We start from the raw sequence: 72,089 nt of genomic DNA on the forward strand, positions 1-72,089 counted from the left end.
AAAGGAGATTACAATGGGATGAGAGAAGAACTAGCTAAGGTAGACTGGGAGCAAAGACTTTATGGTGGAACATTGAGGAACAGTGGAGAACCTTCCAAGCGATTTTTCACAGTGCTCAGCAAAGGTTTATACCCACAAAAAGGAAGGACGGTAGAAAGAGGGAAAATCGACCATGGATATCTAAGGAAATAAGAGAGAGTATCAAATTGAAGGAAAGAGCATACAAAGTGGCAAAGATTGGTGGGAGACTAGAGGACTGGGAAATATTTAAGGGGCAGCAGAAAGCTACTAAAAAAGCTATAAAGAAGAGTAAGATAGAGTATGAGAGTAAACTTGCTCAGAATATAAAAGCAGACAGCAAAAGTTTTACAAATATATAAAGCAAAAAAGAGTGGCTAAGGTAAATATTGGTCCTTTAGAGGATGAGAAGGGAGTTTTAATAATGGGAGATAAGGAAATGGCTGAGGAACTGAACAGGTTTTTTGGGTCGGTCTTCACAGTGGAAGACACAAATAACATGCCAGTGACTGATAGAAATGAGGTTATGACAGGTGATGACCTTGAGAGGATTGTTATCACTAAGGAGGTAGTGATGGGCAAGCTAATGGGGCTAAAGGTAGACAAGTCTCCTGGCCCTGATGAAACGCATCCCAGAGTGCTAAAAGAGGTGGCTAGGGAAATTGCAGATGCACTAGTGATGATTTACCAAAATTCTCTAGACTCTGGGGTGGTCCTGGTGGATTGGAAATTAGCAAACATGACACCACTGTTTAAAAAAGGAGGTAGGCAGAGAGCAGGAAATTATAGACCAGTGAGTTTAACTTCGGTAGTAGGGAAGATGCTGGAATCTATCATCAAGGAAGAAATAGCGAGGCATCTGGATAGAAATTGTCCCATTGGGCAGATGCAGCATGGGTTCATAAAGGGCAGGTCGTGCCTAACTAATTTAGTGGAATGTTTTGAGGACATTACCAGTGCAGTGGATAACGGGGAGCCAATGGATGTGGTATATCTGGATTTCCAGAAAGCTTTTGACAAGGTGCCACACAAAAGGCTGCTGCATCAGATAAAGATGCATGGCATTAAGGGTAAAGTAGTAGCATGGATAGAGAATTGGTTAATTAATAGAAAGCAAAGTGTGGGGATTAATGGGTGCTTCTCTGGTTGGCGATCAGTAGATAGTGGTATCCCTCAGGAATCCGTGTTGGGCCCACAATTTTTCACAATCTACATAGATGATTTGGAGTTGGGGACCAAGGGCAATATGTCCAAGTTTTCAGATGACACTAAGATGAGTGGTAAAGCGAAAAGTGCAGAGGATACTGGAAGTCTGCAGAGGGATTTGGATAGGTTAAGTGAATGGGCTAGGGTCTGGCAAATGTAATACAATGTTGACAAATGTGAGGTTATCCATTTTGGTAGGAATAACAGCAAACGGGATTATTATTTAAACAATAAAATATTAAAGCGTGCTGCTGTGCAGAGAGACCTGGGTGTGCTTGTGCATGAGTCGCAAAAAGTTGGTTTACAGGTGCAACAGGTGATTAAGAAAGCAAATGGAATTTTGTCCTTCATTGCTAGAGGGATGGAGTTTAAGACTAGGGAGGTTATGCTGCAATTGTATAAGGTGTTAGTGAGGCCACACCTGGAGTATTGTGTTCAGTTTTGGAATCCTTACTTGAGAAAGGACGTACTGGTACTGGAGGGTGTGCTGAGGAGATTCACTAGGTTAATCCCAGACCTGAAGGGGTTGGATTACGAGGAGAGGTTGCGTAGACTGGGGCTGTACTCGTTGGAATTTAGAAGGATGAGGGGGGATCTTATAGAAACATATAAAATTATGAAGTGAATAGATAGGATAGAGGCGGGCAGGTTATTTCCACTGGTGGGTGAAAGCAGAACTAGGGGGCATAGCCTCAAAATAAGGGGAAGTAGATTTAGGACTGAGTTTAGGAGGAACCTCTTCACCCAAAGGGTTGTGAATCTATGGGATTCCTTGCCCAGTGAAGCAGTTGAGGCTCCTTCATTGAATGTTTTTAAGGTAAAGATAGATAGTTTTTTAAAGAAAAAAGGGATTAATGGTGTTCGGGCCGGAAAGTGGAGCTGAGTCCACAAAAGATCAGCCATGATCTCATTGAATGGCGGAGCAGGCTCGAGGGGCCAGATGGCCCACTCCTGCTCCTAGTTCTTATGTTCTTATAAGTCCCGAGGACCAGGGAAGTCCTCATCCTCACCCGCTTCACATAAGATGTGGCTTCATCTGTCACCTCAGCCCCACTGCACCTTCCCTCCCCCATTCCTACCCCACCACCCTGTTCCAGCCTCCCAGGGTCTATGTGACGGAATCTCAGGGTGATGGAGCTATGTCGGCATTGTCAACAGCTCACTGTCAAAGGCAGGGCATTGATGATAATCCCCTGAGAGCAGAGCGCTGGTACTCCTCAATCTATGCCATAGTCTGACTCCTGCCTGTCTGCTGAGTGCTTACTCACACCCATCAACTGCATGTGGTGTGCCTGGCTGGACGGACAAAATCCAGCGCCACCAGGCCAGGGGGGTGGGGCAGGGATTGGTGGTCGGACCGCATTGCGGAAGAAAGTGCCAGAGGTGTTATATTTCTCAGGTGCAACATTTTTTACTGCTGTACGTATGTGTCCCGAACTGCTACTAGGCCCGATAGTGCCGCAACACCACCCCACCCATCACAACCCTTCCACCACACCTTCCTTCCTCACCCGAACCTACCTCCTTCTCCCCCCTCAGCACCTACCAACCTTCCACCCTGTCAGTCATCCTCGACGTGCTTATCCTTTCGTGCTGATCTAGGTGTTCCTAGGGTGCACATCAGAGGTGGAGGCAGCCTGCTACTTACCGCATCCTGTGGGTTTCAATGCTCCTGGTGGGTGTCCTCTGGGGGCCCTGGGGCCGAAGGGCCACGGCTCACTTGCCGGTGGCACATGCCTCACCTGTTCCAGGTGAGACGCGCCGTTGTCAGGGGGTTGGAACTTGAGGGAGCTCGTAGCCACTGTCGTAGATTGTGCCTCAGCTGCCTCTGCAACATCTGGTTCTGCCAGCCCTGGCGGCTCCCTAATTTCTGTAGAATAGTGCCAATGCCTTCGGCCGTGCTCCTCAGTGATTGGGAAATGGTCTGGCGTGATTCATGAATGCCCACCTGAGGATGGGACATACTCCACAGCGCATCATAAAGGTCCACCTGGAACTGGGAAATGTCCCTCAGCGACTCGGGCATGTTGTCGAGGCTCTCAGCCATCACTGACTGAGCCATTCCTTGAACACCCCCACTCATGCTGCTGATGTTGTGCACCAGACTCTCCACAGTGGTCACCACCCTAGCAGTGTTGGCCTCGGTGCCACCCATTACCGGCGCTATCTCCTGGGCCTGTAGCCTCTGGGACTCATCTGATTAGCTATGGACCTGTTTGAGTGTCGCAGACACCCCCTCTGAATATCACGGCCACACCTTATAGATTACATTCTTTCCGGGTAAACCTGGTCCAGAGGCTCAACATCTGACTGGGATCCAGCTAGGTCCTGGGATCCAGCAGAGCTCTGACTGCTGTTTCCCCTGTGGTTCCTGCCTCCACCTGATGTACATCAACAACTGTGTGTTGCTCACCAGATTGTGCCCTAGAAGCTGGACCATGACTGTCACCCACCGAGGGGTGTGTCTGTCCACTGCTGAGGGTGGGGATTACAGCTGTGCCGTGAATATGGTGGCCTCCTTGGAGCTCTGCTCCGACGTGTTCTCATGGGATGCGGGGGGAGGGGGGGGGGGTGCTACCCCGAATGGTCCGGCATTGTTGAATGGAGATCCTGTGGGAAATGGTCATGTGGTTAGTAGGAGGGATGAGTCATTCTGTATAGCATTAACAGCTCACGTATGACAGGTGTGGGTGGCGGCCTGTGGGTCCTCATCTCTGTGCTTTACGCCAACCTCTATGTCGGTGACCAACCTGTCCTCAGCCACCCCCACAACCTGCAAGTACTGTTCTTTGTAGAGGGGGTAAGAACTCTGATGTCCGGCACCCACCGCCCGTCTGGGCCCCCTGGTGTCATTCCACAAGCTGACTGCCGCTGCAACCTTCTTCCAGGGGACACTGGCTGCTCTGTGGCTGGCCCTCCGAGGTCCTTGGGGCAACAATGCATTCCATCTGGACTCGACTGCGTCCAACACCCTGGACAGGTCGGCATCCCCAAATCGTGGGGCTTGTCTTTTCAGTGGCATGGCTGCAAGTTGCGTGGGGTTTGCTCTGCAGGATCGGTTTAAGTGCTGCTCCCCATTGTTAGTGATTCAACTGGCAAGACAATCATTTGTGGCATGACTCCCATGGAGTTCAGTGGACCAATTAACGTTTGATACCAGTGGTGGACCCTTTTGGCGTCTTGCTGGGCATTGGGCACCCGATCAGGTGCCGTGTATCTCAAAAGTAAACGTCTTTTCCGACATAAATGACGTGGCGACTGCAATTTCCGAGTTTGTTGATCCGAGGGTTCTCCGTCGGTGATTTCACACTTCCCGATCTCCACATTTGAGTTGACAACTTCAACAATCTCGGCGTCATGACTCCTTTTGGGTTCCGCTGTGGCCTGATCAAGCAGCAGATGAGATTTCAGAAGAAATTTGCGAGAACGAGGAATTTGCCAAAGAAGCAGTCACCAAGGGGCTTTCATATTGTACAACCCTGGGCTTGAACGTGATAAAGAACCGGCCCTGTGTGGTGCAGGATAACACCAGAGATCCACTGGCACTGTCGGCGAAGTTTAGGACAAATGCTGTACGAAGTGTCTGGAAGATCACGTTGAATGGGGCAACACCCTTGCTGCTCCTAGTTGTGGCGCACTTTCGCACCTATGTCTGGAAAAATCGTGCTAAGGCGGATACAAAGTCTTCGGTCCATCAGTACTTCCACGGGGGCTCTCCCTGTCACTGCATGCGAAGTAGGGCAAAACAGGAAATGAGCCAGCCTAGTGTTCATTAATCCTGAAAACTGTTTCTTGAGACCCCGTTTAAATATTTACACCATTCGCTCCGCTAAACCATTAGAATCCGGGCGGTATGAATTATGAATATGTCGCACGCCATTTGCCTTCAAAAACCAGAGAACTCCTCACCCATGAAAGGAGTACCAGTGTCAGTGATAAATGCTTCAAGGAGGCCGTGCATGTAAAACAATTAACTCAACTTCTCAATAGTCGCCCGGAACGTCGTTCCCACCATCTTATACACTTCAAGCCACTTCAAATGGGCATCAATCAACCAGAGGAACCCTTCAAACTGACTGGCAATGGCAGCATGCAACCGCACCATGACTGGCCTTGCCATTCTCAATGATGCAGGGACGCGGCCGGCTGAAGCTTCTGCTGCTCTTGGTAAACGGTGCACTGCTGGGCCATCTTCCCAATGCCCGCGTTGAGGTCCGGCCATCATATGAACTGTGTGCCAGCAGTTTCATCTTGGACACGCCTGGATGACTATTGTGAAGGTTGTGGTAAACCACTGTTGCACCTCTATTAGAGGATGTACGGTAGGACCTGTTCTACAGGTACGTTGGTAGTCCCTGCCTGCTGGCTCCGCCCAGTAGGCGGAGTATAAATATGTGTCCTCCATGCGGCAGCCATTTCGCCAACTGCTGTGGGAGGCCACACATCTTAGAGCAATAAAGCCTCAGTTGTACTCAACTCAAGTCTGTGTGCAATTGATCGTGCATCAATTTATTGCTCTAAGATTTTCAAAAGATGGACCTCCGTATCAAACCGGATCGCCTGCAGCTGGATCTGCATTCAAGCGACGCCAAAAAGGACTTTCAACACTGGCTAGTTTGTTTCGAGGCGTACATCAGCTCGCCACCCAGCCCTGTCTCATGTCTCAGAGGCGCAGAAGATACAGATCCTGTACTCAAAGTTGAGCTCCAGCATCTTTCCGCTAATCCAGGAGGCGCAGAAGTACGCCGAAGCCATGACGTTTCTCAAAGAGAATTATGCTCAGAAGACGAACACGCTCTTCGCCAGGCACATACTCGCCACTCGCTCTCAACTCCCTGGTGAGTCCATAGAAGACTTCTGGCGAGTCCTAATCCCACTCGTCTGGGACTGTGACTGCAGTAGACGAGACACTGCCCTTTCAAGTAGAGAACGACGCATAAGACTTCGCCCTAGCCGCCACGCTCAATCAGGCAGACAGACCCATGGCATTCTTTTCCCGCAGCCTTCATGCCTCAGAAATTCGGCACTCATCTGTCGAAAAAGAGGCCCAAGCTATCGCTGAAGCTGTGCGGCATTGGAGGCATTACCTGGCCGGCAGGAGATTCACTCTCCTCACTGACCAACGGTCGGTAGCCTTTATGTTCAATAACATACAGCTGGGCAAGATCAAGAATGATAAGATCTTGAGGTGGAGGATTGCGCTCTCCACCTACAATTATGAGATTTTGTATTGCCCCGGTAAGCTCAACGAGCCCCCAGACGCCCTATCCCGAGGTACATGTGCCAGCGCACAAGTAGACCGACTCCGGACCCTGCATGACAGCCTTTGTCACCCGGGAGTCACACACTTGTACCATTTCATAAAGGCCCGCAAACTGCCCTACTCTGTCGAGGAAGTACGCACAATCACCAGGGACTGCCAGGTCTGTGCGGAGTGCAAGCCGCACTTATACCGGCCGGGCCGTGCGCGTCTGGTGAAGGTCTCCCGCCCCTTTGAGCGCCTCAGCGTGGATTTCAATGGGCCCCTCCCCTCCACCAACCGTAACACGTATTTTCTCAGTCTGGTCGATGAGTACTCCAGATTCCCCTTCACCATCCCATGCCCCGATATGACGTCTGCCACCGTCATCAAAGCCCTCAACACAATCTTCGCTCAGTTTGGTTTCCCCGCCTATATCCACAGTGACAGGGGATCCTCCTTCATGAGTGATGAGCTGCGTCAGTTCTTGCTCAGCAGGGGTATCGCCTCCAGCAGAACGACAAGCTACAACCTCCGGGGAAACGGACAGGTAGGGAGGGAGAACGGGACGGTATGGAGGGCCGTCCAACTGGCCCTACGGTCCAGAAACCTCCCGGCCTCCCGCTGTCAGGAGGTCCTCCCTGATGCACTACACTCTATTCGGTCACTACTGTGCACCGCCACTAACAATGCACCCCATGAACGTTTTTTTGCCTTCCCCAGGAAGTCCACATCCAGGGTGTCGCTCCCCACTTGGCTCGCAACTCCAGGACCCATCCTGCTCTATAGGCACGTTCGACTCCACAAGGCGGACCCGTTGGTGGAGAGGGTGCAATTGCTTCATGCAAACCCCCAGTATGTATATGTGGCATACCTTGACGGCCGCCAGGATACTGTCTCCCTCAGGGACCTGGCACCAGCAGGTGCCACACACACACACACACACACACCCCCAGCCCGGCGCCACCCTCCCCTCCCCCGGCACTCCCAGCAGCATCACCCCCAGGACCACCCGTCCTCCCCCTGCCCATGCCAGAGGATGAAGAGAATTTCAGCACGCTCCCGGAGTCACCGGACATCAGACCAGCATCGGCATTGCCGCCACCACTACATCGCTCCCAGCGGCACATCAAGGCCCCGGACCGGTTAAACCACTAACTGGTCCACTGGACTTCAAAAGACACTTTTTTTTCTCTCTATTGAATATTGTAAATGTAAAAACCATTTGTTGTATATAGTTCTCCACCACCCCTGCCGGACTCAATTTTCACAGTGGGTGAATGTGGTAAACCACTGTTGCACCTCTATTAGAGGATGTATGGTAGGACCTGTACTAGAGGTATGTTGGTAGTCCCTGCCTGCTGGCTCCACCCAGTAGGCGGAGTATAAATATGTGTGTCCTCCATGCGGCAGCCATTTCGCTAGCTGCTGTGGGAGGCCACACATCTTAGAGCAAAAAAGCCTCAATTGCACCCAACTCAACTCTTTGTGTTATTAATCGTGCATCAATTTATTGCTCTAAGATTTTCAAAAGATGGACCTCCGTATCAAACCGGATCGCCTGCAGCTGGATCCGCATTCAAGATCAACTCCTGAACTTTGTCTGAGACGACTATGCGCGTACCCCACAGTATGATACCATCCTTTATACTGAACTCAGACAGCTTGGAGGAAAATGCCCTTAACCTCACTTGGGAATTGTCAATGCTGTCCATAGTATTAGACCACATGCCAAACATGTGATAGGATCGGATCTATTTGGGTTCACCCACAGATCCGCCATATCATGCCAAGTAAAAAGTCGCCTACCTTTTGGGGCAGCACGGTAGCATAGTGGTTAACACAGTTGCTTCACAGCTCCAGGGTCCTAGGTGCGATTCCAGGCTTGGGTCACTGTCTGTGCGGAGTCTGCACGTTCTCCCCATGTCTGCATGGATTTCTTCCAGGTTCTCCGGTTTCCTCTCAAAGTCCAAAGATCTGCAGGTTAGGTGGATTGGCCATGATAAATTGCCCTTAGTGTCCAAAAAGGATAGGAGGGGTTATTGGGTTATGGGGAGAGTGTGGAGGTGAGGGCTTAAGTGGATCAGGGCAGACTCGATGGGCCAAATGGCCTCCTTCTGCACTGCATGTTCTATGTTCTATGTAACTGCTTCTTCACTCGCCAAAAAGCTGTTTCTTGCGGCTGGATCCAGGCCCAAACGTGATTTTTCTTCAGAAGAAGGTGTAAGGGGACCAACGTTGTCGCAAGGTTCAATAGAAACTTTCTGCAATTGATAACGAGACCAAGCATGGAGCGAAGTTCCAAGGCATCTGTCAAGATGGCGACCTTGCCTATCTACCCAATACCCGAGGTTGACCACTTCGCTCCAGAAATTCGCACTTCGCTCGTCATAAGCAAACACCAGCCACAGAAGACAGGTTTAAGGCAGCCTCCAGGTTGTCCCAGTGCTTCTGCTCAGAGGCTCCCATGACCAACACATCATCTAAATAAACGGCCACATGTGATATCCCTCACAGGATGTTCTCCATTAACAGCACAGGTGGAGGACACTCTAATAGGCAGCCAAGTATCCGCGTACATGCCGCTATGCTTATTATGGTGACATTATTATTGTGGAACACAGGATCTAACTTGAGTGGCAAATAGGCGTGGCTCATATCGAGCTTTGTGAGCTAAAGATTCTCGTGGTTCAACTGGGAAGCTGTGTTTACTGTCAATGTGTACTCCCCGCATAAAGAACCTTTTGTCCGGCTTCATTACTGGTACCACCAGCACTCCCAACCAGCGAACTGGATGGGTCCAATGATTGTCATGAACTCCAACTGACAGAGCTCTCTCTCCACCTTGTCCAGTAAGGCATAGGGAACCGTGCGCATCCAGAAATGCCGTGGCGGGGCCAATCCACCTAGCCTGCACACATATGGGTTGTGGGGTTGAGACCCACGCAAACACGGTGAGAATGTGCAAACTTCATGTGGGCAGTGACCTAGGGCCAGCATCGAACTGGGTCCTCAGCATCATGAGACAGCAGTGCTAACCACTGTGTCCCGTGCTGTCCTATTTCGGGTTTTTTTCCTAACATGTCACCCAGTCCTCTGGACCTATCTGGAGGATGTGCTGTCAGTGCAGCTGCAGTTGGCACAACCAATCACGGCCCAACAGGCTGGGTCAATGGCCATTTACCACAAAGAATGGGAGGCGCACTGACTAGGACCCATAAATCACCGAGGTTAAAGTAGCACCTGTGATATCTAACGCAGAACAATACTTTTCACTGTACCTTGATACACAAGACAATAAACCTAAATCTAATGGTCCTCCCATGTGGATGGGTAACCTGGCCTGGGTGTCTGTCAAATCCAAAGTCTGGATCCCCAATTTAATGCAGTTAAACTATCTCTGTCTGACCATGGAGACCACCGTGCCAGTGTTCAATTCCATATCGAGCAAGTGCCCATTCACCCGCACTGTAGCTTTATGGGGCCACACGGGAGTGGGGGTGGGGGGGTTTATGCAAATCAATAAATCAATGGTATGCTGTCATCCTCCTTGTCTGACTCATCTAGATGGAAAGTATGGGCCCTCGGTTGGTGTTGGCTCTACGGGGGCATCTGGACCTCTGATTCACCCACGACCGGGGGTCACGCAGGGTTGGTGACCTCCAGCCCACATAGACCTGGATCCCCATCTACGGACTCCAGGGAAGTATCCTGTCGGGAAGGCTCTTAACAATTATAATAATCCTTATTAGTTTCACAAGTAGGCTTACATTAACACTTCAATGAAATTACTGTGAAAATCCCCAAGTCGCCACACTCCAGCGCCTGTTCGGATACACTGAGGGAGAATTCAGAATGTCTAATTCACCTGACAGCACGGGCGGTATTCTCCCCTACACGGCGGGGCGGGGGGTCCTGGTGGAACGGAGTGGCGTGAATCACTCCAGCGTCAGACCACCCCAATGGTGCGGAATCCTCCGCACCTTCAGGGGCTAGGCCTGCCCCGGAGTGGTTGGCGCCCCGCTGGCCAGCAGGAAAGGGGCTTGGCGCCATGCCAACCAGCGCCAAAGGGCCTCCGCTGGCTGGCGCGAGTTGGCACATGCGCGGGAGCGCCAGCACGTGCTGCATGTGCAGAGGGAATTGCTTCCGGACCGGGAATGGCGGAGGACCACAGCCTCTGGTGCGGAACAATAGAGTGCCCCCATGGCACAGGTCCACCTGCGGATTGATGGGCCTTGACCACGGGCCAGGCCACCGTGGGGGCACCTTCGTGGGCCAGATCTCCCGCGACCCCCCAAGAACCCCGGAGCCCGCCCGCGCTGCCAGGTCCGCCGGTAAGGGACCTACTCCAATTTACGCTGGCGGGACCGGCAACAGACGGGCGGGACTTCGGGCCATCGCAGGCCGGAGAATTCGGTCAGCCCTGGGGCCCATTGAATCGCGCCGGACCCCGCCATTCTCCGAGGTGGGCGGCGCGATTCACGCCGGGGCAATTTTTGGGGGGCGGGAGAATTAGGAGGACGATGGGGACGGGATTCACACCGACCCCCGGCGATTCTCCCACCCAGCAGGGGGTCAGAGAATCCCGCCCCATATCTTTTGGGACACGTGGGAGGAAACCGAAGACCCCAGGGGAAACACATGCAGACAGGGGTAGAACGTGCAGACTCCGCACCGACATTGACTGAAGCCGGAATCAAATCCAGGTCCCTGGCGCTGTGAAGCAACAGTGCTAACCACTTTGCCACCATGTCACTTCTTCCCTTGGCCACCGGGTCGGGTCTGTATGGCATTTGGTCCAAGATAAGGTAGCGGTTTGGGAATGGTTCCCTAGATGGGAGGGTTGCGCCTAGGACATTCACCTCCATCCCCTGTATCTCCTGCACCCTTGGCTCTGCGCATTCCCAGGAGAGCACAATTTGGATGGCCTGTTCCATGGTCAGAGAAGGCTCAGCTAGCAGTTTCTTTTGAGAGGCCGCTTTGTTAATGCTGCAAACCAAGCAGTCATGCAGCATTTCAGACAGCTCAGTGCCATATTCACAGAATTCTGCAATTTTATCTAATCTCAACAAAACCTCAGTGAGGGACTCACCCGGGGTCCTTTCAGCGTATGAAACCGGTACTGCTGTACTATAATGGACAACGTCAGGATAAAATGTTGCCCCAATAAAACCACAAGCTCATTGAAAGTTCTAGTGTCTGGGGTCGTTGGGAATGTGAGGCTGTATATCACTCCGAACATATGCGCACCACAGGTCGTTAGCAAGATTACTATCTGGCGGTCATTCTCTGTGCTATTGCTGGACCGGAAAAAGTAACACATTCTCTGTGCGTATTGATTCCAATCTTCCAGTCCAGCATCAAACATCAATAGAGGCATAATGGAAGAACATTTCCAATTTGTATCCAAGTGGTATGGGGAGGTGACTCAGCAGCATTGATAGCTAGCCAATGTTTACCCTCATCGCCAGTGACAATGAAGAGTCCACCCCAAGTAGGTTGAAAAAAATTTACTTTATTTTACAATTATTAGTATATACAGCTCCAGTAGTATCCTACTGGGCCTTCTCGATTTAGAACTAATGGAAGAGACACAGGAACGCACAGTAGGATAGGAATGAAAGAAGGTTTATTACGGTATGTTCAAAATCACAAAAGTTTTAACTTCTCTCCCTGAAGGGCTAGGTGGGGGGTTTTATACTGAGAGGTTCCCCCTTGTTATAGGGGAAACCCCACCTCAAATTACTGGGGAAGTTCTTACTCTGAGGTGAAAGGGGGAATCATACAGAGCACACTCCTTGGCCCCAAAGGTGGTTGGAACCCTCTCCCCCTGTAAGTCCAGAGAAGCGTCCATGTTCGCTGTCTGTGAGAGAGGGCCTCTTGTTCGCTTGGGGAGCTGACAATGGTCCGGCATCGATGATTCTTTTGAATGGAGCATTGCAGGAGGAATGGTGTGGCCGGTAAGGGCACCAGCATTGAAGGATGTCCATGTTGGAATCATTGTCGGAGTTTTCCAAGGAGGCTTTCAGCATCTCAGTCTCCTGGGCCGCGACAGGCGGGGGCCATGGTAATCAATGATCTGGGCTTTGCTCTAGGGAGCGATCTAGGCAGTGATGGAGACAGTGGGCAGACCCGGACTGGTGCATCCTGAGCCTGCGGCAACAGATGTGATCCAGCTGGCGGCTGGCTTCATATCGCTGTGCCTGGATTGAATAGGAAACCGGACTAGTTGCCCGGAATCCATGTGCCACAATGTGTCGGCATGTGAGTTCCGTGTGCCTGGGCAGTGCTCCAGTGTATACTCGTACACTGCTAGGAATAACTCCCACTGCTGGACCCTGGCAGACGCGATCGGTGATTCACCTGAGGAAGGAGCAGTGCTCCGAAAGCGTGTTTGAAACAAACCTGTTGGACTTTAACCTGGTGTTGTAAGATTTCTTACTATATAGACCATGAATGCATGGCCATAGATGTACTGGTGGAACTTCCTAACGCCAAACTCAACAGCTAGGCCCTGGGCAGCACGGTGGTGCAAGTGGTTAGCAGGATTGCCTCACGGCGCTGAGGTCCCAGGTTCAATCCCAGCTCTGGGTCACTGTCCGTGTGGGGTTTGCACATTCCCCCCGTGTTTGCGTGGGTTTCACCCCCACAACCCAAAAGATGTGCAGGCTAGGTGGATTGGCCATGCTAACTTGCCAACTGCTAGGTGATTTTATGAGAAATTTGCCCTGGTAGATATTTTTCCTTTTTCACTCTACGACACTACCATTGATTGTTTTGCAGTATTTTTGCCATTGTATCTCATTTTTGACATTGCCACACTTTTTCCCTTTCCTTTTTCGTTCCACTGATTGTAAATTTCCCTCCCTTGAATTTCTTCTGTGACTTTATAGCCACCGACAACAGACTCAGGATCCAAATGAATGTTGAAAAAGCAAGAGTAGCTTCTTTTTAACAATTATTGACTCTAATTGTAATGAACCATCCTCGCATTATGCTTCCCAGTGAGTATATTGCCAAGGTCAAAGCTAAGAGGAAGTGTGTTTGAAAAGGTAGCAGCAAGGCTGCAGAGATCCATCCCTGAGAACCTGATGCAGTCAGATCTATATTCACATTCCACCAACAAAACCCCCCTCGGAACATTTCAATTAACCACTGCCTTCCAATTGTATGGTATTTCCCACAGACAATATCCAATTTACTGCCCATTGGTGTTTCCAGAAAACTATTGACGTCTTAGCCTTGACATTGCAATTGCAGACCTCTTGAAACATGAAGCAACCCCCATCAACATTCCCAAGTTCGAGTTCAGTGGGGGAAGGGAATGATGAGTGTTCTGTCCTAGTATTTGGTGATGGAAACATTACTGTATATAATTTATAGATATCACCTTGATCAAAAATTCAGATGGTGTGAAATTCATTTGATATATCGGAAATGGCAGTGGAATCAGATGAGTGCGCCCCAATATTTTTTTATTTGTCCACGGGCTGTGGGCATCGCTGGCTCGGCCAGCATTTATTACCCATCCCTACTTGCCTTTCAGAAGGTGGTGGTGAACTCTTTTCTTGAATCGCTGGTGCCCATCTGATGTAGGTACACCCACATGCTGTTAGGAAGGGCATTCCTGGATTTTGACTCAGCAGCAATGAAGGAACAGCGATATTATTCCAAGTCAGGATGGTATATGGAGGGGATCTTGCAGGTGTTGGTGTTCCCATGCCTCTGCTCTCCTTGTCCTTCTCGGTGATAAGTATCACAGGTTTGGAAGATGTTGTCAAATAAGCTTTTGTGAGTTGCTGCAATGCATCTTATAGTTGGCACACACTGCTGCCACTGTGCACCAGTGGTGGAGAGAATAGATGTGGAAGGTGTTGGAAGGGGTGCCAATCAAGCGAGTTGCTCCGTAATTATTAATGTTTTGGGTGAATAATGGTCGTCCAGCATCCTAGTTAAGTCTGAAAATGTTTTGCCACCGGGTTCCTTGCTGGACCAGACTTCAGTGTAGATTAAAAGTTTTACTGCCAGTGGTGCTAAGGAAAGCAGGGACAATGATAGCCTTTGAAATCTTTTTAGCTCAGATAAAGTAATTAAAAATCTTTCTGCATAGGACTTCCAATTTTCAGATTCTTCCTCGAATGGGCTAATGGAGCCAAACTATCCCATCATTTTACAGAGACACACTTCATCTTTACTTCAGGAGCTTCCCTTAATATAAATGGTTTAGTTTAGCAGCTTGTCTTGGATTTAATGTGATGGAAGAAATCTCTCTGTCTCACTCTACCTCTGTGCTTTAGTCTAAATGCACACGTGGAAAGCTCTGCAGCCTGATCTCCTCGGGGTGTCAGTTTTAATTTTAGGTATGGGCCTTTTTAAAAAATCTGCCCCACATTTTACCGGTCCGATGCCACGGGCAATTGGCAGGACTGCTGTTGATTCTGCCTCAACATTGCAAGCTTTAATTTTCTTTTCTTGCTGGAAAAGAATTTAATCCGTTCCTTGTCGTCTGTATTCTTTTTATCCTGCTATGTTCTGGATTCTCGGTTCAAAAGAATTTGAAGTTAAATCACATGGGGTTGAATGCAAATAATAACGCAGGTTTATTGAATAGCTGTTAGTCTACAAAGGCTTAAATTGGACTGAGGCAAAGCTTGTGAAGCAGCCGGTGATGTCATGAACTATCACATGACTAGACAATTAACGTGACCATGAACCAATGCAACAATAACCCCAAATATATAATGCTTAATTCTGTCTATTGCATGCCGTTCCTACTGTTTATGTGATGTGATGTAGCTTCAAAAAGTTAACACTCCATTTTTAGGTATGACTGGTGCTGCTCCTGCCAAGTCCTCCTGCACTCTTCATTGAACCAGGGTAGATCCTCTGGCTTGATGGCAATTGTGAAATGGCGCCATGAATTTACAGATTGTAGTTAGGTACAATTTTGTTGTTCGCCAAGTGCTTCATAGATGCCCAATTTTGAGCTGCTAAATTTGTTCCAAGTCTATTCCATTTAGCATTGTGGTAGTGCCAGACAACATAACTGAAGGCATACACAATGTGAAGATGGGTCTTTGCTTCCACAAGGATTGTGTGGTGGTCACTCCTACCAATACTGCCATGGAAAGATACATCTGTGACGGGTAGATTGGTGAGGATGAGGTCAAATATGGCTTTCCCTCTTGTTGGTTTCCTCACCACTTGCCGCAGACCCACCTGTCAGAGAGGGCCGCAGGGTGGCACAGTGGGTAACACTGCTGCCTCACAGTGCCAGGGACCCGGATTCGATTCCGATCTTGGGAAACTGTCTGTGTGGAATTTGCACTTTCTCCCGTGTCTGCGTGGGTTCTCCAGTTTCCTTCCACAATCCAAAGATGTGCAGATTAGGTGCATCGGCCATGCTAAATTTAGTGTCCAAAGGTTAGGTAGGGTTACAGGGATAGTTCAGGGGAGTGGACTTGGGTAGGGTGTTCTTTCTAAGAGTTGATGCAGACATGATCGACCAAATGGCCTCTCTCTGCAGCAAGCAGTATCAAGGGTTATGGGGAGAAGGCAGGAGAATGCGGATGAGAAAAATATTAGCCATGAGTGAATAGTGGGCTGATGGGCCGAGTGGCCTAATTCTGCTTCAACGTCTTGTGGTCTTGTGGCTTTGCAGGCTAAACACAACCAGATGTGGGAAGGAGATGGTCTCTAGTGAAGAGATGCATCCTGCAGTCAGGTAAGGTTTTCAGGAGATTCATCTTGACATAACCATGAGGTGAAGAAGAATCATTGAAACAGGCTTTACTGCGAGTGGTGGATTTATGGAACTCTTTGAAAACTGGGAAAGCACCTTGACACGGTGACTTAAAATTACTACTCAGCAAAATGTGATTACGGGAACCCATTGGAAACTGGGAGCAACTATGGCTGCTTGCTATGTGGAGAGTGTGATGTGTGGTAAGGAGAACAGGAAATGTTCCTCTATTTTATTTAAAGCCTACAAAAGAAAGTAGTGTTCAATCAATAATGCTTTTAGTCATTTGTTATAGTAAATGTTTTAAGATGGGAAATTTGTTGTGTCATTCTTTCAGCTGTTAACTGGAAGTTAGAATTTCTTTCTCAAGGTTGTTGGTCTCCACGGTAATGATAACATATTCTCGTGCATGTAATCTTCACTCTTAACTTCCTGCCATTTCCATTATCTTCACTCAACATATTTCCAGATTGTTAAATTGTCTCAAATTATCCAAATGTTCCTCATTTATCATCCCTTTGCTGCATTCTGATAGTCCATTCATGGTTCATGCTACAATCATCAGTGTCATGTTCCAGTGTATCATGGACTTTCAATTAATACCTTATATTATCAATAAATGCATATAAAGCTTCAAATAATAAGTGCCTGAAGAGCACTTGACTTCTTTTGTGGACTGAAACCATTCCCCTCCCTCAGGAGGAAACAAAGTGAACTTTCCAGACTGATATTGTATCAATGCCCTTTCCTGAAACAAATTCTAAAGGGAAATTTCAAATGAAATGGGTTATTCAAATACAAATACATTGGCTGTCTCAAACTCTCAAGGTGGATAACAACAGCCCAAAAGTTGTAATCAACACACCACCCTTAGGAGGAAAAAGAACCGTGAACCAGTAAAAGGTCACATGATGAAACAGCCATGTTTTCTGAGTGTTTTTAAATCAGGAAGAATCTGCTTGCGACGAAAAAATTCCATCAAAAGCCAACTCACACCAAAAATCAAACCAGCTCAAGTCATCCAAGCAGCGAAGGCAATAAACCGCAAAACCTTGAAAATGGGACAAGGACATTTCCAGACCTGTTCCAAATTCAAGTTTACCTGAGAACCAACCTCATGGAAATTTCAGGCCAAGGAACCTCACAGTTTACTGAGAATACTTGCTTTACAAGATTTTCACTTCAACTGAAGCATCAGTATCATGTAGGAAACTATAGGACTGCCATGAAAAAGACTGAGATAATTATGAGTTGTTTTACCTTCATCTGTATCTAATCCTTGTGTATGTGATAGTACGTGTGTAGCATTTTAAAGTGAGTGATAACAAATAACCCTTTCATTTTTAAACTCACAAAATCTTGCTACTGGAATCATTTAATTGGTACAATCATTTGGTGGGGAAAAGAAACATACTGGCAACTTTTCTGAATGCAGGTCTGTGACTAGGGATCAGTGCTGAGATCTTTGCTATTTGCAATATATATAAATGATTTGGAGGAAAATGTAACCGGTCTGATTCGTAATTTTGCAGATGACACACAATTTGGTGGAATTTTGGATAGCGATGAGGACTGTCAGCCGATACAGCGGGATATAGATCGGTTGGAGACTTTTTTTTTTTTATAAATGTTTTTATTCAGTTTCATATTTTATATGAACAAATTACAAATTGTTAGGAGAGAAAAAGAACAACAAAAAAAAAACAACAAACAAACACGCAAAATTAACATACATATTTACAGGTAAGCATCTTCGTAGTAGTAACTGCGCCCGCCCCCCCCCCCCCCCCTCAACATGTTTATTTAGTTTGGTTTTGGGCCTTAGCTAGCCATCGAACCCCCGTACCGAACCTGTAGCCACCCCCCCCCTCCCGCTACCTTCCCCCGACTATTCTTCCTCTTGTACATTGGCCACAAATAGGTCCCGGAACAGTTGCATGAATGGCTCCCACGTTCTGTGGAAGCCGTCGTCCGACCCTCGGATGGCAAATTTGATTTTCTCCATTTGGAGAGATTCCGAGAGGTCGGACAGCCAGTCCGCAGCTCTGGGCGGTGCTGCTGACCGCCAGCCAAACAGGATTCTACGGCGGGCGATCAGGGAGGCAAAGGCAAGGGCGTCCGCCCTCCTCCCCAGGAATAGATCTGGCTGTTCTGAAACCCCGAAGACCGCCGCTATCGGGCATGGCTCCACCCTCACTCCCACCACTTTGGACATAACCTCGAAGAAGGCTGTCCAGTACTCCACGAGTCTGGGGCAAGACCAGAACATGTGGGCGTGGTTGGCCGGGCCTCTTTGGCACCGTTCACATCTGTCTTCCACCTCCGGGAAGAACCTACTCATACGGGTTCTTGTTAAGTGGGCTCTATGTACCACTTTTAGTTGCGTCAGGCTGAGCCTTGCGCACGTGGAGGTGGAGTTGACCCTATGCAGTGCTTCGCTCCAGAGTCCCCACCCTATCTCCATCCCCAGGTCGTCCTCCCATTTCCTTCTTGTTGCGTCCAGTACGGTGTCGTCCCTATCTACCAGTCGGTCATACATGTCACTACAGTTCCCTTTCTCTAGGATACTTGCGTCCAGTAGGTCTTCCAGTAGTGTCTGTCGTGGCGGTTGTGGGTACGTCCTTGTCTCCTTTCGTAGGAAGTTTTGAGCTGCAGGTACCGTAGCTCGTTCCCCCCAGCTAGCTGAAACTTCTCTGTCAGTTCGTCCAGTGTTGCGATCCTGTCGTCCGTGTATAGGTCCCTGACTGTCAGTGTCCCCCCGTCCTGCCTCCACCTTTTGAAGGTGGCGTCAGTCAGTGCTGGTGTGAACCTATGGTTGTTGCAGATGGGAGCCCTGTTCGACATTTTGGTCAGGCCAAGTTGCTGCCGCAGTTGGTTCCAGGATTGGAGGGTGGCTGTCACCACTGGGCTGCTGGAGTGTTTTTTGGGTGGGGATGGGAGTGCTGCCGTGGCGAGGGCCCGGAGGGAGGTTCCCATGCAGGAGGCCTCCTCCGCACGCACCCACTCAGCCTCTGGCTCCTGGATCCATCCCCTTACTCGCTCGGCTGTTGCTGCCCAGTGGTAGGATTGTAGATTCGGGAGGGCTAGCCCTCCCCTGGTTTTGTTTTTTGTAAGACCTTCTTTGGGATCCTAGCATTTTTACCCCCCCATACGAACGCCATGATGAGTTTGTCCAGCGCTTTGAAAAAGGCCTTGGGGATGTAGATCGGAATGGATCTAAACAGGAAGAGGAACCTGGGCAGTACGTTCATTTTGATCGTCTGAACTCTCCCCGCGAGGGAGAGCGGGAGTGTGTTCCATCTTTGCAGGTCCTTTTTAACTTCCTCCGTCAGGCTGGTGAGGTTCCATTTGTGGATCCCTTTCCAGTCATGGGCTATTTGGATCCCCAGGTAGCGGAATTTATGTCGGGCTTGATTGAACGGCAGCCCCTTTAGTGCTGCCCCCCCCCCCCCTTGCGGGTGTACTGGGAAGATCTCACTTTTGCTCATGTTGAGTTTGTAGCCCGAGAAGGCTCCAAACTCTTTCAGGAGCGCGATGATTCCGTCCATGCTGCTTTGTGGGTCCGAGATATAGAGGAGCAGATCATCCGCATAGAGTGAGACTCTGTGCTCTCTACCTCCCCTTCGGATCCCCCTCCAATTTTTTGCTGCCCTGAGCGCGATTGCTAGCGGTTCAATTGCTAGTGCGAACAGCAGCGGGGACAGTGGGCATCCTTGTCTGGTGCCCCTGTGCAGCTGGAAGTATTGGGAGTTGGTATTGTTGGTCTGTACACTCGCCATGGGAGCGTTGTACAGGAGCTTTACCCAAGCGGTGAACCCTGTTCCAAGCCCGAACCGCTCCAGTACCTCTATGAGGTATTTCCACTCGACTCTGTCGAAGGCCTTTTCTGCGTCCAGGGAGACGATCACCTCTTGTGTTCTCTCCCGGAGGGGGTCATTATCACGTTCAGCAGGCGCCTGATGTTCGCGGTAAGCTGTCTACCTTTGACAAAGCCCGTCTGGTCCTCTGTGACCACCTCAGGTACACAGTCTTCTAGCCTCTTGGCTAGGATTTTGGCCAGTATTTTGGCGTCTGCATTCAGCAGAGATATGGGTCTGTATGACCCACATTCCGTTGGGTCTTTGTCTTTCGATCGGTTGGAGACTTGGATGGAGAGATGGCAGATGGAGTTTAATCCGGACAAATATGAGGTAATACATTTGGGAAGGTCTAATACAGGTGAGAAATATACAGGAAATGGCAGATTCCTTAAGCGTATTGACAGGCAGAGGAATCTGGATGTACAGGTCAACAGGTCACTGAAAATGGCAAAGCAGGTTGAGAAGATAGTCAAGAAGGCATATGGAATGCTTGCCTTCATCCGCTGGGGCATTGCGTATAAAAATTGGTAAGTCATGCTGCAGCTGTATAGAACCTTAGTTCGACTACACTTGGAATATAGTGTTCAATTCTGGTCGCCACACTACCAGAAGTGTGTGGAGGCTTTGGAGAGGACAGAAGAGGGTGTTGCCTAGTATGGAGGGTATTAGCTTTGAGAAGAGTTGGATACACACAATTTGTTCTCATTGGAATGAAGGAGGTTGAGGGGCGGCCTGATAGAAGTCTACAAAGGTATGAGGGATATGGACAGAGTGAATAGTCAGAAGCTTTTTCCCAGGGTGGAAAAGTCACTTACTAGGGAACATAGGTTTTAGGTGAGAGGGGCAAAGTTTAGAGGAGATGAGCAAAGGAAGTTTTTTTACATGGAGGGTAGTGGGTGCCTAGAACTTGCTGCTGGAGAAGGTGGTGGAAGCAGGTACAATAGTGATGTTTAAGGGGTGTTTTGACAAATAGGAAATGAATAGGAAAGGAATAGAGGGATACTGACCCTGGAAGTGTAAGAGGTTTTAGGTTAGACAGGCAGCATGGTTGGCGCAAGCTTGGAGGACCGAAGGGCCTGTTCCTGTCCTGTACTTTTCTTTGTTCTTTACACAAGCACTGATCATAGGCAGTGAAAGAAGCACATTAATTCTGTCCATGAAAATCACAAAATTTAACACCTTGTGCAAGCTGACTTCCAACATTCGATCCTTCTACCGGATTAAACATTTTTCTTACATTGTTTCTGTGTAACTACTGAACACTCCTCTCCCAATCACTTCTGTTTCTAACTCTTCCTCTGTTACCATTAAGGTTTGCAATTTCTTTTCCTTATACAAAGCCTGCATAAGGTCTCTCTCTCCCTTTCTTCCTTGCTCTCTCTCTCTCTCTACATTCCACACCAGTGTTCTTTAATACCTTCATTAATTTCATCCAGTTCTGTCAGAGGCTTCAGTTCGAAAGCAAAAGTACACCACTTGATTATGTTCCATATTTCTGTCACGTAGAACTCCTATTAACCCTATTGCCTCTCTTGTTCCATATCCTCTGTGAACCCAAATTGATCTTTGTCAAAATTGCTTTTGCCACAGACCGTTTTGTAAGCAATCTAAGCATAATCTTTGAGCTACGTGAAATCAAATTGATGGTGTGAAACATATCCTAGTACTTGGCTTTCTTTCCCCCAGAGCTATCTTGGTCATTTTCAGGAAATCATCTGTTCATTCCACTTCCAAGTATGTGACTTTACTGTAACCAAGTAAATGATCCAGAAAAGGTAAATCATAATAGTGGTCAAGGGAACATCGGTTCAAACCACTAAAAGATACAAGGAAATTCTTCCTTGCACAGAAAATGATCAACTCTCGGAATGAACTTCCAAGTGGAGTGGTGGAGAAGATAAACCTGGATGGACTTAAGAAATAACTAGATCATGTAGGAGGGTTATAAAAGCTCATGGGGCCCGAGAAGGTAAGTTAAACAACATTTAATCAGTAAGCATATAGTAAACGCAACAATGCAGCTTACAGCGCAAAGGTCCCAATCAGGACTATCGAGAGTACTGATTCCAGTCTGGGCCAGCTTTTAAAGGGCGCACTTAAAAGCCCCACGAGTGGGGGATCTTGTATTCTACGAGTCCCACGGAGTGATTGATCAATGTGTGCCCGTGGGTCTGGTGACGGTTTTTATAGGAGTCATGATGGCAGGATGTGGGGTGGTAATAGGATGCTTCTGAACAAATGAACTAATAGGGGCTAAGGTTTTACCTATCCATAATTATCTTGTAAAACATTACCAACATTGTCCAATATAGATTTTGCTCGATTTGCATGACAAAATAAAATCCTTTATCATCCCTCATCTTGCTCTCGGATAGCCATTCAGCTAACCTTTATGCGTTGAAACTGCTCTGTCTCCACTATCTGCACACAAGGACTATACTTCCAGTGGGTATAGCAGGGTTGCTGTTTCAATGAATAAGTGCTATGATAGAGTGCTTGAATCAGATAGAGGAATGATCCCCGTGAATCTTCCAGATTGTCCTATGATTCATTTTACAAGGAAAGGATGCTCCGTGACTTGTGAAGCAGAAGATCTGGCTAAGCAGCAACATAAGACCTTTCAACTAGTACCATGAAAGATTGTACTGAAATACAGGAAGATGCAAACATGGTTACAGCCACATGGATAAATAAGTATGGCTGAGAAATTTATTTCCAGCGTTGATGGTTGGAGGAGATTCAAGATTAGGTCAGATAACTGGAAAAAGGAAAAGGGATTGCAAAGATATGGGGCGCGATTCTCCGGACTCACGACGTGTCGGAGAATAGCGGGCAGCGCAAATTTTTACGGCCACGCTGGTCCGACGCCCTCCCGCTATTCTTCCCCCCCCCACGGCCGCCCCCTGATACGAATCGCTGCTCGCCGTTTTTTTACGGCGAGCAGCAATTCTCCCCTGGCCGATGGGCCGATTTCCAAGGCCTTTACGGCCGTTTTTACGATCTAAAAACACACCTGCTCTCACCGTTCGTAAAAACGGCCGTAAAGTGCCGTTCTGGGGAACCATGGCACCGATTGGCACGGCCGCACCATGGCCGTGCCAATCGTGCCATGGGCCCGCGATCAGTGCCCACCGATCGCGGGCAGTGGGTACTTACCCCGCGCACTCTTTCTTACTCCGCCGCCCCGATGGATCCGTCCGCGGGGCTTCTGAGGGGCATAACGGCCCGCGCATGCGCGGGTTTCACGCATATGCATGATGACGTCATCATTGGATGACGTTGGAGTCGTCCAATCCACGCATGCGCGGCTGACATCATCATACGCGTCAGCCGTCGCTAACTTTGGCGTGCGGGCTTAGCGAAATTCGTTAAGCCCGCGATGCCGGAGTTCACGGCCGCGCGATGCTAGCCCCGACCGGGGAGCAGAATCGGGTCCTGGGCGGGGGCTCGGAGGCTGCCGTGAAACACGGCCATTTTCGTGGCAGCCTTCACGACCCGCCGCCTTTGGGGAGAATCACGCCCAGGAGATTCAGATGGTTACATTTATATTCAAATTATTTAGTTTTGTGGAGGGAAAATGCCAACACAGATTGCTGGACGCTGGAATCAACATCTGAGCCATGCTACTTTCCACTGCTTTCTGCTGTCATCCTATCTGGAAAATACACAACATGGTTTATGATCATTTTTGCAAGGAAAGAGTACTGTATATTACCATGAGACAGTGCAACATTGCATGTATGGCTTTCACCTTTTCATTCCTCGCCGATGAACTCAGTACTATGTGATGAATGTAATGAATTGGTATATATATTGTATTACATGCATCTGATGCATTAATGTTTTTTTAAAACCTTGGTTTGAAAAACAGCCAGATTTTGCAGCTGCAAAAAGTGCAATTAAGATGTAAAAATGAGACCATCCTTCTTTCCAACCTGCATATTTTTACAAAGAAAAGCCAAATGTGTTTTTGTTATGATTTCTGGGAATTCCCTGGGGATAATTAGAAACATTGGGTGCGATTCAATGGACTCAAGTTAACGATCGTTGAATGGTCCATTTTAACAGGGCCAAGAAACACCCAGCTATCCAACGTACTTTGCCATTTTTTTTTGACCTCATGGAGATTCTCCCCGCCAAAGTCACACTTCGAGGGAAAGGTTCTCGCAGATCGGGGCACCGTTTTGAAAGGCTGCCTTAATCTCCACCACCGCCCCTTCAGGCCCCCCCTTGCTCTTTTGACACCCCTCATTTCCCCAGCCTTGGGGAAGCCCCTGGATACCCCCTCCCTCTACCTTCTATTATATTTATTATTGTCACAAGAGGCTTACATTAACACTGCAATACAGTTATTGTGAAAAGCCCCTAATCACCACACTCCAACACCTGTTCGGGTACACAGAGGGAGAATTCAGAATTTCCAATTTACCTAACAAGCACATCTTTCGGGACTTTTGGGAGGAAACCGGAGCACCCAGAGGGAACCCACACAGACACGGGGAGAACGTGCAGACTCCGCACAGACAGTGACCCAAGCAGAAATTGAACCTGGGATCCTCGCGCTGTGAAGCAACAGTGCTGACTCCTGGTAATGCCAAATTGGCACCTGGGAAGCCTTTCACTGCAGCCTGGCACCCTGGCAGTGGGTGCCGCCTTTTTCTGTCCCCAACCATCCGAGGGTATCCAATGGCCTGGGAGACATTATGACTAGTACACATTTGTATGGACCAGGACTAAATGGTATTCTGGCAAGGTCTCCCAGGCACATATTCAGATCTGGATCTCACCCAGCAAGGGCAAGATCCAGACCATGCCAGTCAGAGCAAGTTGGATGACTCACGATTAATCAGCGCGGAGTCTGATATGGGGCTTGCGTGCGAGTCACCTGCTGTGCTCAGATCCATGCTGGGCACAACAGGGTCTTTGAATCATGCCTATTGTGTTTAACCCTAAGTAAATAGGTCATGGGATCCAAGTGGAATGGGGACCACGTACTTAATGGGAAGAGCCAGGATTGTAGCAGTCAGAGTTTTAGTTTAGTTTTGGCTGTGAGGTGAACAGCAGCTTCTGTAGAAGGCTGTCAGAAATTCAGCATTAATCTGACTGTCAAAAGTCTCTCAAAATATCTTTCTGTCCAAACATTGGCAAATAATCCTGCGTTTGCTAACTCTATTTAAAATTGTTATTTGACCTGTGATGGGATTTGCTTGATTGGAGATAAAAAGATGTATTAGTTAGAAGTTAAAATGTTTCTTTTTATTGTTAAGCATTGTGCAACTGGTAATGTAGGCTATATTTCTGTGATATTTAGGTAGTTTAATGCTGCGTTAATAATAACATTTGTTTTAATATTTCAAATCCCTATTTTTGTGTGCAATCACTTCTGGAGTGAAGGATCCTTTCCTCACAGTTTTACAAATTTAAAAAAATGTATTGGGATTCCTGTCCGACCAAACGTTGGGGGTGTGACCCGGGATCATAATAACTAATAATGTTCATGAATGATTCCTTGCAGTAAGTGTTTTCTGTAGGTGACTCCATCTGTTGCGTTGCTCAACATTACTAATTCATCCTAAAATGAAAAAAATGATATGCTTTAAGTTACTGTAGTTGTAGTATATACAGCCTAAACATGGAGCATACGTTATGCGTGTATGTGTAGTTATTCAATGTAGGCGACGCAAACAGTACTGTTCTCAATCTGATTTCAGCCTTTTACATGGTTTTCCATACTGTCTTGCTCCAGCACTTCTCCTCTATCTCCCAACTGGGTGTCTACGCTCATCTGATGCAATTATTTGAAAAAAAAATTTGGAGTAGCCAATTATTTTTCTTTTCCGATTAAGGGCAATTTAGCATGGCCAATCCACCAAACCAGCACACCTTTGGGTTGTGGGGATGAAACCCACGCAGACATGGGGAGAATGTGCAAACTCCACATGCACAGTGACCCAGAGCCAGGATCGAACCTGGGACCTTGGCGCCGTGAGGCAACAGGGCTAACCACTGCGCCACATGCCCCCCCCCCCCCCCCCCCACCTGATGCAATTCTCACTGTTCCAGACAAAGCCAGAGAATAACTGATAACAGCACCTCTAACCCTCACACACTGATACCTCTGGAGTTCCCCAAGGATTTATCCTTGCCACACCCCCCTCCTCAACTATTTCCCAACTACAATGTAAAAACACGTCGTTGGGTTTGTCAGATACGCTGATGACACTCAGCTCTACTTCACTTCTACCTCTTAAAGCCACTCCACCATCTCTAATTTGCCAGTCTGCTTTTCCAAAATCCAGTCCTGGATGAGGATAAATGTCCTTTAACTAATCTTTGGACACTTACCTAGATATCAACTCCAGCCCTCTCCCTGGAATTGCCTGAGGTTGAGCCAAACTCTTCGCAAACTTGAGCCTCCAGTCACATTTTCATGCAGTGAATCAGACTAGCGACCACTCCCATAACATCACATTAGGGCAGCACAGGAGCATTGTGGATAGTGCAACTGCTTCACAGCTCCAGGGTCCCTGGTTCGATTCCAACTTGGGTCACTGTCTGTGCGGAGTCTGCACATCCTCCCCGTGTGTGCGTGGGTTTCCTCCGGGTGCTCCGGTTTCCTCCCACAGTCCAAAGATGTGCAGGTTAGGTGGATTGGCTATGATAAATTGCCCTTAGTGTCCAAAAATTGCCCTTAGTGTTGGGTGGGGTTACTGTGTTATAGGGATAGGGTGGAGGTGTTGACCTTGGGTAGGCTGCTCTTTCCAAGAGCCGGTGCAGACTCGATGGGCCGAATGGCCTCTTCTGCACTGTAAATTCTATGATCTATGATCTATGATCTATCACCCACTCCTACTTTGTCTCAGCTCATCTTCTGCTGAAACCCTCCTCCATGTCTTTGTTGTCTACAGACTTGATTATTTGAACTTCACCCTTCAGAAACTTGAACTTATCCAAACTTTGCTGCCTTTATTCTAAACCTCACCAATTTCCAATCTTCTATCACCCTTCTGCTTTCTCTCTATATTGCCTCCCATTCAGCAAAACCTCAATTATTAAATTTGCATCCTTGTTTTGAAACTCCTTCAAGGCCACTATAGCCTTCACAAACTCGCCTCCCATCCACTGACTCTATCTACACCTCCTGCTGCCTTAGGAAAGCAGGCAGCATAATCAAAGACCCTTCCCACCTGGCTTTCTCAGTCTTCCAACTTCTTCCATCGGGCAGGAGATCGGGCAGGAGATACAAAAGTCTAAGAACACGCATGGACAGATTAAAAATAACTACTTCCCCGCTGTTACCAGACTCCCAAACGATCGTCTTATGGATTGACCTGATTAATACAACACTCCTGTAGGCTTCACCCAATGCCAGTATCTATGTATTTACATTATGTACCTTGTGTTGCCCTATTCTGTATGTTCTTTTATTTTCATGTACTAAATGATCTGTTTGAGCTACTCGCAGAAAAATACTTTGCACTGTACCTCAGTATATGTGACAATAAACAAATTCAATCCAATCGACGAACTGAGATTGTCTGTCCTAATATTTGCTACGTGACTCAATGACATTTTTGTTTAAGAACACTCCTGCAAAGCAGCTTGGGATGTATTACTGCATTAAAGATGCAAAATGAATAAGTTGTTATTGTATTGCAACCAATGTCATATTAATATTATCGCTTATGATTTATTTTACTGCTCCAAATAGTTGCTCCTAAATGGCTTGCGTCACTGACTGTGCGGAGTCTGCACATTCTCCGCGTGTGTGCGTGGGATTCCTCCGTGTTCTCCAGTTTCCTCCCACAATCCAAAGATGTGCTAAATTGCCCTTAGTGTCCAAAAAGGTTAGGTTGTGTTACGGGGTTACAGGGATAGGGTGGAGATGTGGGCTTGGGTGGGATGCTCTTTCCAACGGCCGGTGCAGACTTGATGGGCCAAATGGCCTCCATCTGCACTATGGTAATCTATGGCTCAACAAAGATGTGTAGGTTAGGTGGATTTAGCATGCTAAATTGTCCCTTAATGCCATGATCATTGGTGGGCTTACAGGGATATGATGGGGGATTTGAGGGTGGGTGCAGACTCAATGGACTGAATGGTCTCCTTTTGTACTGTAGGGATTGTATGGATGGATTATCATTTATCAGTACACCCATTTATGCCATACAACAAAATGTACCATTGAAATGAAAAATAAATGAAAAATGAAAATGAAAAGTACCTTGGTACTTTTCTTCAGATCAATAAATTTCCTCAGTACATCCTTCTAGTTTAATTCTCTTCCTAAATGTTAGCATTGTTCACTGAGTAATACCCTTGCCTCTCTGTCAGAATTTTTTAAGATCAAGCCGATTGCTGTATTGGATTCAAATATAATCTTGGCTGCCAAAAGGAATGCTATATTGTCAGAGCTGTTGCACCTCAGATAAGGTGTTAAACCAAGGCCCTATCTGCCTGCTTATGTGAAAGTAAAAGATTTCATGTCACTATTTCAAAACAGTGTAGCAAATCTTTCCAGTGTCCTGGCCAACATTTATGGCTCATCTGCATTCACCACAGAAACAGATCAACTAGTTATTTATTCAATTGTGTTTTGGGGACCTCGATATGTACAAATTGGCAACTGTATTTTACCTATTTGATTACTCTGATTACACTTCTAAAGATATTCATTGGCTCTGAGGGGTTCAGGGCCATCTTGAAGACATAGAAAGCCCTATTTTAATCTAATGTTCATTGTCTTTAATACAAATGCAAGTCTTGTATTCTGTTGCTTTACCTGGCATATTGAATATGTTTATTTAGGGTTTCGATCCAACCCAAAACCAGAAAATGTGCTCTGTGCTCCAGGGAAGTACATTATAGAATAACTACAGTGCAGAATGAGACCATTTGGCCCATCAATTCTGCATCAACCCTCTGAAAGAACCATCACACCCCCATCCTATCCCCATAACCCAGTAACCCCATCTACCCTTTTGGACACCCCAAGGGACAATTTAGCATGGTCAATCCTGCATATCTTTGACAGTGGGAGGAAACCGGAGCACCTGGAGGAAACCCTCGCAGGCACAGGGGAGAACGTACAAACTCCACACAGTGACCCAAGGCTGAAATTGAACCCGGGTCCCTGGCGCTCTGAGGCTGCAGTGCTAGCCCACTGTACCACCATGCTGTCCACCCTATTATATTTGAAGAGATCATCCCTGTAATTCCCTTTTCTTCCAACTTAATAAATGTCTAATTTATGCCCTGTACAGTGCATGAGGGGTTCTAGTGAGTCAGGGTGGGGCAGACCAAGAATGTTCTGTGTGGGGGCTGTTTTGGGGTGATGTTCCTTGCATTGGGTTAGGTGCGAGGCACTGGGTGAGGGGCTGGGAAGGAGGGCTGGTGAGAAGAAACAGGGTGTGCAGGAGAGAAGGGGGATGAGTATAAGGGGTGTTGAAGGTAGATCTTTGAGTTGGGGCCTTCAGGTGGGAGTCACCATGCTAGCAAGAAATGCTAATGAATCGAAGTGAAGTGCCCCCCCCCCTCCCCACTTCATGCTGTGGTGGCTAGCTTGGGGTGGGGGGTGGGGGGAGAGGAGAGGGGGGTCAGGAGGCAAATGTTGATCGCCCCACCGGCAGCAGAATCCTTCTTCCTGCCAGCCGGCCAGGTGAGTTTCCCATTGTGGGCACCCCCACACCATTGGGAAATCTGTGGGCGTGAGTGCGCTGCCGGCGAAACGGAACATCCCGTTGACGGAGAATCCAGCCCAAGGTTCATTCCAATTCAATTACAATATTGCTCCACTCCCCTAAGGGTCTCCTTCCCTGACCTGCAGCTCGAACAGGGTTTTCATACAGCTGGGGCTCTCCTTGTACAGGGAATGTCTGACCCCTTAAAGGGGGCATCCTGCCTGCCTTAAAGGGGAAGTTCCTCTGTCTTGGACTCCCACCAGCTGATTTGGATTTAGATTTTATTTATTGTCACGTGTACCGAGGTACAGTGAAAAATATTTTTTGGTTAGCAGCTCAACAGATCATTAAGTACATGAAAATAAAATAAAATAAAATAAAATACATAATAGGGCAAGAAAATACATAATAGGGCAGAAATGACATAATAGGGCATGGTTATGGGATGGGAGGGATTTTAATTGTGTACTAGTGCCGAGGTGAGATAGATTGAGTCCTAAGTCAATGTGGAGGTCGAGGATGGCACGGAAGCTGGGAGGGTTTATGGGGACAGTGGGTCTATGGAGGTTTGGGCATTCAGGAGAGATGGAGTGTGACATTATGTAGAATGTCTAGAATATAAAGGGTTAATGTAACATCATAATTGACCACTAGATGGAGCTAGAAGCAGAAATATATAAAGCACTGACTCTCAGGCTTCTGGGAGAGGGCTGGAGAGAGTGCAGAGGAGAGGTCAAGAAAGTGCAGAGTACAGATAAAGGTAGAATGTAGAGACCAGTGTTAGGAGAGTGCAGATTGTAGATTATGAGATTATTGCTTGCTATGTGAGTAAGTGGTCACGCTTTAAGAAGTAGGGTAATAAATGTTAGCTTTGTTATTGAGCTTAGCTTCTGTGAACTTTGTGAACACTATGACATCCATCCACATGGTACCAGAAGTGTGTTCCTAAAAGTAAGCAGTCAGTTTAGCTCCCAAGAAGAAAAGAAGAATAACCACGTCACTGCACAGATCTTGAAGCCAGCACCAAGTTACTGATCATAAGATGGAAGGTCTGAAAATGCCAGAACATTTCAGGATGACCTGTAAACTAAGTCTAAACTGGAAAAATTTCAAAAATCAATTTGAAGTATTTTCATCTACCTCCGCGCTAGAATCAGCTCCTAATCAGCGTAAAATTGCGCTTCTTCAAAACGTAGCTAGACTGCTGGCTATAGAATTGTATAACTCATTCCGCTTTGGGAATAAAGTTGAGAAAATGTCATAGAAACGTCTTAGAGGCACTGTGAGCTTAAAAGAAATGAAAAGCTGCGTTAACAATTCCGAAGGTGACAAAAAGTAATGCTGGAAGATTCTATTAAAATGTGCTGTGCGAACAAAGTAACTAAAAGGAGATGTTCTGAAATGTTCAGCCGGGAACGTGGCATGGAAATCCACATCGGGGCTGACTCTGTTGAAGCTGTGGATCAGGTAAAAAACAGAAGAGGGCCAGTTTGCACAAGCGCACCTAAAAAAAAGAACCTTTCGGAAGATGGGCATTTCGCGCATGCCCTGTTACCCGCTGGTGGGTGCATGGCGACGTACAGCCTGGTGGGCGCTGCCCACAGGGAACTGGATGTAATGCTCCGTGTGTCGTACAGGGTGTTGGTCACTGCACGGATGCACCTATGCACCGATGCCAGGAGATGCCAGTGAGCTCCCCACTCGGCGACAGGAACGACCCTGTGGCGTAGATGTTCAGGGCGACCATCACCTTGACGGCCACCGGGAGAGGGTGTCCTCACCCAGTCCCACGCGGTGCCAGGTGTGCCATCAGGTGCCAGATATGTGTGACAGCTTCCCGGCTCACCTGGAGTCTCCTCCTGTATGCCTTGTCTGTGAGGTCCTGGTAGGACATGCGGTGCCGGAAATTCGCAGCAGGCCCGGGGACCAGCACGTCGCGCCAATTGTGACGATTCTGCGGCCCACGCGGGGTGATCCCCGTTGGCGAGGTTTTTCCCGGGTAGGAGGATCACGTTCCCCACCCCCCTCCCGGCCATTCTCCGTCCCTGCACAACATCGGAGAATCCTGGTCTGGTGCTTTTGAATTGGAGGTTGGCTACGCTCCTGAAGGTCGCGGCATGGTTAGGAGACTTGTACAAGCTTCTCAGGTTGGAGAAAATCAAGTTTGCCCAAAGTGGGCCGGAGGAGGGCTTTGAGATACGGTGGAGGCTGTCATGACTATATTTGAAGAAATGTTTGGCGTGGGAGGGAGGAGGGGAGTAAATGGGGAAAATGTACAAACTGTATACTTTGTTGAATGGTAAGTTGTGTTACTATATTGAATATGTCTGGAATAAAATACCTTTTGAAAAAAATGTCTAATTGCTGCATATTCTTCTTCTCAAGTAAAGTGATATTTATATTGATTTACTCTCCTGGTACAGGTTTGTTCAGGGGTTAAATCTATGATAACAGCACATTTGTAATTGGCTGCTTGGGTCTGTGTTAATTCCAAAGAAGGTGTCAGATGGCACAAGAAAACATGGTAACTCAGGTGTTCTCAGCAATGTGTTACTTTACAGCAACAAAAACAAACTTTCAAGTTAGTGCATCTGCTGAGAAGAATCTTGGGGCCAATGTTTATTGTGCAAATTGTGGCATATTCACAATATCGTTGCTTGTTGCTTAACATGAAGCCATGTAGGTGGAACTCACGTGCTCACTATTTACTGAAATCTTGAGTATTGTTGAAACAAAGAGGCATGCTGTCAAAGCTTTTCATCTTGCAGTCATCAGGACAGATGAAAGAATACAAAATTGCAAAGGGAGCAACAAGCAGCCGGGCTCACAATGGTGTTCACTTACGCTTCCACAAAGCTACATATATTCACATGCAGGGACCTGTCATCTTCAAGTCAAAGCAATATGTCCAGACATTGTGCCTTTTTTGAAATAAACAAAGCTATGAGGTACAATATTTCCTTGGTGCATTCTCCACGGCAACATCTCAACAAATCAGAGCCGACTGGCCAAATAGTCAGCACTCTTTCTCATGCAGCATAAGTTTCAGTTGATCAATAAAATTGTGAAAGTGATTCAAAACAACAGAGCTGGCACTACTGATCCTTTTGAGGCTAAAGAAGTGAAGGTTCTGGTACAGACAGTGTACCAAAGGAGGTGAGGCTAATCAATTCTAATATATTGGCGGGATTCTCCCTGGGCCAATGCCAAAATCGGGAATGGTGATTGGGCGGAGAATCTGTCTGTGACAACCCAGGGGCCTCCAAAGGCCTAGAAGACCCCATGGATGCCATTCAGCCTGGTTCACATGTGTGTGGACCAGTTCTAATCAGCACCCACGGTAGATGCCGGAAGCCGGTTAGATCCAGAGTCAGCACGCTTAAGTGGCTTTCAACCCCTTAAAGCCTGCAGGATTTGGTCCCGCCAATTGTGGACAGGATCCTGATCACGAAGCGGAAACCTGGTTAGATCTCACAAAGTGTACCGCCTGTCAGGAAGCCCGGGAGGAGGCCTCTGACCGCATCTACTGGTCACTTTGCACCCCTGTTTTGACACAATGCCACCGGTAGATCGCGCCCATAATCTCTGCCATGTTTTGATATCAACAGGAACCTTGCACCAAAAAGGCACTGAATCTGTCCATGCTCGTACTCACCAAGATCTGGATAATATCTAGGTTTGAGCTGATAACTGGAAAGTTACAGCCACATAAGTGCTTGACAATGGCCATCTCCAACAAGAGAGAGTCTAACAATCTCCTTTTGACATTCAATGTTATTGTCATCACTCATTCCCCATCAATATCCTGGGAGTTACCACAAACTGAACTGGACCAGACATACAAACACTGTGGCTCAAAGAACTAGTCAGAGGTTGGGAATTCTGCAGCATGTAATTCAACACCTGACCCCCTAAAGCCAGTCCATCATCTGCAAGGCACAAGTTCTGTAGCAGGGTCATTTAGATCTGATACATTAACTCTGTTTCTCTCAGAGCTACCAGATCTGTTGCTTTGTTCCATTGTTTTCTGTTTTCATTTCAGGAACTCTTTATACTTGCTTGAATGATTGCAGCTACAACAATAATCAAGAAACACAATGCCTTCCAAGATAAAGCAGCCTGCTAAATTGGCACCACATCCATCACTGCCATGTGAGAGTACCTTCAAGAAATGGGTGTTTAAGGAATGTACCTTTAGAAATGGGTGTTTATCAGTGATGTCAAAGTGTGACTGGAGCTGGGCTGTCTGTCAGCGTTTTACTTTTGTTTTAGGCTGTTTGCTGCAGGGTGTGTTTTAGTTTTGTTTTCAGTGTTGGAGCTGAAGCCAGACAGAGCAGGTGTACTGTTGATCTCTCTGCCATGAAAAGACTGTCTCTTGATCATTTGGTGAATTCAGAATTATAAATGTTCTCAGTAGTGACTTTAACCTAAAGTGCTTCTGTTAAAGGTTATGTCTTTTGTCAGTCTTCTGGATGTTAAAAGGACAGCGTATGCATCACTTAGTGTTGTATTCTTTGGGGGTTGTATGTGAATTGATGGTTGCTAAAATGTTCACTGTATGTTTTAAAACGGTTAACGTGAGTTCATAGAATAAACATTGTTTTGCTTTAAAAAATACTTTTCGATTTCTGCTGTACCGCACCTGTAGAGTGGGCAGTATGCTCCCCATATCACAATCTATTAAACATTGTGGGTCAGGTGAACTCCATGATACACTTTGGGGTTCTCTAAACACTGGCCCATAACAATCACCTTCACCATTTACTCATTCTACTACCAACACACCATAGCAGGAATGTGTACCATCCAAGATGTACTGCAGAAACTCACTTCACTTCAACAGCACCTTCCAAACTGGTGAACCTTACTATTTAAAAGATAATGCAACACCACCACCTGGAAGATGCCCTCCAAGACACTCACCATCCTAACTGGGAAATACATCACTGTTCCTTCACTGTAGCTGAGTGAAAATCCTGGAGCTGCCTTCTTAACTTTCTTAACAGCACAGTGGGGTCTTCCGACACCACATAGACTGCTGGGCTTCAAGAAGGTGGCTCATCGCCACCTTCTCAAAGGCAATCAGGCATGGATAATAAATGCTAGCTTCGCCAATAACGCCCACATCCCATGAAAGAATAACAATAAACAGCTTGCCAAGGCTGTTCTTTGACCCTTTCTTTATGTCTTGATGTTGGCTTAACTTTGTATTTCGAGTTTGTTCTTGAACGTCTGCCTGACGTTGCGCTGCATGAGCATTCACCCTGTGCCCTGTGAGTAATATCCTGCAAGGAGCACTGATGTACAGAATTAGTGGTGCTAATATCCACTGCTGGAATTTAACTGTGCTCTGCAGAAATCTGTATGTTCCAATGGAGAATGGCCATGAAGTAAATTTATGTTCCGTGTGACTGCAGATCCACATTATATACTTTCTGCAGCTCGGTTAATACCACTGGGGAGTATATATTTTGACTTGGGCCACCATTCAATCACTCCATTTTAGAGTCACATTGGACTAAGCATGATTTTCTCATTAATACCATTATGGTGCAAGACATTACCCAGGAAAATGTTAAGATTTAACGACCTGAAAGCTAGGAATTCTTAGTTCTGAAAATAAAAAAAGAAAACATATCCAAAGATCACCAAAACAATGTGCAAAGCATGGTCCAGAACTTTCATAGTGCAGACTTTTTAAAATATATTTTTATTCAGCTTTTTAAAGTTATACATAAAACCCACACAATACCAGTAACAATAACAAATTATTTCCAATAGCAATAATATCCCCAGCCCCACTTTTTTCCTCCCCCCATTTCTTTAACAGCTAATGGTGATCAAATCTTTAATGTATAAAATGGACGGCCGCCATCTTCGGTCAAACCCATCAATTGAGCCCTTCATGGTGTATATCAATTTTTGGAGATATAAAAATTGAATATGATCTCCAAGCCATATTGAGACACTGGGGGAAGAAATTGATTTCCACTTCATTTGTATCTTCCTACGAGCAGTTAGTGAGGCGAAGGAGTGAAGATCAGCCCCAGTCCCTGTCTGCAGCTTCGATAAGTCCGGTACCCCAAATGTGGCTCTTAGAGGACAAGGATTCAATTTGATTTGTAGAATTTTGACATGTCACTGAAGAAGGGGACCTAAAACCCAACAACTTTAGCACATGTCCGAAACATATGTAAATGATTTGTAGGGCCTAATTCCACACTATTCATGCTCATCTTTAACTTCTACAAGCATCTTACATATCTTGGATTTGGTTATATGGACTCTCTGCACATCCTTCATTGTATTAATCCAAATGTAGCATATGATGATGTAATGTTAATCCTTATAGAATTTTGCACCTCATCCCATCTCCCAGTTCAAATCCCAGTTCATCTTTGGGCAGCAGGGTAGCATGGTGGTTAGCATAAATGCTTCACAGCTCCAGGGTCCCAGGTTCGATTCCCGGCTGGGTCACTGTCTGTGTGGAGTCTACATGTCCTCCCCCTGTGTGCGTGGGTTTCCTCCGGTTTCCTCCCACAGTCCAAAGATGTGCGGGTTAGGTGGATTGGCCATGCTAAATTGCCCGTAGTGTCCTAATAAAAAAGTAAGGTTAATGGGGGGGGGTTGCTGGGTTATGGGTATAGGGTGGATATGTGGGTTTGAGTAGGGTGATCTTGGCTCGGCACAACATTGAGGGCCGAAGGGCCTGTAATGTTCTATGTTCTATCTTCCCACTTGGCTTTTATCGTAATTGAGGATGGAGCCTCTTCTGCTATAAGTTTTCCATAAATCCCAGATGTGTTTCCTTCCTTCTCCTCTGTTAATGAAAGAACCATCTCCAACAATAAGGAAGGCGGTAACATCGCTGAAGATGGAAAAATCTTTTTCGTGAAACTGTACATACCTGAAATATTCAAATGTATCGGTTTGTGAAAGATCAAATTTCGCTATTAATTCTTCAAAACTTGAATATTGACCTTCTACAAACAAATCTTTCATTATAATTGCCCCTTTCTCCTCACATTTTTGGAATCTGCTGACAGGTTTCTTCAAATCAAACATATGGGGCTGGATTCTATGTCGGTCGACTGCAAAATCGGGAATGCCGATCTGGGCGGAGAATCGGTTTTGACGCCGAAATCGTGGCTGGCACCAGGTTCACACCAAATCTTAATTCTCCAGTGCCCATCCAGAATGTTCCAGGCACCTCAATGCATTCCACTCCACACAGTAAATATTGCTTGCATATCATTAGCGATTCTCCGCCTATACCGGGGAAATTCCCGACGGCGAGGTTCACTTGTGCTTTTACAAATTGTGAAATAGGTGATGTGGCTAATGAGGGAGAAAGGGGAGGTGGGAGATGCAGAGGTGCGATCGTGGGCTGGTGGCCCTGACATTGGCTGGGCGAGCTGGGGGTGGGGATGGGCACAAGTGCTTTGGGGGATGACCAGGGGATGGGCCGTGGGGAAGGGCAACCCCCCCCCCCACGTGATCAGGATGTTTCGGCATGGACTACCATTGCCGCGGCCATTTTGCTGCGCACCCCAATGACCACCCTCCATGGCTGGTGGTTCTGCAGAGTGATAATGGCTGTATGGGTGCCCACCCTAACCCTCCACCCTATCAACCCCTCGTCCCACCCCCCACTCACCACACCACCATCCCCTGCACCCCTGCCCACACCTTCTGCCATACCACCCCTGCACACAAACACCCACCCTCCACTAAACCAATCCACCCAATCGGCCACAGCCCACTGATGGGACATCACATGGTGCACCAGAGGGTAATGCCCACAGTAACCCTCACAGAGGGGTGCCGGACGGGGGACATGGAGCATACCGCTGGCATGGGCAGCGCCAACCGACAGTACCCTTGGCACAGGGATGGATTCCCAGGCCAGAGGCCCCCATGGTGCTGAGCACCGACAGGGTCAGGGGGGCAGAGATGAGGGAGGGGTGGGGCAGAGGGATATGAGGGGGCAGGGTGCGCAGTGTCAACCGTGGTCACATGTAGCCCATTGGTCCTGGTTGGGCACCGGGGTATACACCATGCTAACATGTCACCCTTTCACCTCCTGCAGACAATGGACATTGGAATTCAACCAGCCTACCTCCTAGTCACCAGAGCCTGGGGGGATACACTGCAGCTGTACGAGCTGGCAGTGTTCAATGAGGAGGATGTTGCAGCAGCACAGTGGGCAGCAGAGCAACAGGAGGCAGCCGGTGAGGTTGGAGAGCTGGCCGTCCAATCGGCCAAGGAGGAAGTGCAAAGGAGGCGGCGCGTGAGGCCTCATGTACACCAGCAGTGCCTGTCAATCAAGGAGCTGCAGGACTGGACATGATGTCGAACACTCTGGCTTTAAGCAGGGGAACAGTGCGACATATCTGCAAGACCATGGCACACCTGGCACCATTGGGAATGGGAAAGGACACCGGTTTCTTGTGGCCATCAATGGTAGTCCATCAAGGTGATGGCCACCCTGAACCTACACGCGGCGGGGTCCTTCCAGGCACCTCGTGGGGATCTGTCCAGAATCTCACAGACCTCATGCACAGGTGAACATTCACCGTCATGGAGGCCCTATATGCTCAGTCGGTGTAATACATCAATTTCAATGTGGACTGAGCCCACCAGGATGCCCAGATAGCGGGGTTCACCACCATAGCAGAGATGCCTTGGGTCCAGTGAGTGATTGATGGGATGCATGTGCCCCTACAAGCACCTCAGATGACAGGTCGCTCTACACAAACTAAAAGGGGTTCCATTAAATGAACATACAACTGGTGTGTGACCATGAGATGCGCAGGTCATTATGCATGACATCTTCATCCTGGCACACTTAACGGTTCCTGGCCTCTTTGAGGTGCATCCCCAGCTGGGAGTTTGGCACCTGGGTGACTAAGGTTATCCACTGTGGTCATAACTGATGACCCTTATCCAGAGGCCACAGATCGATGTGTAGACCCATTACAACGGCGCCCATGCAGTGACCAGGGGCATGATCAAGCAGTGCTTTGGCATCATGAAGATGCGTTTCAGATGCCTGGAACACTCTGGAAGGGCCCTCCATTATTGCACGAGGAGGGTCTGCCACATTGTGTCCTGCACACCATTGTGCAGCAAAGGGGCAACATGCTGGAGGAGGAGGATGAACGTCAGTCCTCGTCCAACAAGAACCTTCAGGGGAGGATGAACATGAACAAGATATGGGGCCCGGGCAGGCATAGGTGGCCGCACAACATGTGCACCAGGTCCAATGCAAATGGGACGTTCTGATCACCTCCAGGTTCACCGATTTTGGGGGAGGACTGGCCAGGGGCAGAGAGAACATGGCCACCCCCTCCCATGAACACCCTCCTTGCTCTATCACCCCACCGCCCTGCAACCCCTTCTGTGATTCCTACCTGCCTCACTATGGGGTGCAGGCCCTGTGATGGCAGGATCAGCGTGTCTGGCCTATGGGATTGAGGATGATGACAACCTGCTCTGGGATGAGCTCTGGTGCTCGGCATCATTCGACAACGCCTGCACATGATAGCAGTTTACTTCGTCCACCTGTGTGATCCTGCATGTGAGCTGGCCATCCATCACATGGTCTCATCAAATTCCTAAGGTGGTGAAGATGGGGCGTTTGGGGCGTGGGGGAGAGGGGGGAATGGGACACCCAGGTGATGAACGCTGGCTGAGCAACGGTCCCTGGGCCATGCTCACACACAACATCTGTGCATCCACACCCGGCCCTGTCCCCTGCGCCCCCTGCAGCCAACCTGAAAACCCCATCCCTCAAACCCTCTGTCATACACTGAGGCAGGTTGTAATGATATGCATAGATGTTTAATGGGAACTGTAGCCATCTAAAAGGGCCACCTGCAAAGGACCATGGGATTTATGGCCAACCCAGGGCTCAGACAGATACAGAGCATATATGTATTTGAAACACAGGTAACCAGACCTTATCGAAACCGCCCACCCCCGCTTGTTTGCATTTTAATTGCCCATTTTCCCAGGACAATAGAACTCCAATCAAGAAACCGGTACAGCCACAGACTGATCGGCACCAATTCCTTTACTCAGAAAGCCCAACTGCCAAGGTCAATGACCGCGAAGGACCCACCCAGCTACCAAGGCACCCGGCCCTTTATTGGCCAAAATCGAAGACAGTGATCAGGGCCCTGTTGAACTATTGGGTCCAAGGTTAAGGACAACCCCAAAGAGCGCGAAATCCCAGAGGGATAAAAGAGAGCACAGCCATGTGTTCTGCTCTTTTGGATCCGGCCTGTGCCAAACCAATTGTAGCAGAAACAGCCAGCCAAGTTCAAGACCAATGATCGCTACCTGATGGATGAGCCCAGCAGAGACAGAGCCACTTTCTTCAAACCAGCCAAATGAAATCTAGATAAAGGCCTTATCCATTTGCACACAGTGCCGGTCACCCTGAAGTTAAGTATAGGTTATTGTAGCTGATAGGTGTAGTTTAACTCTTTGTAGATGTTGTGTTTGCATGTCGTGGTTACTCTTGTGTATGTAAATAAACCATCTTTTGAACTGACTAACTGGTTGTGTGGTCATTTGATTGATATAACGGAAGGCTTGTGGTTGACCAACATTATCATTAATATTAGCAACAGTATTGGCGACCTGTTGGGATCGAAACGGGCAACATTATTGGTGACCTCTGACGGGACTTGATTAGAAGTGACTTTGTCACTCCGAGAGAACCACAAACTTTGAATCCATTTGCAAGAAAGAGAAAGAACCACAAGTGCAAGTCCCATATCGACCAAATAACCAAATTTCGGAAGTGTGTACTAACCCGCATGCATACCTAACAGGAAGAGTAAGATAAACTCATTAGAATTGTGTACAACTAGCGAGGGATTGTGAGCCAGAAGGTAGCTTGGGCCATACCTGCTGTTCAAATCGCCGCCTTACTCCCCTGTCCCAAATTAAAAGTAGAGAAAGAGATAAGAGAAGTAATGGCCACTGAAGCAATGGAAAGATTGATGAATCCACAGGAACCTGAGGTCGCAGCGACCAACAGAGCACAGCAATGCCCTATATGGGAGGAAGAGTTAAGGAAATACTTAAAGGGGAAAGGATGGCCCCTTTGGTCGAATTTGTGTGCTAATGATGAGTCAGGTCCAGAAAAGCTAGGACAAACTTGGTGGGAGAACCTAAGCGAGGTCCACAAGAAAAACGTAGGGAAAATCAGAAAGCCGATGGCAATAGTGTCCTGTTTGGCACAGTTGCGAGGCACAGAGGAGGTTGTGAAGACCCTCCGTAGGCAGTTAATTGAGAAGGAAGAAAAGAACGAGGAAAACGGGAACAAAAGCGATAAGATAATTAAGCAACACCGGGAACAGTTAGCAGCGAAGGATAAGGAAATGGCCGATGTAAAACGTGCACATCAATCTTTAGTTCACCTTAGTAGCTTCCAGACCCAGTACGATAAAGCCTACCAAGATACACAGCACGCAGTCCTGGTAAGAGAAGAAACAGAACAACAGGTTGCCCAGCTAACTAGCAAATGCGCAGATTTAAAAGCAGCTTTGAGAGCGCTCCACAGCTCCACTAAGGAACAGAGGCAGAGTACCGCTGACCATGCTAAATGCTGACAGAAGATAGAAAAGTTACAGTCACTACTCTCAGTACAGAATGGCTTCAGGTACACTTTCGGGCAGGATTTCGATGAGGAAGATGCTCCCAATTGGCAAGAGTTAAAAGAAAGCACCCAAAAATACGTAGAGGACATGAGAAATAAAAATCGAGCCCCCCACGCCCCGAAACGAAAAGCACCCGCACCACCGACTGCACAGGTAGCAGACACCCCCCTCCCAATTCGACCCCCATGGATCCCAGTTACCACACAATGCAAGTCATCGGATCAGGATGAGCCTGAGATCGTTTACACCATCCCACTATCCACAACCCAATTAAGAGAAGCTTGCACGAAAATTAGTGCATTCCAGCCCACCACAGACCCGCACAGCATCTTTGAGGAGGTGCGCTAACAAAAAGTTATGTATGGCCTAGATGAGAGAGAGGAAGTACAGCTAATAGTTATGAGCCTTAGCCAGTCCGTAAGATCAGCTTTGCCCGAACCCCAAAATGTAACAGGAGGAACCCTACAGGAAATGAAAACAACCATATTAGATGCCATCAAGTATAACAAAAGTTATAGGGCCTCACGGTAGCATGGTGGTTAGCATCAATGCTTCACAGCTCCAGGGTCCCAGGTTCGATTCCCGGCTGGGTCACTGTCTGTGTGGAGTCTGCACGTCCTCCCCGTGTGTGCGTGGGTTTCCTCCGGGTGCTCCGGTTTCCTCCCACAGTCCAAAGATGTGCGGGTTAGGTGGATTGGCCATGCTAAATTGCCCGTAGTGTAAGGTTAATGGGGGGGTTGTTGGGATACGGGTTACGTGGGTTAAGTAGGGTGATCATTGTTCGGCACAACATCGAGGGCCGAAGGGCCTGTTCTGTGCTGTACTGTTCTATGTTCTATGTTAAAAGTGATCCAGTCGAGGGTTTAAATCACTGCAGGCAAAATAAGGGAGAACATCCGAGCGCATTTGTTGGTCGCCTATGGATTCATTTTATGGCAGCCTGCGGACAATTGAACCGCGTACACCTAAATGAGGAGGACAGAATGGCTTCAGGTACACTTTCGGGCAGGAGCACCTTATCTCGCATGCAATAGGCGCAGGTCTAAAGGCTTGTGTAAACTATGACCCCGCAGACCACACACAATGAAGTTTGAGTATTGAAATGACTTTCCAATGCATGGGAACAAACCCTACACCGACCGACAGATCAGGACGAGATAGAAGCAAACATGCACCCAGTTAGGATTAGCCAGGACCCAGCATGGATAACGAGGGTAGACACGAGGGACAGCACCCCAGAGCACAGGCACCACGAGGGTGTTACAATTGTGGCCACATAGGACAATACGTCCGTGATTGCCGACAAAACCCACCGAACCATCGCCGATACCAACAACCAAACCCCCCACATAGGAATAATGTTAGGCCTATGCATAATGTTAGCGCCCGTTCATTCAGATTGACGGTGTTCGGACTCCCCAACTTGGGTCTGTGACACACGCTGGGACAAATCAGGCAGACCAGTAGCTTTACAGGCACAGTCCGGGAACAAACAGACGATTTTCTTTGGGACACAGGAGGATCCCGCACGAGCTCCGAACGCTATATCGTTCCCTGCACCCATGACAACATAACTGTTGTCTACCTTTCTGGCCTTATGGGCCCTAGGTGGATCTCCAGACGGTACAGCAGGAGTGGAGGTTGCCTGCTGTGCTTCCTGGCCTGTGAGCTGGGTCCCCTTTGAAGGCCGTCTTTTGGGCGTGGATGGGCCCAGCTGCTGATCGGGTGTACCAGGTGGCTTTGCGCCACCCATTTCTGCTCTCTGCCCATGTGATGCACCACGGACAGGAAGAGGGAGTCCGAAGTACTGTGGTGTTCCGGCATTTCCACTATCTCAAGGTGCCCGATTGTCCCTGGGCTACTACATGGGATGGTGGTGTGAGCAGAGCTAACCTCTGTGGCTCCCCCATTACCTGGCATTGCCTGACCTGGAGTCTCACTCTCGTCTCGACTAGTGTCTGCATGCTCACGACCATGGAGCACAGGGAGTGGACCACCTCCATCTGAGACTGTGCCACATCACACTGCGACTGTGCCACCATCTTCTACGTCTATGGCACATCTATGGCACATCAGCCAGTGACTGTGTCATCTCCCTCTGGAACTCAGCCACCTGTCTCTGTGTCCATAACATGTCAGCCAGAATCTGGTGGTGGGGGGGGGGTGTGGGGGGGGGGGATGGTGTTGTGGGGGTGGTGGTAGGGTTGTGGTGAGAGTGGGGATAGTGTGGGAGTAGGGTTGATGGTGGTGGGGGGTTACAGATGTGCTAAGGGGAATTGCAACTCAGCGGGGTCTCACTTTCTCTCCCGATGCTGACCTCCGCCCTGTCCAGCCTTTCTTCGAGCCCACCAACCACATCCAGTGCCCTCTGTTTTGCTGCGGCGAGGGGCTGCAGGTGTGGCAATCCCTCTCCAGTCTTCTCCCTCTCTTGGCAATGGTGTGCGGCCTTCTCCTGGGGGTTGGGGTGACAGAATACGCACAGTGTTAGACAGTCCAACATGCAGCCCAGGGGTGGATAATCAGTGGCTTCAGTGGCCAAGGCACTGGCCATGGCGGCCGGTATGGTTTCTGGTATGTGGAGCAGGGTTGGGGTTCAGCTGCCCTCAGGCTGGGGGGTTGTGGGTGTTGGGGCTTTGGGTGTGTGAGGTGGGGGTTGGTGCTAGGGGCACAGTTTACCTATTCACACTGGCCGTCCTGAGGAGGTCGTGCAGTTTCTTTCTGCACTGCTGGCCGGTCCTCGCTGTGTTGCCCACGGTGCTAATGTCCTCTGCCACCTTCATCCAGGTCCAACGAATGGCGGCGGCTGGCAGACTCCTTCCCACGCCGGGGTACAGGGTGGCCCACCTTTCCTCCACGACGTCTATCAGGGCCTTCAGATTGGCATCTGTGAATCTTGTTGCCACTCAGCTTAGTGCCACCTTGTTGGCTGGGACAGTGTGTGTGGCGAGCAGGGCACTTACATGTGGCTGCAGCTTGTCAGCCTCCTGAGTGCCAATCCCAAATATGGCGAACCCGACACCATTTTTCATTGGAATTTGTCATGTTCCATGTGGCATGGGTGCTAGCCCCTTAACAGTCTGTGAATTGTTCCAGGTGCGGCCCCAGTTTTGCTGTCTTCGAAGTTCTTTGCTCCTGCCCCGGCAACAACACAGTCTCAGGAACGGAGAATCTGGCCCATGGTTAGTACAAATTGGCATCAAATTTAACACTGCACCCAGTTTGAAGTGTTGCCAAAATTGTCTCCATATTTTTAATGTGGAGGTTACTATCGGAGTTTTAGAATATTTACCGGGAGAAAAGAGTAAGGAAACTGTTACTAACTCTCAAAGACCTGACCCTTTACATGAGCTGATTGAATCTGTCCCTATGTTTTGCCTGAATCTCTATACCATCCCAGTATCTTTTCAGTATTTGTTGCCCAATAATAGTATAAAACATTCAGTTGTGCCAGGCCTCCCGAATGCCGATCTTTCTTGGGGAATTGTATTTCGGATCCTGTGAGCTCAATTCTCCACCAGCAGGATTCTTCATTGCGCCAGCAGCGCACCTGTGCCTGCAGGTTTCCCCGCAACGTGCGGTGGCCACAATGGGAAATCCTATTGGCAGGCGGCAGAAACGGAAACCCCGCTGCCGGCAAGGACATGCCGCCGAGGGATACGCGGATGACGGTCCAGAGAATCCAGCCCTGGCTATTTTCCTCACCCAAATAAAAGTTGAAACTAGTCTCGACTTCCAGAAAAAATGATTTAGGTAAAAATATCGGTAAACATTGAAATCTCAATAGAAAACGTGGTAGGTTATTCATTTTTCCTGACTGAATTCTGCCAGCCAATGATAGAAGGAGATTATTCCATCTCTCAAAACTGTTTTAATTCTGTTTCTAATCTCAGGTTATTTGATTTCCCAAGTATCGAAAATGAGAAGCTGTCAGATGAAATGGCGATATTTCGAAGATAACTCCGCTTGGGTAACCGGGAAATATTTGTTTTTCTCCCAATTTAAATTATATCCCGAAAGAGCTCCAATTTGCTTCAGAAATGTCATGATATTACCCATTGTAGGGATTGGGTCTGATATAAATAAAAGATCAGCAGCGAACAGGGACGCTCTACGTTCTAACCCTCCTCTTATTATTCCTTTCCATTTATCCGATGATCTCAAAGCAATGGCTAATGGTTCGATTTCCAGTTCAAATAAGAGGGTGGATATAAGGCATCCCTGTCTTGTTCCCCTTTGTAACTGAAAATATTTCAAAGTTGTATTATTTGTTTGAATGCAAGCTTCAGATGCTTTATATAGTAGCTGAACTAATTCTACAAATTTAGGTCCTATTCCAAATAATTCCAACTCTAAAACTGAATATCTCAATTCTATTCTATCAAAGGCTTTTTCTCCATCCAATGAAACAATAGTCTCCCATTCTTTCCCTTCTACTGGTGATAAAATCACATTTAATAGTCATCTTATATTAGGGACAAGTACCTACCCTTCTTTAGAGACGACACTAAGATGAGTGGTAAAGCAAAAAGTGCAGAAGATACTGGAAGTCTGCAGAGGGATTTGGATAGGTTAAGTGAATGGGCTAGGGTCTGGCAGATGGAATACAATGTTGACAAATGTGAGGTTATCTATTTTGGTAGGAATAACAGCAAATGGGATTATTACTTAAATGATAAAATATTAAAACATGCTGCTGTGCAAAGAGATCTGGGTGTGCTAGTGCATGAGTTGCACAAAGTTGGTTTACAGGTGCAATAGGTGATTAAGAAGGCAAATGGAATTTTGTCCTTCATTGCTAGAGGGATGGAGTTTAAGATGAGGGAGGTTATGCTGCAATTGTATAAGGTGTTATGAGGCCACACCTGGAGTATTGTGTTCAGTTTTGGTCTCCTTACTTGAGAAAGGACGTACTGGCACTGGAGGGTGTGCAGAGGAGATTCACTAGGTTAATCCCAGAGCTGAAGGGGTTGGATTACGAGGAGAAGTTGAGTAGACTGGGACTGTACTCGTTGGAATTTAGAAGGATGAGGGGGAATCTTATAGAAACATATAAAATTATGAAGGGAATAGATAGGATAGATGTGGGCAGGTTGTTTCCATGGAGGGTGAAAGCAGAACTAGGGGACATAGCCTCAAAATAAGGGGAAGTAGATTTCGGACTGAGTTTAGGAGGAACCTCTTCACCCAAAGGGTTGTGGATCTATGGAATTTCTTGCCATGTGAAGCAGTAGAGTCTCCTTCATTAAATGTTTTTAAGATAAAAATAGATAGTTTTTTGAAGAATAAAGGGATTAAGGGTTATGGTGTTCAGGCCGGAAAGTAGAGCTGAGTGCACAAAAGATCAGCCATGATCTCATTGAATGGCGGAGCAGACTTGAGGGGCCAGATGGCCTACTCCTGCTCCTAGTTCTTATGTTCTTATGTTCACAAAACTCATCTGGTCTTTTCCAAAGACTTGTGACTGACATTCCTCTGATAGAAGTGCAAGCACTTTGCCTGGTTTTTGGCATCTACATTTAACAATGATATACAGCGGTATGACTCAAGCTTTATCGGATCTTTTTCCTTCTTTAGTAAAAGTGAAATGGATGCTTGCATCATTGCCTTTGCAAGACATCCTCATACAACCAAATCTTCAAACATCTCCACCAGTAATGGAACCATTCTACCTGCAAATTGCTTATAAAATTTTATTGGGAATCCATCTGGCCCTGGAACTTTCCCAGTCTGCAGCTGTCCTATTGCTGTTTTCACTTCATTAACTTTTAATAGTACCTCCTGATATTCCTCCTTTAACTTCGGAAAATTCAACTCCTCCAGAAAACTCTTCATATCCGATTCTTCTATAGGTGTTTCTGACATATTATGTTTTTTTTATAAAAATTCAAATGTTTCATTGACTTTTTCTGGTGTCGGCACTAACTTGTACTACTTGGATCTGTATTATCTCCCAAGAGGCAGCTTCTTGTCTTAATTGACTTGCTAAAAGGCAGCTAACCTTCTCCCCATATTCGTATATAACCCTTCTCAAGCGTCGTAATTGTCGGGTTGCTTTATCAGAAGAATGTGAGTTAAAATGCATTTGCAATTTCTTTCTGATAACCAAAATCTCTGAGGTCAGATCTCTTGAGTATTTGCCATCTATTTCTAGAATTTCATTCATCAGTCATTGATGCTCCTCTCTAATTTCCTTGCCTTTCAGTGCTTTAAATGAAATTATCTCCCCCTCGTACTACCGCTTTCAAAGCTGCCCTCAGTGATACTTCACCATTTTTATTGAATCCCGAATATTCATCAATCACTTGGGCGACTTTTGCACAAAATTCTAAATCAGCTAATAACCCAGGGCAGCACGGTGGCCTAGTGGTTAGCACGTGCCTCACGGCGCCGAGGTCCCAGGTTCGATCCCGGCTCTGGGTCACTGTCCGTGTGGAGTTTGCACATTCTCCCCGTGTCTGCGTGGGTTTCGCCCCCACAACCCAAAAATGTGCAGAGTAGGTGGATTGGACACGCTAAATTGCCCCTTAATTGGAGAAGATAATTGGGTAATCTAAATTTATAAAAAAAAAAAATCAGCTAATAACCCTACATCTAAGGTCCATGTCGGCCGCTGAGATGGCTCTATTTCCAATACTATGTCCAAGAGATGTGGAGCATGATCTGATCTCACTATTGAGCAGTATTGAGCACTTCTCACCCCTGGTAACAGGTCTCTTCCCAATACAAAAATGTTAATGCACAAATACACATTATGTACTGGAGAGAAAAAGGAGAATTCCTTATTACCACGGTGTAAAAATCACCCTTATCTCCTCCATAATTTATGTTAATACCTTCATTGTCTTCAAAGGGATGAGTGACTTCAGCTTGGATCAATCTAATTTAGGATTTCGTATGCAATTCATATCTCTCCCTAAAATTTATTGAAATGATCTACATCAGGTATCGCAGCGAGCATCTTTTTCATAAATTTCTCGTCATTCCAAATTGGAGCATAAACGTTTTCTAGAACTACCGATTTACCTTTCAATATTCTGGTGAATCTAACATCTCCGCTCCCTTGGTCTGTTACTAATTGATCTTTCTGGAATCAAACCTTCTTATTAATAAGTATTGTTACACTTTGGGTTCCGCTATCAAAGCCGGAATGAAATATCTGGTTCATCCAATTCATCTGAATTCTAATTTGGTCTCTAATTTGGAACTTAACAAGAGTTTTTTTTTAACAATGGAGTGTGGGCAGCACAGTAGCACAGTGGGTAGCACTATTGCTTCACAGCTCCAGGGTCCCAGGTTCGATTCCTGGCTTGGGTCACTGTCTGTGCGGAGTCTGCACGTTCTCCCTGTGTCTGCGTCTTGTTCCTCTGGGTACTCTGGTTTCCTCCCACAAGCCCAGAAAGACGTGCTGTTAAGTAATTTGGACATTCTGAATTCTCTCTCTGTATACCCGAACAGGTGCCAGAATGTGGTGACAAGGGGCTTTTCACAGTAACTTCATTGCAGTGTTAATGTAAGCCTACTTGTGACAATAAATATTATTATTATTGATTGAACAGTAGAATGATCATTTGAAAGGTAGGAGTGATCAACTGCCTTTGAGTAAACAGGAGGATAGAAAGGGAAGATGGACTGGAAGTAATAGATTTCAAGGAAATGCCACAACATTGCATGTATTTCACATGTTCCGAACATATGAACATATGAATTAGCATTAGGAGTCAACCATTCAGCTAATGGTAATGTTAGATTAAAGAGGTTTACTCTGCCTCCAAAAATGTAGCAAGCTTGAGATTTGTGAGGGTCACAGAAATCAGTAATTGATGACCACAGAATTGATAAAGAGAGAGAAAATAGAATGTGCAGAAAACTAGCAAGGAATATATAAACAGATTGTGAGAGTTGCTCCAAATATGTAAAAGAGACAAGTTTAGTGAAAATAAACATGAGCCCCTCAGAGCAGGGGCTGGAGAAATTCTAATGGGAAATAAGAAAATGGCAGAGATGTTAAATAAATATTTTGTGTCTGTTTTCACAGTAAGAGACACAAAAATCATACCGGAAATAATGGCGAACCAAGGGTCTACTGAGAATGAGGAACTTAATGCAATTCACACAGCATTACTAAAGACACAGTTCACCTGAGTTCAATTACAGCAAGGATAAGTCGATTCAGAGTGGCAATCCATTGGTGGTTGTAACTCTGAGGAAGTTCAGGCCACCTTAGAAACTTTCAAATATGGCATACTGTCCACAGTGTTGTGGATATTTAACATTTACAGTGGCAAATGCTCAGCTCATCTGACTCGGTCCACATGATGAGTGAGGTTGATGGTGTGTACAGTTTGGCTTGGATCTGAATGCTTGGGTAGATTGGGAAAGTCTTTCACTTTGTTTATATATTTACACTATGTCGGATGAATCCCGGAGTTGTGAGTTGAGTCGGATTTTGTTGTGGTGAGTTTCGTATCTTGGGTATGCTGCATTGTTGTACTGGTGACACATTTTTGTCCAATGCCCTTTTCCCTCTGGCATTGAAATGCAGACAATATTACAACATCCCGCTTTTCCCTTTGACATTGAAATGCCAGGAATATCACAACATCCCCCTTTTCCCTTAGACATTGAAATGCAGGCGATAGCACAGCATAACCGTTTTCCCTTAGACATTGAAATGCAGATGATAGCACAACATCCCCGTTTTCCCTTTGACATTGAAATGCAGGCAATATCAACACATCCCCCTTATCCCTTTGACATTGAAATGCAGGCAATATCAACACATCCCCCTTATCCCTTTGACATTGAAATGCAGGCAATATCAACACATCCCCCTTATTCCTTTGACATTGAAATGCAGGCAATATCAACACATCCCGCTTTTCCCTCTGACATTGAAATGCAGACAATATCACAACATTCCCCTTTTCCCTTTTACATTGAAATGCCGGCAATATCACAACATCCCCCTTTTCCCTTTGACATTGCAATGCAGACAATATCACAACATCCCGCTTTTCCCTTTGACATTGAAATGCAGGCAATATCAACACATCCTCTTTTTCCCTTTGGCACTGAAATGCAGACAATATCAACACATTCCCCTTTTCCCTCTGGCATTGAAATGCCGGCAATATCAACACAGTCCCCTTTTCCCTTTGACATTGAAATACAGACAATATCAACACATCCCCCTTTTCCCTTTGGCATTGAAATACAGACAATATCAACACAGTCCCCTTTTCCCTCTGGCATTGAAATGCAGACAATATCACAACATCCCCCTTTTCCCTCTGGCATTGGAATGCCGGGAATATCACAACATCCCCCTTGTTCCTCTGGCATTGAAATGCAGACAATATCACAACATCCCCCTTTTTCCTTTGGCACTGAAATGCAGACAATATCAACACATTCCCCTTTTCCCTCTGGCATTGAAATGTAGACAATATCACAACATCCCCCTTTCCCCTCTGGCATTGGAATGCAGACAATATCACAACATCCCCCTTTTCCCTTTGACATTGAAATACAGACAATATCAACACATTCCCCTTTTCCCTCTGGCATTGAAATGCAAACAATATTACAACATCCCCCTTTTCCCTTTGACATTGAAATGCAGGCAATATCACAACATCCCCCTTTTCCCTTTGACATTGAAATGCAGGCAATATCACAACATCCCCCTTTTCCTTCTGACATTGAAATGCAGGCAATATTACAACATCCCCCTTTTCCTTCTGACATTGAAATGCAGACAATATCACAACATCCCCCTTTTCCTTCTGACATTGAAATGCAGGCAATCTCACAACATCCCCCTTTTCCCTTTGACATTGAAATGCAGACAATCTCACAACATCCCCCTTTTCCCTCTGGCATTGAAATGCAAACAATATTACAACATCCCCCTTTTCCCTTTGACATTGGCACACAGACAATATTACAAGAGTTGGTACATTTGGGGTCTCAGGCACTTTAATTAAAGTCTAGGAACTAAAGAATGGGTATTTGACCATTCGCCTGCCATTAATCCAGCAGAAGATATTGATTTTGTGCCATTTTAATTCTCATTTTCTGGGTTATCGTATGTTGTGGCACTTATTTTCTCTTTCCAATGAAAATTATTCCCCGTTACCAATGAAAATTATTCCCCTTTCTAATAGAAATGCCTCTGTGACATCCTGGTCACTCCTCCATCATCCCGAAATCCCGGACCACTTCCTACACCACCTTTCCTTGCAATCACAGAAGGTGCAACATCTGCCCCTTTACCTCCTCCCTCCTCATCGTTCAAGGCTCCAAACACTCCTTTCCAGTTAAGCAGCATTTCACTACCGCGTCCTTCAATTTTGGTCAATTAGATTCTCAATGCTGTCTTCTCTACATTGGGTAGACTAAACACAGACTGGGTGGCCACTTTGCGGAATATCTTCACTCGGCCCACAAGTATAATTGTTCTCCTGTTAACGCATTCTGATATCATGCGACTACTAGCACCTTCTTCTGCCATTAATGCTTCCTCTGTCACATGACCGACACATCTGTGTTACAATCTCTCCTAGCTCCAACCAATCACTAGCCTTCAGCTGCTCCACTCCCTCTTATACAGTGTAAAATCCAACACTTTTCTCCCTCTCTTTAGCTCTGAAGAAGTCACACGGATTAGAAATGTTAACTCTGTTTCTCTTTCCACAGATGCTGCCAGACCTGCTGAGATCTTCCAGCATTTTCTATTTCGTTATTGCTTTTATTATATGGCAAAGTTATGTCATGTGCTGCAGAAAATGATGAACGTCGAGTCACTGATTGGTCTGTATTTTATATTTATTCTTCCCCAATCTTTCCAGTTGTCTGAATCACTGCTTCCAAATGGCACAAATTTCCATGTATCGGCTCAGGAAAGTGATCATTTTTAGAGTGGAGAGAACTCGCCGACTGGAGCAATTAAACAGCAGCAGAGGCAGTGCACATAATGAATGTATTCCCCTTCATCTGCAGGTCATGGAAGTATATGTGAAATAAAGTTGCCAGGAATGCAAGATAAGTTTCAACAAGTCCCAACTGAAAGGAAACATCAACATACCATACTGATATTAAAGGCTTAAACTGTAATGTGTGGCTACATGATCAATGCAGTGTGTAAATAGAATGTTCTGATTCTCATTATAAACCCCTCCACTATCATCTTAGCAACAGGATAGCAAACTTGGTGAAAATCAAGGGCCTGAAGTTTTGGTATGGCAGGGGCTCTACCCCATACCCCGCCAACTCCAATAGGCCTGCTGACATTTTATGCTCAAATGAGCATTGATTGGCAGAAAGCGGGACTTCCAGCCTCACGTGGCAAGAAGAGGCACTACAATGCATTGCCTAGGATTAAATGCAGGTAGCCGGTGTGAGATAAGAGTCAGAGGTCCCGGGATGGGAAGGTAGGTGATGTCCTGGAGGCATCTTAGGTGAATGAGTAAGTGGGTGTGTAGGTGTTGCGAGTGTCAATTGGAAGATAAGATGGGGGGGGGGGGGGGGGGGGGGGGGGGGGGGGGGGGGGGGAGGGAGGTCTGGAGGTGTCCAGTCCATGAGTGGAAGGCTCCCCCAGTCACAGTGAAGGCTTCTGATGGAGGCGCCTTTAACCCCTCCTAAACATTTTGGTCACCAAGGACAATTTATCATGGCCAATCCACCTAACCTGCACATCTTTGGACTGAGGGAGGAAACCGGAGCACCCGGAGGAAACCCACAGACATGGGGAGAACGTGCAGACTCCGCACAGACAGTGACCCAGCAGGGAATCGAACCTGGGATCCTGGCGCTGTGAAGCCACAGTGCTATCCACTTGTGCTACCGTGCTGCCCTAAGATCCTGGAGGAAAACCCATCCATGCAATTTCCCTGCCTCAAAACCCCCCAGGTGGTGGCATACAATTCATGCCAAGATTTTCTCCCACTCTCTGAACTCTTGCAGGTTATTTATCTGCTCATGAATACTCTCCATTCTTTTTCACATCAGGTGGATTGTAGGCTGGGCAGATGGGTACACCTCATCTGTTATCCCAAACAAACTCTCTGATTTCTTTATTTTCTGCTTCCTTCATGTGAAGATACTGACAGGGGCAGTACCAGAGGCAATGTCAGAAGGGCAGTGCCAGTGGCCAGTGTACTGCCCAGGCATGTCCCTCTCTCTTGGGGACTATACATACCTGTGTTCCCCTGATGGAATCCCTTTGCCTGTCTCCGATTTTTGAAAGCCTCGCCAATGTGATGTCATGCCAGCGAGGGGGGAATGTCAAATGTCGGGGGGTGGGGAGTGGCGATATGGCGGGGAAGATGACTAATTGTATTGAAATGTATTGAAATGAGGTTCCCGACCTTCCTGAATTTTGCTGGTGAGATCCTCATTTTCCACGTCTCGATTAATTTTGCACCCATGTTGTCATTTGCACGCATGGCAAACGTGGGAGCAAAGTCACGGTTTGAATCTCTTTCGGAATGTTTGAGGAGGTTGACTGCACACAAGGTAGATATCTTCGTGGATACTAGGAGGTAATTTGTACAGTAATGTAAGAAAGTAGTATTCAGATTATCATGTCTTATGGGGGCCAGTGTACTGGCAGAAAGGGTCATCAGACCGTTCATGAACAGTTGTGTTTACATGCAAGTTCTGTCAATCACACCTTCACACACAATGCCCCTGACCAGAGCTTTTTTTAATAAATTTAGATTACCCAATTATTTTTTCCAATTAAGGGGCAATTTAGCGTGGCCAATCCACCTACTCTGCACATTTTTGGGTTGTGGGGGCGAAACCCACGCAGACATGAGGAGAATGTGCAAACTCCACACAGACAGTGACCCAGAGCCGGGATCGAACCTGGGACCTCAGCGCCGTGAGGCGGTTGTGCTAACCACTAGGCCACCGTGCTGCCCTCCCCTGACCAGAGTTAAGTCTTTGCCATTTTTCCTTCTTCCTTCACAGATGATTTATGTTATTTTATTTGGTTGTGCACTAAGACTCCACATGATCTGTCCAGACACCAGAAAGTGCCAATTCCACCGGAATGAGTAGATGAATCAGTCACTTTCTATTTTTATTTAGCTTTTGTGAAGGAGATTTATAGACATGCTTTTTGTGAAGCAGAGGTTTGTGATGGTTTGGTTGCCAGCAGCTGCCAATGCAAGAAATGCACACTTTTTGACAACTGTGCAGTCACTAGTTGAAGGCAGTTATTATCCAAAAAGACAGTAACACCTCATCTCATTGCAAACCCACCCTCCTGTTTGGCCTCTGCATCAACATATCGGCAGATGTACAGGAGAACATTTTCAAGGTTGGAATTGAGCTCACATTGAGCCCCTGTCCATATGATCTCATATAGCCTGTCTAAGGCGAGCCCAAGCCCTGCAGTTGGCTATGGTACATGGATTCCTAATGGATCTTATTACTGACTCTCCGTGCTGTGCCATGGCCTTCACTGCTGCAGATGGTCCAGGAACAAATGTGTACCTTTTGATGAACTGTAATGTTTTAAGGCTCTGCATCAGAACCTCACAAGTGGACTGCGGCATACAGCACACTCGCTGCTTCCCGCAGCAGACCGATTGCCTGCCTATTTGCACACAACAAAATAATGAATGCAAATTGATCCCATAACAAACTCCTTATGTTGTTTCACAGCACAGTTCTTCATTCACTGAACACCTGTATAAAAACACACTAAGAGGTCTGCCAGCTGTTCATTGAAGAACTCCAACATTTATAGCTAGCTTGGCATATTCTGATGCATTCCTGCTGTTGTCTTTGATTTGAATAACCGTACTTTGACTCTGAGACCGAATGCTTCCTTCTCCCTGCTGTTTCTTGTTGTGTTCCTTTGGTGCACATGAATCAACCCCACGTCAACCACCAGAATGCATCCCCCATCCACCCACCCCTCACCTCCACCCCCTTCCTGGCCACCACTGGACTTCCAAATGCTCCAGACTCACTCCCCCAGATCTCACCACCCGCCTGCCAAAAATGCAGTATTCCTGCTATCACATTTTGGCTTCTAGCTGCAAACAGCGTTAACCATGGATATTCTAATAAGCCTCTGTGCCTGTCCTAGATTTGGAGGTAAACAACAATCACGGAAGGGGGAAGGGAGGTAGGTGCTCTGACACAGTAACAGTTGCTTAGCACCCACCTGCTGTTAGCTCAAGAATTATGACACATTATCTAGTCATAATAGCTTAGGCAATTTGGAAGAGACCTGCAATCATCATCTCTGATTCAGCGCAGTAACAGTTACTGAGTTGTACCGTATGTTGGAACATGACATGCAAATGATATCCAGTGCAGACCTTGCTGGCTGCTGTTACATTGATTTCATTTTGTCACCAGCTAAATTCAAACCTTTGCAGTTGCAGTTGCAATGAATAGGTGGCTGCAGTTCCTTTGCCAGATGCGACCTTCCAAAAGGGACAGCAGAAAACCAAAGAAGGTCATCATTTCTACCCAGATGGTTAGATTCCCAACTGCAGTGTGCCTATGTTCCTGTCAGAATGCCAAACAGAACCCACCCATCCCCTGGTGTTCCTGAACAGAAAAATATTAACAAAAAGAAAAATTCTGCTGGTGATGAAAATCTGAAATAAAAACAGAAAATGCTGGAAATATTCAGCAGGCCTGGCAGTATCTTGTGGAGAAATAAGCAGAGTTAATTTACATAGAATTTACAGTGCAGATGGAGGCCATTCGGCCCATCGAGCCAGCACTGGCTCTTGGAAAGAGCACCCTACCCAAGATCAACACCTCCACCCTATCCCCATAACCCAGTAACCCCACCTAACACTAAGGGCAATTTTGGACACTAAGGGAAATTTATCATGGCCAATCCACCTAACCTGCACATCTTTGGATGTTTCAGGTCAGCAGCCTTACATCAGGCACCAATCTTGTTTCAGCCCACCAATAATGCACCAATAATGCAGGTCAAATGCAAATTTGACGACAGGCATGATGCTTTCATCTGTGACAGTTACTGATGGCTAATGTAATGTTCAAGTATGTTATTAAATTTCAGTCAATGCTTTATGGCCGGGAGGCTATGTTCTCCTTCCGGAGGTGAATTGCAATTGCTGGGAGCAATTCACTGTCCTTCGCCAAATTTATGCATGGTGGGGATTACTGAGGGAATCCTGCCATTGGGCTGACACTTTGAGTGGGTGGCCCAATCGTGAAGTTCCACAGCTGGCCACCCCCTCCACATTGCAAATCAGCACCTTCCCAAATCGCACATCAGCTCCCCACCCCCAGATTTTTTGCCCAAGTACAGGTGTGATCCAACCTTCCCCCCCCCCAGAAACCTCCAAAATAGAGGATCTCCCTCCCTGAGACCCCCTGAAAAGGGGGTACCCCCCCTTAGAGATCCCTGAAAAAGGAAGACCTCCCACAGATCACCTGTCAGGTAGCTCCCCAGAGAAGAGAAATCTGTCATGTTTTAAACCTCGAGGGAAACTTTCCTTATTTTTTAAATTCACAAAAAACTTGCTTCTGGAATTATTGAAATTGGGACAATCACTTGAAGGAACCATACCCCTCACTTACAAAATACTCTAATCATGGCAGTAAGAAAGACTTATATAATCTCTCTGTGATACTGACTAACTATTTGAAAGTGTTTGAAACCTTGGTATTTGTCGATGTAACATTTGTCAATGTTCTCTGTTGATTATTCTCCTTGTCTACTATGTACGTATTGTGTACGCTCCCTCTGCCGCAGAAAAATACTTTTCACTGTCCTTCGGTAAATCAAATCAAATCAGATTTGACCCCAACACGAGATTCTGACTAAATGGGTTGGATTTTCCATTTGGGAGACGATGTGCAGGATTCTCTCGTCGCCAACGCCGAAATCGCATTCAGCAATCAGCCGGAGAATCAAAGTTTACGACCAAACTGGGGGCGGCACCACTTTTGCAAAGCTCCACCCCCTCCAAAGCGGCGTACTCGTGCCATGTGACGTATTGACGGTTTCAGGACGTTGTTGAGGCCTGCCCCGATGCCCCGCCTCGATGCCCCGCCCCTGACCGGCCGAGTTCCCGACGCCGTGGGTCTCTCATTGTCTCATCCGTCGGGAACTCACTGTGGCAGCTGCGGACTCAGTCCAGTGCCGCCACAGTCGGGGGAGGGTTGATTTGCGGGCAGGGGGATGTTGCCAAGGGCTGGGGGCACTGTAGAGGGGTGGTTGGGGGCACGCGAGCCGGCCACAGGGAGGGCACTATTTTGCAGGCCGGGCCTGTGAGCGGCTGGCGCCATGTTGCATGTCTGGGAGAAACTTTTCCAGAGGCTCGACATCTGGCTGGAGGCGGGTGGGTTACGATACCATATTGTCTAGCCTCACCTGATGGTGATCCTGTAAGACAATGGACATGGGTTCAAATAATGGGAGGGAAAAGGATTGGTGAAATGGACAACTCACTCGAGACTGGTCATCGAGATGAAGGTGCAGTGGATCCTCATGTCTCTGCTGCAGGCCAACCTCACTGTCCTTTATGGCTTTCTCCATGCCCAACTCCACAATCTGCAGTGCGCCTTCCTCATGGGGGATGAGGACTCTCAACTTGGGTGTTCCCCATCCCAGCTTCTCCATCTCCCTTTTATTCATAATCTTTATTATTGTCACAAGTGGGCTTACATTGCAATCAAGTTACTGTGAAAAGCCCTTAGTCACCACATTCAGTCGCCTGTTCAGGTACACAGGGGGAGAATTCAGAATGTCCAAATTACCTAACAGCATGTCTTTTGGGCCTTGTGGGAGGAAACCGGAGCACCCGGAAGAAACCCATGCAGACACGAAGAGACCGTCCTGCCAGGAATCGAACCTGGGACCCTGGCACTGTGAAGCCACAGTGCTAACCACTGTGTTCCGAGCCCCCTGTCATGGTCTAACATATATCTAGAGAAATTAACAATGGATGTGAAAATGACCTCATTGAGCACTCTTGGGGTTTACTTTCTGAGTTGTGCCAGTTTTTTCAATGACTGAAAACAACCCCAGTTCAGGCCTGTTCCGGCATAAGAGGTTGAAAAAGATCCACGATGAAAAAGACAGCAGTCAGACTGAGCATCTGGCCTTTATAAGAAAGTATTCAGAACAAAGGGAAACCCTGTTTAAGTAAATTGTGGTTAGAAACCACGAAAGCTGAAATGAGGAAGCACTACAGATTTTATTGACCGTGAAGAGTGATAAAAACAAATAAAGCTAATCCGCCCTTTGAATTAACCGGGACCTGTCAATCAAGAGGCTTTTAAAAGATAATGGAGCATGAAAATGAATGTAAAGAAGCTTTTGGGCTTCCCAGTACGGCCAGATGTTTGAAGGTAAAGGGCAATGAACTTGAAAGTGAAATAAGCACTTCAAATATTTCCACCCAGATCAGAGGAAAGACCTTCATCTGGAAGATGGTATGTACCAGCGCAAATCTTATTTTTGGGCTCGTACAGAATTTACCCAACTTAATGGGATTTGCACCGGGCGCAGAGAGATCGGAAAATCACTACTCTGACTATTCCAATGCACTCCTGGCTAGCCTCCCACCTTTGACCCTCCATAAACCTGAAGTCATCCAAAACACAGCCAGCTATGTCGTAGCTCACCCCAAATCCCATTCACCCATCACCCCTGTTTCACTGACCGATATGCCTTGATTTTATAAAAAATTGCACCCTTGTTATGAAATCCCACATGACCTCAGACCTCCCTATTTCGATAATCTCCCCCACCCTCACAAGCCTCCAATATATTTTCACCCTACTAATTCTTGGGCATTTCCAATTTGAATCACTCTATCACTCTTCAGTTGCCAATGTCCTAAGCTCCAGAAATGTTGGGTTACAGGTATAGGGTGGATACGTGGGTTTGAGTGGGGTGATCGTGGCTCGGCACAACATTGAGGGCCGAAGGGCCTGTTCTGTGCTGTACTGTTCTATGTTCTATGTTCTATGTAAGACCAGTCTGCCTCTCTAACATTCTTTCCTCCTTTAGGATGCTTTTTAAAACCACTTATTTGAGCAAGGTTTTGTAATCTGCTCTGATATTTCCTTACGTGACTCAGTGTCACAATTTGTTTGATAACATTCATGCGAAGCATCTTTGAACATTATTATTATTAGAGGCATTATAAAGAGGTAAATTATTGTTGAAGGAACAGGATGAATGGATAGATGACTGCTGGGGAAGCAGAGCTATTGACATGAGTCAGGCACCCCCTACACCACTGAGTTCATAGCGCCATCTAAATTTTCAGGATGTCCAATCAATATTTTGAATTACTTAACAGGTCAGGTGACCCTTATACTTCTGAAAGATCATTTAATTCTGCTATGTTCTGCACATATTGTCATTTGAACCCATTTATCTCTGCACTTTTCTGGTGGGGAACAGTAGATCTATCACCATGAGGTGGAACCCCAATAGTTTGCCTTCTTGTCCATTACAGATATATAGGGGGCTGTGCTGTGTGCAGACCCTCTGCTATCATTACAGAACGTGCAACCTTCCTCTAAAAAGCACTCAAGTTGATTTCCTAGCATTTATAGATCAGAAATAACCATATCCTGCATGGTGGCGCTCAAGGTCTCAATAACAGCGAGCATATTGTTGGTGAGCAAAACTGCATCAGCACTTGGAACCTTTCCCTTGAGTGCTCCCCACAGTGTACTTCTTATATGATAAATCACTGCCATATTCAAACAAGCCAAGTTTTGTTGCTGGCTACAGATTGTAGACTGACTCATTTGGCTCAAATTGCCACAGATAATCACCAAAGACTTCTGGCAACAAAGCTACCACCTCTTGTCAAGTCTCATTCTTGGCAATTTGAACCAAATGTTTTCACTGGCTAATTTCAAGACTGCAACATTTTAGAACAGAAATTGAATGCATTTTATTGCACATAACTAATCAGCAATACATTAAGAGATACACAATATACTGAATTGTAATGATCCAATTATAAACAGAAGGATATGCTGACTGTACATGTAATCAACATTGCTGTACTGATCTCCCTTGTGTTAGCTACACATTGATTAATGTCCATCAGCCAGAACCAGAATCAAATGTGTATTTCCTGTACATGATGTAAACATAATTCAATCAGTTTTCAGCGAAATGACAGCATTGTGGTAACATCACTGGCCTAATAGTTTGGGGACCCAGTTTCTAATCTCACCATGGCTCTCCATAGTATCCATAGAATCCCTACAGTGCAGAAGAAGGCCATTCAGCCCATTGAGTCTGCACTGACCCTCTGAAAGAACACGCTACTTAGGTACACTCCCCTGCACTATCACTGTAGCCCCATGCATTGATCATGGCCAATCCACCTTGCCTGCACATCTTTGGACTGGGGGAGGAAACTGGAACACTCAGAGGAAACCCACGCAGACACAGAGAGAATGTGCAAACTCCACACAGATTGTCACCCAAGGCCAGAATTGAACCTGGGTCCCTGGTGCCGTGAGGCAACAGTACTAACCACTGTGCCACCATGTGGAATTTAAATTCAATCAATAATTTTCAAATAAAAACAGGAATTGAAAGTTAGACTCAGTAATGGCGACCATGACAACTATCACTGATTGTCGTGAAAACTCATCTGATTCATTAATGTCCTTTTAAGGAAAGAAATGTGCCATCCTTACCTGGTCTGACCGACATGTGTGACTCCAAATTGACAGCAATATCGCTGATTGTTAACTTCCCTCGGAAACAAGTCACACAGTTCAAGAGCAAACAGGGATGGACAACAAACACTGAACATGCCAGAAAGACCAACGTCTTATTAAAAGGTTAATAAAAAGAACTGTAGCCTTACCTAAAAAGAGCAATAAACTGAAAAAGGCAAAAGTAATTAATTCCTAACACATCTGATTTAGTATACATGGTGAGGCAATTGAATTTCTTTTGATATAGTGGTCAATTCTTGATGTATGTGATGCTTTATGTTTTATGACCTCCCACCATGCATCTCGCAGTTTGTCATGAAACATAGTGCCAGTCCAAAGACAACATGACGCTCTTCTTATGCTGAACCTTTTCGACCATGATTTCCGCGGCCCTCTCTGAAAACTGGGGCAGCCTAACGTTCCCTCAACTTGTTAATCCTGACTGCTATGTTTCAGTGTAATGGTCACTAAACCGCTGCAAATATTTAAGAGCTGCAGCAGTATATAATCTGCTACCCATGAATGGGTATATTACAGTTGTAGGCATTATTAATATCTGTTGTTCTCCCATAGAATGAGGCTGAATTCAGAAACACAGTATGCTGGCGTGCCCCTGTAAGGGAGCGAGTTCTTGAAGGTTCATGTCAGCCGTAGGGCCAATAGGGCCGAGTGTGCAATCCTGGGGCTGAGCACAGGTTGTGCTGTTCATTAGGAGTTTGGAATCACGAGTACGGTAGTCTTTATCTCACTCTCAGTAAATAGTTATTTTCCTTAATAAACTGTTTATTCATTAACCTACTTGGTGCTTGTGAGTCATTCAAGATACTACATTTAAGAACAAAGATCAATCGCAGTGCCTTCCTACTGCGACAGAAAGTGGGAGAGAATTGTGCAGAAGACTTTTCTTTGAAGCAAACTTGTTTAGCAGTCTGTGAGTGTCAAAATACACTTTTTTGGGAAACTTGAGCCGTTCAATCCTAGCACGGAGCAGTGGGTGCTATATGTCAAACACCTGCACTATTTCTTTAATGCCGATGCAATTTGCCGGGGGGGGGGGGGTTGATGGAACTGCAAAGCATGTAAGCAGGTGAGGTCCGCCAAGCTTGACAGGAAGTTGCTGGCAGTCATGGCACCAGGGATGAAAGTGCAGGAAGTAATAATCAAAGAGGCTCAGAGCAAAAGAGAGTGCAGAGATTAACGGACTTTTGTACAAAGACCAGGAGCTATGAAGATTGCTCCCCAGTGTGGGAAGATGCATGTCTTGCCTGCAATAGGAGGAAGTGTAGCAAGAAGTGTAAGACTAAGAGCCTACTGGGGACCAACAAAAACAGCACTTTTACACCGGTACACAATGTTGAGAATAACCCTAAAAACGGATCTGAAGTATACAGTTTAAATAACGTTAAAGTGGGCAAAACGGCCCCAATTACAATTGTGTTATTGGTAAACCACCAGACACTGAGAACGGAGGTGGACATGTGTGCCCCTGCTACAGTTTTAAGTGAGCAAACACATCATTATTTACAAGATGGGGTCCAACCCCTGAAGTTAAGAAGCACGATGGGCAGGTTAGGCACGTATACTAGGTAAGCCTTAATGATTCTGGGAACAACCACAACACCCGTGAGCTATCGGTACCAGTCAGCTCAACTGCCACTCATAGTAGTGAGGGCCAAGAACCAAGACTCATGGGCTGAGATTATAATAATAATCTTTGTTGTCACAAGTAGGCTTACATTAACACTGCAATGAAGTTGCTGTGAAAAGCCCCTAGTTGCCACATTCCAGTACCTGTTCGGATACACAGAGGAAGAATTCAAAAAGCCCAAATTTCCTAACAGCACATCTGTCGGGGCTTGTGGGAGGAAACCTGAGCACCTGGAGGAAACCCATGCAGACACAGGGAGAATGTGCAGACTCCGCACAGTGAGCCAAGACAGGAATCAAACCTGGGGACCCTGGAGGAAACCCATGCAGACACGGGAAGAATGTGCAGACTCCGCACAGTGAGCCAAGAGAGGAATCAAACCTGAGCACCTGGAGGAAACCCATGCAGACACGGGAAGAATGTGAAGACTCCGCACAGTGAGCCAAGACAGGAATCAAACCTGAGCACCTGGAGGAAACCCATGCAGACACGGGAAGAATGTGCAGACTCCGCACAGTGAGCCAAGAGAGGAATCAAACCTGAGCACCTGGAGGAAACCCATGCAGACACGGGAAGAATGTGCAGACTCCGCACAGTGAGCCAAGACAGGAATCAAACCTGAGCACCTGGAGGAAACCCATGCAGACACGGGAAGAATGTGCAGACTCCGCACAGTGAGCCAAGAGAGGAATCAAACCTGGGACCCTGGAGGAAAACCCATGCAGACACAGGGAGAATGTGCAGACTCCGCACAGTGAGCCAAGACAGGAATCAAACCTGGGACCCTGGAGGAAACCCATGCAGACACGGGAGAATGTGCAGACTCCGCACAGTGAGCCAAGACAGGAATCAAACCTGGGACCCTGGAGGAAACCCATGCAGACACGGGAAGAATGTGCAGACTCCGCACAGTGAGCCAAGACAGGAATCAAACCTGGGACCCTGGAGGAAACCCATGCAGACACAGGGAGAATGTGCAGACTCCGCACAGTGAGCCAAGACAGGAATCAAACCTGGGACCCTGGAGGAAACCCATGCAGACACAGGGAGAATGTGCAGACTCCGCACAGTGAGCCAAGACAGGAATCAAACCTGAGCACCTGGAGGAAACCCATGCAGACACGGGAAGAATGTGCAGACTCCGCACAGTGAGCCAAGACAGGAATCAAACCTGAGCACCTGGAGGAAACCCATGCAGACACGGGAAGAATGTGCAGACTCCGCACAGTGAGCCAAGACAGGAATCAAACCTGGGACCCTGGAGGAAACCCATGCAGACACAGGGAGAATGTGCAGACTCCGCACAGTGAGCCAAGACAGGAATCAAACCTGGGACCCTGGAGGAAACCCATGCAGACACGGGAAGAATGTGCAGACTCCGCACAGTGAGCCAAGACAGGAATCAAACCTGGGACCCTGGAGGAAACCCATGCAGACACAGGGAGAATGTGCAGACTCCGCACAGTGAGCCAAGACAGGAATCAAACCTGGAGAACCTGGAGGAAACCCATGCAGACACAGGGAGAATGTGCAGACTCCGCACAGTGAGCCAAGACAGGAATCAAACCTGAGCACCTGGAGGAAACCCATGCAGACACGGGAAGAATGTGCAGACTCTGCACAGTGAGCCAAGACAGGAATCAAACCTGGGACCCTGGAGGAAACCCACGCAGACACGGGGACAATGTGCAGTCTCTGCACAGTGAGCCAAGACAGGAATCAAACCTGGGACCCTGGCGCTGTGAACCCAAAATTCAAACCACTATGCTACCGTGCATTGGCTTAGCCAAATTAGATTAAATTGTCTAGAAATCTTCAAAATTAAAGAAGGAGACTTTCATGACATCTTAAAAAATACCAGGAGGTTTTCCAAGATGAGTTAGACAAGATACAGGTCCTGAAAGCTTATGTGGAACCTAAGGACTGTCCCAAATCTTACAGACCACAACTCATTCCCTCTGCCTGACATGAGAAGGTTAAGTTTGAATGTAAACAGCTAGAAGAGTTAGATATCATGAAGCCTGTACAGTTTTTGGAGTGGGCAGCTCCACTGGGTTTTGTGGGTACCACCAATTAATTATGAATCAGACAGCAAAATTAAACCAATACCCAGTACTAAGAATTGAAGATTTGTACGCTAAATTATCAGAAGGTTTAACTTACACTAAACTTGATATGAATCACGTGTATCAACAATTAGAATTAGATGAGGATTTTAGAGAATTTGTCAATGCTGACTGGGGTATGTACAGGGATATGCTTCCTGGCATATAGTAGCCTTTATCTCACTCTCTGAAAATAGTTATTTACCTTAATCAAATTCAGTATTCTACTTAATGCTCACCAATCTTTCAAGATACTACACTCAGCCAGTTTAATGTCAGTCCACTCAAGTTGAGATGCGAACCTTATGTACACATCACCACCACTCACACACCATACCATTAAGTCTGAGCCAGTGGACTAAAATCTGGGCCTCTGTTTCACAGCACTTATTACCGACTTTAAAATTTGTCAAGATATACAGTACATTGTGAGAGGCTAGTGAAGAGGGGATGAAAGGGGAATTAACATCATTTCTTCTCTCATCCAAACCTTAGTCACAACAAAATGAAACTTTCCTCGGTTGAACATCTCCCCTGAAATATCCTGCATTCTATTAGATGCAGTGATTAAATTTGAATTAACAATGTTGACTTCAGGCATTATTGTAGAAGCCCTAAAACTATATTGAAAGGAAATAAATGGAGATAGCTATTGTACTTTATTGCAGAAACACAAGAAATCAATTGTCGGGCTGGACGTTCCAAGGAGTGGCTATCACCGTCACATTGCCAAACTGTTCCTATTTTGTTACCTCACACTGGAACTACACATTTCTACCCTGGGCTTCTGAACCAGGCCTCTTGAGAAATGTGGAGCATACCTGCTCTTTGAGTCCTTTCCTCGTAGTGTGGCAGCAGTGGGGGGAAAACAAAGCCACACACTTTTTTATGGCATTTGCTGCCATATGCAGCTAAGTTTAAATGTCCCTTTGTTTAAAAGCCATGTTGACAAACTGGGGAGGGTATTTGGGGGTATAGTCATGGGGTGGGATGGTAGCCAGGGATTGGGGGCAGTTAAGGGGTCCAGAGAGTAGTCTGGGTGGAGTCGGGGATGCAGTTGGTAGTTGGGAGTGTGTGGAGTAGTCAGGTCGGGTGTAGACTGAGGTGAGGACAGTTGGAGGTAGTTGGCAGGGGGTTGGTTGGCTGATTGGGTGCCTAGCCAGGGATCAGGAGGTAGTTTTGGGGTGATCAGGGAGATAGTTGGGTGGTTGGGCGGGTAGTTGGGGAGAGGCCAGTGAGGAATCAGGCGAGTCATTAATACAGTTACCCAAACATTATAACTGCTTTAATTCTTCCAACTTTCCCTGGATAACTATTCTGCTAAGTGAATTGAAACTATCTGAAATCTCTGCCTTTAAACCACAGCATCTGAGGGTTCCAGACAGATAACTGACCAAATGAAGTTGAAATTGCCAGGCAATTGCCATGTAGTCAGTGCGTGGCGAATCTCTGAGCGATTCCCCAGTGCATCTTTCGGGTACCTCAGGGGTACAATTGTCCAGAGACCAGAAGATCTGGGCCATTTTATTGCATTGACAGATTATAGTGGGCTGTAGCAGAGCCAAACATCATTCAATCATAAATTATGTGGCTGTCATTGTGAATGTCCCATAAAACCCGAGATTAATAGAAACGTCTGAATTGAGGGATTGGTGATAAAATGAGTTAGAATACTGTCCCTTATATTTCCCGAAACAGTGTTCAAAACGTATTCCAATTAATCAGCGAAAACATTGCTCTGAGAGATCCAAGCAAAACATGGATGAGGACAATCTCAAATCAGCTCTTAGCTCATGTTGACCTCTACAATAAGACTACAAATTCACAGACTGTCACCCAATGAGATCCATGAATGGCTGATATGAGAATTGGGCTTGTTTTACTGCCACATTAATATGGAAGATAGTTTATTGTATATATGGCTATGTTCCGCATTATTTAGGAGTTCTGGATACTGTCATTTGTTGCATAAAGTGCAAAGTATTCTCCAGTACTTACATTCGACATCTGCATAAATACAAATACGTTCTCAAGCAGATACAAAGAGGAAAAGAGCGCAACAAGGGGAGAATGAGATGAATGTGTGAACTAAAAGTAATAATAGATTTAATTCTCCTTAGAGAATGCTGCTTCATCTGGTTAGCATGCTCGTGGTGCTGCGTTGGAGCTTGACCAGGCTGACACCTCATTTTTAGGTCCCCCAACATTCTCAATGACATCTTGAAAGATATTAGGCGGGATTCTCTGGTCCTGAGTCTAAATGTCGACACCGGGCAGGACTCATTGACTTCTAGGACAGCAAAACCCGTGTCACACCTGGACCAATTCAGTGACCGTGGAGGAGCTAGCACTGGCGCAACGTGGAATACAATTGATTCCAATGAAAAATGGTGCGTGGATAGCCAGGTCCGTGAATGACACTCACGAGGCTGACAAGCTGCAGCTGCATATATATATTACAATCCCCGCACACACCATCCCAGATGGCACTGGTTGCGCTGGACCCATCCCACTGATGGGTCGGCTGGGGCCAGAGTGCACCTAGGGGGGCCATGGGGGGACACCCATACAACCTGTGGCCCTAAGTTCACATTGGGCAGTCAGCGGCGCGCGCAACTGCGTGGTTGCCTTGCAATCTACGGCAATAGTGTTCTGTGTCCGTCCGCCCCGACCCCACAGCCCACCACCTGGCCACCCCCACTACTCCCCTTGGCACTGGTAGAAGCCAGCGGTACAATTGTCAGCACAAAATGGCGATGTTGGACACTTTCCGTACTCCCTCAGTTTCCCTGTTTCACGATTTTTAAAAGCACAAGTGAACCTTGCCATTGGGTATTCGTCCCAGTGGAGGCAGAGAATCACAGAGGCTCCGGAGAGTACTGGGGGGTCAGGTCCACTAATAATATGCCAAAGGCCTTTACTATACGCGCTGGTGAGCCACCTTCCGTGGCTGCGAAACACGCCGTGGAGGGGAGAAAAACCCCACCCAATGAGACTGGGAGTGTGTAAGTGCTTTGATGTTTTGAATTGGAGTAGCACACCTTTGTTGGCTTATGATTTCGAAATACAGGGGATGATTTTCAGCCTGCATTAACCAACAGCAAGAATAGCGTCGCAGATGCAAAATAGAGAGAATTAGGAAACGCGATTCTCACCGGCAATAATTGTGTTTTCCAATTTTCCAGGCCCCTCACCAGTGACATTATGAGACTCCCGCCACACAAGGTTGGGAAACTTATTTTAATACATTAACAGCTTATTAGCAAGCTCTCCGACTGGCACTTCCCCACCTCTCTACATATTTATTGGGTGCTGGTGTGACGTCACGCCAGCGCAATTCACAACAGCTGTATAAAAATGAGAACCTGGAAACTCACGTCCGAAGGGAATATTGGAGGTGAGCGCTCAGGTCACCATCATCCTCCAGGATGCCAGTCGTAGAGGGGGCACCAGAGAGGATGTGGGAGACACAGACAATGTCCCAGACAGCACTATTGATGTGTTGACTTGTGTAGGCTTGAGAGATGAACAGACACTTCCAACACAGATGAAGGTTCAACTCAATTTTATTAACTACTTCTAACTAACTAACACACGATGACTGGGTCTAAATAATGCTAACTTGAACTAGAGACCTAAGCCTTGTCCGAACCAGTTGATTCTCTCAGCACGTGTTGTGAGTCCGTGCTGGGCTGAATAAGTTCCTGTTACACTCAGAGGCAGCACCCAGAATGAGCGGGAACCGTGGTGCCCTCTGCCTTTATAGTGTGTGTATTCTAACTGGTGATTTGCTGCAGTGTTTGTACATGTTGATTGCTCCCTGTGTGTGTCCATCAGTGTGTGTCTGCACCATGATATATTGGTATATATTATGACAAATATCACCATTCCTGGTTATGTCCTGTCTCACCAGCAGGACAGACCAAGCAGAGGTGTCGGTCGGCACAGTGGTATAATGTCCTCAACATCGACTCTGGACCCCCATGAAGTCTTACGGCTTCAGGTTAAACATGGGCAAGTAAACTGCTGATTACCACGTACCGACCACCATCAGTTGATGAAGCAGTACTCCTCCATGCTGTTCACCACTGAGGGTGGCAAGGGCATAGAATATGCTCTGGGTGGGGGACTTCAATGTCCATCACCAAGAGTGGCTCGGTGTACCACCACAGATGGAGCTGACCGAGTCTTAAAGGACATAGCTGCAAGACTGGGACTGACCTCATCCTCACCAATCTGCCTGCTGCAGATGCATCGGTCCATGATAGTATTGGTAGTAGTGACCACAGCACAGTCCTTGTGGCGACAAAGTCTCCCCTTCACATCGAGGATACCCTCCATTGTGTTGCGTGGTACTACCACTGTGCTAAATTAGATAGACTTTGAATAGATCTAGCAACTCAAGACTGGGCATCCATGAGGCATTGTGTCCACCAGCAGCAGCAGAATTGTATTCAACCACAATTTGCAACCTCATGGCCCGCATATTCCCCACTCTACCATTACCACCAAGCCAAGAGATTAACCCTGGTTCAGTAAAGAGTGCAGGAGAGCATGCCAGGAGCAACATCAGGCATACCGGAAAATGAGGTGTTCACCTGGTGAAGCTACAATACAGGACTACTTGTGTGCCAAACAGCAAGTAATAGACAAGGCTCAGGGATTCCACAAACAACACATCAGATCTAAGCTCTGCAGTCCTGCCACATCCAGCCGTGAATGGTGGTGGACTATTAAACATGTCCCTGGAGGAGGAAGCTCCACAAATATCCCCATCCTCACTGATGGAGGAGCTCAACACATCTGTGCCAAAGACAAAGCTGAGGCAGTCGCAACAATCTTCAGCCAGTACTGCCGACTGGATCATCCATCTCGGTCTCCTCCAGAGGTCCCCAGTATCACAGATGTCAGTCTTCAGCCAATGCAAATTAATCCATGTGATATCAAGAAACAGCTGAGGGCACTGGATACTGCAAAGGCCATGGGCCCTGACAATATTCCGGCAATAGTACAGAAGACTTGTGTTCCAGAAATTACCGCAACCCTAGTCAAGCTTTCCAGAACAGCTTCAACACAGGCATCTATCCGACAATGTGCAAAATTGCCCAGGAATGTCCTCGACACAAGAAGGAGGACAAATACAACCCAGCCAATTACCGCCCTATTAGTCTACTCTCTATCATCAGCAAAGTGATAGAAGGAGACCTTAGCAGTGCTATCAAGTGGCACTTAATTGGCAAAACCTGCTCACGGACGCTCAGTTTGGGTTCCGCTCTGGTCGTTCAGCTCCTGACCTCATTGCAACCTTTGGTTCAAACATAGACAAAAGAGCTGAATGCTAGAGGTGCGGTGAGAGTGACTGCCCTTGACATCAAGGCAGCATTTCACCGAGTATGGCATCAAGGAGCCCTATCTAAACTGGAATCGATGGGAATCAGGGGGGAAACTCTCCGCTGGTTGGAGTCATACCTGGCACAAAGGAAGATAGTTGTGGTGGTTAGAGGTCAATCATCTCAGCTGCAGGGACAGCATTGCAGGAGTTCCTCAGGGTCGTATCCTCAGCCCAACCATCTTCAGCTGCTTCATCAATGACATTCCTTCGATCTTAAGGTCAGAAGTGGGGATGTTCAGGACCATTTGCGACTCCTCAGATAATGAAGTAGTCGATGTCCAAGTGCAGCAAGACCTGGACAATATCCAGGCTTGGGCTGCCAAGTGGCAAGTTACATTGTGCTACACAAGTGCCAGGCAATGACCATCTCCTGCAAGAGAGGAGCTAACCATCGCCCCTCGAAGTTCAATGGCATTACCATCGCTAAATCCCCCACAATCAACATCCTGGGGGCTACCATTAATCAGAAACTGAACTGGACTAGCCACATTAATACTGTGGCTACCAGGGCAGGTCAAAAGCGAGGAATCCTATGGCGAGTAGCTTACCTCCTGACCCCTCAAAGTCTGTCCAACATCTACAAAGCACAAGTCAGGTGAATAATGGAATACTCTCCACTTGCCTGGATAGTGCAGCTCCAAGAACACTCAAGACAAATCAGCCCACTTGATTGCTCGTCCTTCCACAAATAGCCAAGCCTTCCACCACCGATGAACAGTGGCAGCCTTGTGTACCATCTACAAGATGCACTGCAGTAACTCACCAAGGTTCCTTAAACAGTATCTTCCAAACCCACAACCACTACCATCAAGAAAGACAAGAGCAGCAGATACCTGGGAACCCCACCACCTGGAGGTTCCCCTCCAAGTCACTCACCACCCCAACTTTGAAATATATCGCCACTCCTTCACTGTCACTAGGAATTCTCTTCCTAACAGCATAGTGGGTGTACCTACACCTGAAGAACTGCAGCAGTTCAAGAAGTAAACACACCACCGCCTTCTGAACGGCAACTAGGGATGGGCAATAAATGCTGGGCTAACCAGCGATGCCCACATCCCGTAAATTTATTTCAGAAAAGATAACTGCAATTCATGGCCCGGGATGGGGGGGAGGGTTCAGGTTCAGACTCAACATCTTGGGGGGTGGGGTCGCTCAAAGGTTTTAGCGACCCTTCATGGCTGTGAGCCTCCAGTTTCAAAGTTGTCTGGAAGCTGGTTTGCAGGCAGCAATTCCAGGGTGTTCCATGGCCTGCGGTGGTATCACCTCTGAGGGATTGCCCCTCCAGAGTGGCAGCTGGAAAGTGGGTGGGAGCTGTTGAATCCACATGGTCAGCACAGGGTGACTGTGAGGTTCCTGGATGGGGTCCTATGAGATGCCAGGCAGCATGGGCAGAGTGGGGACTCTGACAAGGGGGTAGTTTCAAGCCTCATGAGGACTGAAGAGCCTCACACAGCGGAGCAAATGAGTGGAGTCGGAATGAACCCCACATACTCAGTGTCTACTTTGAAACTTGAAGACATGTGCTGTATGAAAGTGCAGGACCCAGTGGCTATGGAGGCCAGGATGCCAGTGTGTGGGTGACTGGCTGTTTAAGTTGGAAGGCTCATCTAATCCGCAGCCCATGAGAGCTAGGGGAATGAGGGTGCCATCGAAGGATGAAGTTGACTTAATTTGCACTCTTTACATGTAACAGGTGTGCCTCACCTGCCACAAAGGGACGCCAATTGCCCATTCAGCTCCCTGACCAGACAATTGTGCCACTTTAGTCAGTATTGTAATGCATGAGTGTGCCACTTATTGCCATCCAATTATCA

This window comes from Scyliorhinus canicula, chromosome 7 (genome assembly GCF_902713615.1).
Source record: "Scyliorhinus canicula chromosome 7, sScyCan1.1, whole genome shotgun sequence".
Taxonomy (NCBI): Eukaryota; Metazoa; Chordata; class Chondrichthyes; order Carcharhiniformes; family Scyliorhinidae; genus Scyliorhinus; species Scyliorhinus canicula.